Source organism: Panthera onca, chromosome B4, assembly GCF_046562875.1.
Source record: "Panthera onca isolate mPanOnc1 chromosome B4, mPanOnc1 haplotype 2, whole genome shotgun sequence".
NCBI classification, from domain to species: Eukaryota; Metazoa; Chordata; class Mammalia; order Carnivora; family Felidae; genus Panthera; species Panthera onca.
Window position 1 is genome coordinate 72,311,313 of NC_138345.1, and position 72,089 is coordinate 72,383,401.

Genomic DNA, 72,089 nt, shown 5'->3' on the forward strand with positions numbered 1-72,089 from the left:
TTAAAAAAATAAAAGTAAAAATATATTGATTCCTTCTTGCTACCTCATGAAATCAAGATCTCTGGAGGGAGCTGTGTCATCTGCATTTTAATAGACTCTCCAAGGGTGAGAAGCCTAATTCATTGCTTAGAAGCCAATAACTATTTTATATTAGCCATTTTTCACATATGATACCACTTTATTGCCATTAAGCTTTTTCCAGTGTGTGTGCATATATATATATATATATATATATATATGCACACACACATTTTGGATGCTACTATATCACAATTAGGATGGGTGACTAGGTGCCCAGCCAACACTCTGTTTCTTGGCAGTGCTGCTTTCATAGACTCTGCAAAAGTAAGTAATGTATTTAGTAGTCATGGTGCCATCACATTTCTCAAAACTGATTGGGCATGGGCTGGACCCCTGACCCAAGCTCAGTCAATTAGAGCCTCTCAATTTAAACTGAGATAGCAGAACTGTAATAATTAGTGGTAGTCACCGGAACTGGAGAGTCATGTAGACCCTCAAGGCTGGGAGTTTGGGGACTGTGTGGGTGAGCACGCACAGAGAACCAGACCACGGTAAAAAACAGAGGTCTCAAAAGAAATAGAAATGAAATACACTGTGGAAAGAAAGACAAGCTAAGCATGGGTGAGAGAGAGAGGACAAAGAATGGCAGTCTTGGTTCCTGAAGACTTCCCAGTTGATAATCCCAACCTCTCATAATATTCAGCTATACTTCCAGTTCTTAGATTCCATTGACTTAACCTGGTGATTTATTGGCTTTTGTTCTTTGCAACCAAATGGCTCCTGAATTCAACATGGAGTTTTTGCTTTTCAGTGTTCATGATAAGCTAAAAGAGTTCCTAGTCTATTACCAGGACCTTCCTGGCTTTAATTAAATTAAAATAATAAATAATTGTAAAAAAGGTAAGCTCTCCTGGTTTTTTTCCTTGCAAACTGCTCTTTTATGCCGCTAGGCAGAGGACAATTAAACTCACAAAGCAGCATGCTGAATATGTGGGTCGCAAGGCCACCAGCCAGAGTAGCTTTTCTTGTTCCCTGCCCTGCCTTTGGAAAAGTTGAGGGACAAGCTGGCAGGAAAAAGTCCAGTTGCCTTCAAGGGTCATCTATCTGCTTCTAAGCCAACAAACACATCCATAACTTGAAACCCCGCAGCTGAGATCAACTAAAAACAAACCAAAAGAAAAAACAAACTCTGAAATCTTTGCTTAAAATATAAACAAAGGAAAAAAGCTGCCAGCACTGACAGCGGCCAACACCTGGCTGGCTTGCTAATGGGGTGCTGGGAACTCGGGCTTCTGTCCACTTACTGTGTTCATTAAGCAGAGAAGAGTCTTCACTTCCCCTCCAGATAGACTCCAGTGATTGGCGGAAAGCTCTGAGAAGAGCCAGCACTTTGCTCTTCCCCCATCCACTCTCCTTTTTCTCCCCTCTTCTACTCCTCACTCTCCCTGCTGGCAGCTGTTCCAGAAAGAGGAGCCTGGAGCAGGAGGGCCCCAGGCTGGTCTGTGTAACAACAGGCTGTGCCAGGTTTTCAGCTGCAATTAATTTTCCAGATAAGCTCTAAACCTCTGAAACACGTTTCAAATTGAAATACTGATACAGTCATCAACCACCACAGTATACAACCATAAATCTTGAGTACAGATAGTTGTTCGTTGGTATTAACGAAGTACAATATATGTTTAATTAGTGTGAGATTTAAGAAACGTGCAGCATAATAAAAAATATTCTAATTAGGGTTGGGGAAACTTGTTTGAATACAATTTGTGCAGTACCATCAAAGGAGGTCTTATAAAATACACTGAAATCTGTTTTACTAGGCAAAAAAAAAAAAAAAAAAACCCCAAACAGAAAAGACAAGCTCTTAGGCTATTGAATACTAGTCCCAGGGACAGCACCAGATTAAAACCAAATGCTTGGGGGAAGTGGAGTAATGAGCCGAGGGGGATAAAATGGAACCCCAGGGTGAAAGTCTTGGCTTGACTGTTAGTAAAAGTCCAGCTTGTCCTCACACCTTAGTTTATTTTCCTGTGAATTTATGCTCTACATTCCCTGATTTCCTGTTCAAAACCTATCATTTGTTACCTGGGAATGTCACCTGTGCCCACGGCCAAGGATGCTGTGATTGTTAATGAAGCATTTCGCCAGAGTCCCCAAATCCTGCTTCCAAAGGAGACAGTAACCTAAACCCTCTGTGAAAGAACAGCAGCCTAATGGGAAAAAGGCATCTGGGTCAGGAAATTTAGATTCTAATCCTAGCCTTGATTGTAACACCCTGTGTGACCTTAAGCAAGTCAATTAACACCTCTGTGCTTCAATCTCCTTATCTGAAAACTGAGGATAGCTGGGTTTCATCTGGATAACATTTTATAGATCTCAGATAATTCCTCGATTCTAATGAATGTGAGTAAAAAGTGATAGGAGAAAACAAAGTTATATAGACTCTTCCTCTCTGTCACATACATACACATACACACACAGACACGTAGACGCATACATAGATGCACATATAAGAATTGGAAAAAGGGCGCCTGGGTGGCTCAGTTGGTTAAGCAGCCAACTCTTGATTTTGGCTCAGGCCATGATCTCATGGATGGTGAGTTGGTGCCCCGCATGGAGCTCTGAAATGCTAGTGCAGAGCCTGCTTGTGATGCTTGCTCTCTCTCTGCCCCTCTCCCACTCTTGCTCTCTCAAAATAAATAAACTTTAAAAAAAAGAATTGGAAAAAAAACCAAGGAGATTTTTAGCTTATTGAATTGGTTTTTGCTTATCTTTAAAAGGAAAAATGCAGAGATTCTTTAAAGTTAGGGTACTTACTATTTAGAAATAGATTATTTTAATTGTAAATCAGAAAACGTCCCTTGGATCTAACAACCCACTTTAAGAGGGTAAAAATAATTTTAATACCTGCTAAAGTAAAATCTAGATGATAGGAAACTTTTGGAAAAATAGATCTATATATTTTTTAATTTGGATTCAAAAGACCAAGTACAAAGTTTTTGTGTGATTTGGGGCAAGTTAATTAACCCTTCTGTGGCTGTTTCCTCATTTGCAAAATCATTGCCTTATTAAGAGAGTGTTGAGGAACGACTTGGCCAGACTAACCTCATTTTTTTCTCTTCATTTGGAAATATTATTATATGAATATAAATTATATCATAGAATTTCATATCTGGTATAATCCTTAAAAGCCACCTAATCTAGGGGCGACTGAGTGGCTCAGTCAGTTAAGCATCCGACTGTTGATTTTGGCTCAGGTCATGATCTCATGGTTCATGGGATTGAGCCCCATGTTGGGCTCTGCACTGACAGGAGCCTGCTTGAGATTCTGTCTCGCCCACTCTCTCTGCCCCTCGCCCACTTACGCATGTGTGTGCTCAATCTCTCTCTGTCAAAATAAATAAACTTTTAAAAAAAGCCACCTGTTCTAAATCCTTCCTTTTATAGATAAGTAAACTGAGGTTCAAAGAGATTAAATGACTTCTCCAAGGTCACATAGGTGTCCAGGTCTTGCCTGTCCGTGTGCAGTCCATTTCTGTCACATCACAGCTTCCTCATGGGGAAGGAGTTAATGCCCCTCCAAACAATAATCACGGGAGAGTCTGCTCGTAGCCACCTGGTACAATTTGTCTCAATTCTGCAGTACCTCATATTTATAAAGATATTGCCAATCTTTTTTTAATATTGAAAATATATCAGGTGATATTACCATTATTTTTGACAGTCAGCTAGAAATCCCAGAAAGAGAAATTAACAGCTTATCATTTTAGAACACCTCATAACACTATTAGGAAGAGTGATTTTGACATTTTTATATGATTAGGTGCGGTTTGTTGTAAACACTGCATTTGCTTAGCTAAAATCTATTTTATCCATCCTTGATTTCTGCGGAAAAGCCTCACCAATTTAAGATGAAGTTCACAAAACAAGCAAAACCAAAACTGACGACAAAATACAGCCCTGCAGCATAGCACTTGATTAGTATGGGTTTCTCATAGGACATGCTCTGCTGTCCTATCGGCCACTGGGCAGGGCCTTCGACTACAGATTCATTTAATCCTCAGCTAATATTCATCTTCTACATTTGACTTATCTGCATTGAGTGAAGTCAATGGATTGTAAAGGTGGTTTCCTAGCGTGTGGATTCTTATGCCATGAAAATTCTGCACCTACGCCCACACTCCACCAAAATTAGGAACCTACATGAGATTTCTAACTTTCAATTTTCCAACTAAGTAAGAAAAAAAAAGTAGCTAACCAACTATCATGTCATTTCCAAAAAGAAACAATTGAAACAAAAAAAGGGAAAATATCACATTCTCAAAATACAGAAGTTTCCAAACTGAATACTTTGACTTTATAAACCACTAACCGTCGTGTCCTTATTTTACAATTCAACAGTGATGCCTCCACCACAGAAATCATCTGATGAAGTATATTTCAGATGTGTAATTGATTGAGAGAACTTAAATGTATTGGACACAATGCATCTACATTATCTGTTTCCCTTTCTAGTCCCCTAAGCTGGGAGGTCAGCGCATTACCTGTGTTTAATATTTAAAAATGTCTGAGCTATACCCCAGTCTCCTGGAGGTGAGTCAGAACCCGTGCTATCCTAGGTGTGATCTTATTGTGGAATGGCAGCAGTACGAGAAGCCAAGCGAAATACTCGAGAACATTGAAAGTCTCTGCATTGTGACACCTCATTGGTCCAGCCAAACATCGATGAGAGGAGGAAATATGCTGCTCCTACTCTTGTGAAGACATTGCAACATCAGCACAGCAAACCGCCTCATCTTCCACACACGTAGGCAACATTTCTATTCTTCCAGTTAATGGTTTCCTTAGGAAATCCTTTCCTGAGAAAGGTGCACAGTAGTGGGCCTGCTCTTGGGTTTCTTTCTTCCAAAGTGGGTGGTCTGTCATATTTTATATCAAGAACAAGGTTTGCTTTTTGTTTTTCTTTTTAATAATTTTAATGCTAAATCGTTACTAATATGCACTGTACCATCTTATTATTAGATGAAAAACTTCTCAAGGACAGACCTGTCCTAGATGTGCTGTGTAGAACAGAACAGCAATTTAGGCACCTGTTTTAGTTCATTGCCTAGGGCTGTAGTTCATTAAATTTGACTCTCAGAGAGTAGGTCCTGGGCACTGGTATTTTTTAAAAGCACCCCCAGGTGATTCAAAAGTGTAGCCATGGTTGAGAACCACTGGCTAGGGCCTCTGACCCATACACAAATAAAAACACCACAAAGAAGTTGTGCTCACGCCAAACCTCCTCGTGCAAGAAAAAGCTATAAAGCTAGTTTGCAAGAAGGTAGGTCATTTCTGAAGTTTCCTCTAGGGCCCACTCAGACCAGCAGCATCACCTGGGACCTTGTGAGAAATGTAGACTCTACGGCCTCTCCACACACCAAGTGGATCAGGAATCTTCAGTTGAAAAAGGTCCCAGGTGATTCATATTTATGTTAAAGTCTGAGAAGCAATGCTAAAAATCCTCAGTCCTAACTAGGCAAGACAAATCAGTTTCTCCTTAGAAAACATTCTTCCTATCAGCTTCCTAAGATTCAAGTCCAGGATTCATCATTGAGAATGCTGCATGTGAATTAATTACTATAGTGATATATAGATAGATATAGGTATAGATGATATAGTTATAGACATACATATATGTGTATGTAATGAAATATAGTATATAATATAATAATATAATGCATCACATAATTTATCTTCCTTTCCAAATAAATTTATTTGCAGAGGAGGAAACCTTAAGTTGTGTTAGGAATAAAAAGCAGTAGCATCAACTATCCGTAACTACCCTGCATTTCATTGCCATTTTATTTCACTGTGGTGGAGAGAAAATAAATAAGATCTAGTTCTTGCCTTCAGGCTACTTATATTCTAATAAGAGATATTGACAAGTAAATAATTAACCAGAACTTGGTGCAGCCTAAAATCCTAAACTAGAAATACAGCAATGTGCTAAGGCAAATGTTAATGTGCATTACAATCACTCAGAAGGCTTGTTCAACCACAGACTGTCCCCACTCTACCCCAGGTTTTCAGTAAGTCTATGGTGAGACCTGAGACTTTTCCTAACAAGTTTGCTACTGAACAGGGACCATTCTTTGGGAATCACTGGGCTACGGAAACAGAGTAAAAAGAACAGAACGGGATTCTTGTGGGTAGCAAAGGATTAGCCAAACACTGACAGGCAAGGGAAGAAAGAGAAGAGCTTTCCTGTCACAATAACCAGAGTGGGGAATATCTGAGCACCTGGTATGTGGGGGAAGTCTGCTATGATTAGAGGTGGGGATACATGAATTGAAAGATAGATGACACTAGCAGAATGGGTCAGAGTCAATTCATGGATGACCTAGATCGGCAATAAAGGAATTTAAAGTTTATTCCGTGGGCACTGAGGAGTGATGGATAGTATGTGAGGGTAAAAAAAATTTTTTTAAAGACATGATCCAAATTTCACTTTAGGATAGTATTTCAGGCAGCAGTGAGAAGGATGGAGTGGAGAAGCAAGAGAACAGAAGTCAGGAGAGCACAGCAGGGAAGATACTTTCCCAATGATCAAGGAGAATGATCCACAAATAGGGCCATTGTTAGAATATCTGGTGATCTCCACACTTCTGGGAAGCACTAGGGGAGCCCATGATTAGATAGTGGCAGAAAATGAGGGGACATTCATTTATTTAACACACGTATATTGAATTCTTGTTATATTCCAGGCACTGTGCTAGGCACAGAGGAACAGCGATTAAGAAGACAAAGTTCTTACTCTTATGGAGCTCTTGGGCTAGCAGGGAAAACAAAAGCAATAAATAAGTTCAGCAAAGAAGAGGAGAGGCTATGGAACAATGTGTGTGTGATGTCAGAGCTGGGGGTGTGGGCTGGTTGCTTCACCCAGTTTGGGAAATGAAGGAAGGCTTCCAGGAGGAAAAGGCACTTAAGCCTAAATTTTGCAATGGCTAAAATGTTTAAATGATCTGGGTCATCTCTTTATCTTCAGTCAATGTCTTTCTCACTCTTCATGTTCTGGAACTAGACCCCTTTCAATTCTTTTTAGCCTTTGGACCTTTGTACATGCTTTCTCCTTGGCTTGGAATTTTCTTATTTCCCTTACCTAAGGAGTTATTGTTTATCCTATGAGGTTTATCTTAAATAGTACCCCCAGAAAGTTTTCCCCGTGTCTCCAAGATGAGATCAATACCCCCACTTTACTCCCTTGAAATCGTCCTGCATTTCAGCTTCCTATCACTTATCACAATAGTAATTATTTGAGGATTATTTGTTTAATGCCAGTATTCCCTCCTAGATTATAAGGTTTGTTGGACAGGATTATGTCCTCTCATTACCTATATTCTGAGCAGTTAACACAATATCTGAAACCTGATAAATACTCAGCATTTCATTTTGTAAACAAAACCAAGACCTAAAGAATAAAAAAGAATAGTTGGGAAGAGGGAGTAATAGGGTAAGGAATAGCAGAATATGGAGGCCCTGAGGTAGAACAGACCACTACTCAGCAAAGGCACTGAAAGGAGACCAGTCTGGTTGGGTTCTAGGCAGATAGATGTTAAGAGATAAGCCTAAAGAGGTAGTCAATGTGAAGACAATGAAGGGTTGAAAACCAGGGAATCTCTCACCAGACCTATGTTTTTAAAAGCCTACTCTGGCTGCTTTATGGAGAGTAATTTAAGGGGAGCAAGAGTGAATAATGACATCATTGGATGGCTTTTCCTAGAGTCGAGGTGCTAATAACATTGGGTGGGGAAGTGGTGGTAGAAAGTGAAACATAAGGACACTCGGGCAAGGTATTTAGGAGCTAGAACTGATGGAGCTTGGTGGTGGACTGAATGTGGGGACAAAGGAGAGGAAAGGTTGTCACAGTTGACATGTAGATTATTGGTTAGTAGATATTATCAGCACCATTTACTAAAGGTGGGAACAATGAACCCCCTGGGTCACGTAGAGCTCCTCTAGCAATGTCCGAGTCCTTCTAAGAACATAGATGCTGAGACTTCAAGGGCAAACTTAGAGCCATGGAACTTTAGAGACCACCAGAGGGACCTTAGCGACCAATCCAGAATATGTGTACTCATAATACTTTTGTATTATATATAATACCGCTGTGCCATGGTGCCAATGCTCCTATACCTCAGTAAACTGGCAGGTGATTGACAATCCCTAGCTGGTTAGTGCAGTATATTAGTGTGATTATAGATTTCTTTTCTATATCCAGAGGTGGGCTTTTTGCTTCTAAATCTGGGGTTGGCAAAATTTTTCTGTAAAGGGCCAGACAGTAAATATTTTAGGCTTCAGAGATGATACAGCTTCTGTCGCAGCTATCCGACTTGGCCATTGTAGCTTAAAAGCAGCTACAGAGTGTGTAAACAAATGAACATTGCTGTATTTCAATGCACATGTATTTGTGGACACTCACTTTTGAATTTCATGTAATTTTCATGTCACAAAAGAAGTCCTCCTTTTGAGTTTTTCAACCAATTAAAAACGTAAATCCCATTCTTAGTTCACAGACTTTACAGCTACAGTATTTGGTCCATAGGCTGGAGTTTGGGACCTTCTAAATGAGGGACTTCTGCACAAACACATGGAATCACAAAGTACAGGTAAAGAAAAGCAAGTTTTAATGTCATGTCCTGATTTCATGTAATCCAATGAGGAAAAGGGGAGAAGATTTCTAGCCAAGAAGAGGTATTAAAGTTTCTCATGATTCCAGGGAATTGTGAGCTTCTGAAGCAAAAGGAAAGGGGGAATCATTCCATGTTGTCTGGTTGGGAGCAGCAGACCTCAGTGGCCCTAAAATGGAGTGCCTCACGCTGCCAGGTACAGTTCTGATTCATATTCTTTTTTTTAATGTTTATTTAGTTTTGAGAGAGAGAGAGAGAGAGAGAGAGAGTTTTGAGTGGGGGAAGGGCAGAGAGAGGGGTACAGAAGATCTGAAATGGGTCATATTCTTATTCTTACTCAGGGCTCAGGTACATCAAGTGAACCAGACATAGAAACTCACCAGTTCTTTTTAATGCTTATTTATTTATTTTGAGAGAGAGAGAGAGAGAGAGTATGCACAAGCAGGGGAGGGGCCAAGAGAGAGGGAGAGAAATTCCACGTAGGCTCCATGCTGTCAGCAAAGAGCCCAATGCAAGGCTTGAACCCAAAACTGTGAGATCATGATCTGAACCAAAATCAAGAGTCGCATGTTTAACCCACTGAGCCACTCAGGATCCCCAGTTCTTTTTGGATATAAAGTTAAATGTCAATCACATTCTTAGTTTTCAAGCATAACACTGGTACCTAGATCCAAACCACTGTATTATCATCAAGTTGGCTAAACTAGCCTCATATAAAAGACCTACAGGCTTCAATGACTTCAGGGACAATATAAAGATTAAAGAAAGATAGTATCATTACAAAGTGACATTTGCTTAATGAACTTCAAGTTATCTCTAAATCAATTTCTCTGGATCTCCTAGCAAAACCTACAAACTCAAAAGATTATCTGCAGACCAAGAATATGTACATCATCAGAGCTGGATGTATATATATCACCATATATGCTCATCAATGCTTTTTTAAATAAATTATAATTGTATGTATATCATTCTTTACATCAAAGTGTTTAACTTCTGGACTATGAACTACTTGAGGCTAGGGATCTTATCTCTGAATTATCAGTATCTACCATAATTACTTCACAAAGATGATGCCTAATAAATGTTATTGGAATGAATTAATGAAAAGGTCAAAATATTATTACAATAGTTAATGGGGAAAAAAGTAACATATACTTTTGTTGCAAAATACAAAACCTTATCTTAAAATAGACACTGAGGAATACATTTGTATATGCACCTATCAGAATTCTACTCTGCAGACAGAGGTCTATGATGAAATAAAGGCATAGAATTCTTGCTTACTTACCTGAGAACCAAGTGGGATTGTATTCATCAAATACCCCTGGGGCTACACTGCTGGATCTGCCAATCTCACCGGCTTCTCTCTTGCCACCTTCAGCAGCACAGGCTGAAAAATATAGACGGACTTTCACAGTTTCTGCTGTAGCAGGGAAGGTCATGTGCCCATATTATGGCCAGTGTGCTGTAACTTGAGGTCTCTCAGTGCTTTCCTGACAGAGTCTGATAACTGGAACCAACTTGCCTCTTCTTTCTGCTTTGAGTATGGGGCAGCAGGAACCAATTTGCAACCATAAGGGTAAGGCCAAAAGAATGCCCACACACATTCTGGCATTACTGAGCTGCCGAACCAATGCCTGAATCTTTCTATCTCTCAACTTCCTATATGAGAAAAAGAAAATATATTAAACTGTGTATAGAATATATTCTTTGTCTTGCAAATGAACATAGTCCTAACTGATGCAAATCCTATTTTGCAAAATAAAAACTCTTAAGCACCAAGTACTTTATTTTTTTTAAGTTTGTTTATTTTTATTTTAATTTTTTTTTTAACATTTATTCATTTTAGAGACAGAGAGAGACAGAGCATGAATGGGGGAAGGTCAGAGAGAGAGGGAGACACAGAATCTGAAACAGGCTCCAGGCTCTGAGCTGTCAGCACAGAGCCCGATGCGGGGCTCGAACTCACGGACCGCGAGATCATGACTTGAGCCGAAGTCGGTCGCCCAACCGACTGAGCCACCCAGGCGCCCCTTAAGTTTGTTTATTTTGAGAGAGAGAGAGAGAGAGAGAGTGTGTGTGTGTGTGTGTGTGTGTGTGTGTGGGCGGGCATGTGTGCATGTGTGCGGGTGCCAGTAGGGGAGGGACAGAGAGAGAGAGAGAGAGAGAGAGAGAGAGAGAGAGAGAGAGAATCTCAAGCAGGCTCAATGGTCAGTGCAGACCCCAACCTGGGGCTCCATCTCATGACCATGAGATCATGAGCTGAGCCTAAATCAAGTGGGTCACTTAACCAGCTGAGCCACCAACGCACCCCACCAAATAAGTACTTTAATCTCCATATGTTAGAAGTCAGTCACTAAATATTATTACTTTATGTTTAATTACATATTATTTGGAGGTCCTTTTTAAACTTCTGGTCCCCTAGCTCTTTAAACCACTGCCACTCATTGCTTGCTCCTTTAGCACCTCTGCACTTTTTCTGAGCACTAATCTCTCAAGAAAATCTTTCTTCTACTCAATTCTCTGAAGCACAAATACATTAATATTCTATAATTCATTTCTCTCTTAAATGATGTGGATTTATTTCATCCAAATTTGTTATGACATATTTCCAAAAAGATATAAGGTTACTTATATCAAGACTTACATAGAAGAGTGACATCAGCCAGATGGCACACTAGTAAGATCTATACCCTCACTGTCCCACAGAAACACCAAATACACAGCAACTTACAGACCAAAGTAGCTTTGTGAGAATTCTAGAAATCAGTTAAAAAGTTGTAGCAAACAAATGAATGACTAACCAAAGAAAGTCACACTCAAAAGTTAGGAAATTTCAGGATATCTCTGCCAATCCTTGCCCCATTTCATCCCCAGGGCACTGAGGCACTATTAGAAAATGCCCAGTTGCGAATTCCAACCTCGGGGCAGAAAGAAACAAGAGGAAATTGCTTGTGATGTTCTGTCTTGTCTGGAGGATACCTGAGGGATTGGTTTCTGTCTCACCTTACTAGGGGACAGATGGGAATGGTGGCATAGTTTGGATATCAGGTCAGAGGCGTGTGGAAGCAGTGGCGGGCACTGTGGCACATGAATGCTGCAGGAAGGCTACACACCAACAGATACCTGGGTCAAGAGATTATGGACAGAGGAATACAGCAGAAATCTGAGGCCTTGAGAAGAAGAGTTGGGGTGTGACTCATAGGAAAATAAGACATCTAAAAGCAAACAGGAAAACAGGGAAATTGGGGGAAAACACACACACATGGGACTAAGGAAGACACATCCTCAGAAAAGGCTTGAGAGGATCTTGAGCCTTCATACTGAACTAATTAGGGAATATTTACCCCTTCCCAGACCCAATCCACAAAAACCTAGAGAGGGGCTGTTCTTTTCAAATGTCCAATTTTCAACAAAATATCACAAGGCATACAAAGAAACAGGGAAAAACGGCCAATTTAAAAAAAAAATGATACACCAGAACTGAAAGTAAAGAATCATAGACTTACTTCACAAAAACTTTAAAATACATGTCTTTAAATATGCTTAACGAGCTAAAGGAAACATGATAGACAAACAACATCTGAAAAATGATAAAGGAACAAAAGGAGAATATCAATAAAGAGATAGAAACTATTTAATGAGATATGAGAGATAGAAATTATTTAAAAGAACCAAATACAAATTCTAGAGCTGAAAAACATAATAACAGAATTGAAAAATTCTCTAGAGGGGTTCAACAGAAGACTTGAAAAGATAGAAGAAAGAATCAGCAACTTTGAAGTCAACTTACTTAAAATTATCAAGTCTGAGAAGAAAAATGAATGAAGAAACATGAAGAAAAGCTAGGAGACTTATGGACACCATCAAGTGGACCAATGTATGCACTAAGACTGTGGTCAGAAGAATGAGAGAAAAAAAGCAAAGGACTCATCTGGAGAAACAATGATTTGGAATCCCCCAAATTTGCAAAATAACATAGATATGCATATACACAAAGCTCAACAAACTCCAAATAGGAAAATCCAGAGACCCACACTAAGACTCATTATAATCAAACTGTTGAAAGTCAAATAATTCTGAAAGCATCAAAAGAAAAGTGACTCATCATGTACAAAGGATCCTCAATAGCATTATTGGTGGATATCTCAGCAGAAACATTACAGGACAGAAGGCAGTAGGATGATATATTAAAAGTACTGAAAGAAAAAAAACTGTCAGCTGAGAATACTGTCCTTTGAAAAGGAGGGAGAAATTGAGACATTGACAGATAAACAAAACCTGAAGTAGTTCATTACCTCTAGACGTGCCCTATAAAAAAATGCTGAAGGGAGTCCTTCAAGTTGAAATGAACAGACACTATGCAGTTATTCAGAGCCATACAAAAATATAAAGTTTCTTTTGATAAAATTAAATACATGGACAAATATAAATACCTGTATATTGTATTTTTGATTCACAGCTCCCTTTTATTCCATTATAGGAATTAAAGACAAAAGCATAAAATATATTATAAATCTATATTAATGGGCACATAATATACAATGATGTAATTGGTGGCCTCAGTCAAAAACAAAGCAAAGTGCAGAAATATAAAGGAGTAGAGTTTTTGTACTCAACTGAACTTGAGTTCATAAGAGTTTAAAATAAATTATTATAATTTTAGGATGTTTTGTGTAATCCCTTTGGCAGCCAGAAAGAAAATATCTATAGAATGTACCCCCCCTACACACACACACACACACCAGAGAGAGAGAGAGAGAGAAAGAAAGAAGAGAATCAAAATGTGTCACTACAAAAAACCAACAAATACAAGGGAACATAAGACAGAGAAAGACAAATACCATATTTTTTCTCTTATATGTGCAAACTAAAAATAAAAACAAATGAATAAACAAACAAACAAAAAGCAAAAGCAGACCCATAAACACAGAGAACTGATGGTTGCCAGAAGGGGAGTATGTAGGAGATGGGCAAAGTGGGTAAAGGGGAGTGGGAGGTACAGGCTTCTAGTTATGGAATGAATAAGTCACAGGAATAAAAGATTCAGTATAGGGAATTAATCAATGGTATTCTAAAAGCATTGTGACAGATGGTAACTATACTTGTAAGTATAGCATAATGAATAAACTTGTCAAATCACTATGCTGTACACCTAAAATGAATGTAACATTGTATGTCAAGTATACTTTAATAAAAAAAAGAAAAAGGATAATCATGATAATAAAATAATGTCACTTAGGAAAAAAAAGAAAGCAGTAATGGAAGAAATGAGAGACATAAAGTTGTAAGAAGTACAGAAACAAATAATGCCAATAGTAAGTCTTTCCATATCAGTAATTATTTAAATGTAAATGGATTGAACCTCCCAATCAAAAGATGTAGATTAGCAAAAAGGTTTTAAAAAATAGGATACGACTATACACTATTTAAAAGAGACTTACTTTAGATTTAAGGACATGCATAGGTTGAAAGTAAAAGGATAGAAAAAGATATTCCACATAAATGGTAACAAAAATTGGGCAGGGGTGGATATACTAATATCAGACAAAGACTTTAAGTCAAAACCTGTTACAAGACACAAAGATGGACATTGTATAATGATGAAACTATTTACCAAGAAGGAATAAGCTGTACAAAAAATATGCACCAAACACCAAAGCTCCTGATAGATGAAGTAAACATTGACAAATTTGAAGCATGAAATAGAAAGCTCTACAATAACAGTAGGAGACCTCAATAACACATCATCAATAATAGGACAACCAGACAGAGTATCAACAAGGAAATAGAGATCTTGAACATTATAGCCCAATTCGACCTAACAAGCACATACAGAACACTCCACTCAACAGCAGCAAGATATATATTTTTCTCAAGTGCACATGGAAATTTCTCCAGGTTAGACTATATATTGGGCCACAAAAAATGTCTTAAATTTTATTGTTTTTAATTTTTTTAATGTTTATTTATTTTTGAGAGAGAGAGAGAGAGAGACAGGGTACAAGCAGGGGAGGGGCAGAGAGAGAGAGGGAGACACAGAATCTGAAGCAGGCTCCAGGCTCTGAGAGTCAGCACAGAGCCTGACGCGGGGCTCAAACCTGCAGACCACGAGACCATGACCTGAGCTGAAGTTGGATGCTTAACCGGCTGAGCCACCCAGAAGCCCCCAAAAATGTCTTAAATTTTAAAAAGTTGATCATATAAATGATCTCTGCAACTAAAATGGGATGAAAATATACATTAATAGAAGAAGGAAAACTGGAAAATGCAAGAATATTTTGAAATGAAACAGTACCCTTTTAAACAACCAATGAGTCATAGTGGAAATCACAAGAGAATTTAGAATATTGAGACAAATGAAAATGAAAATATATCAAACAGAGATTCAGCAAAAGCAGTGCTAAGGGAGAAATTTGTAGTTGTAAATGCTTATTTAAAAAAAGAAGATCTCAAATTAACAGCTTAACTTTATACTTTAAGGAGCTGAAAAAGAAGAACAAACTAACACAAAGATAGCAGAAGAAAATGAAACGATTCAAGCAGAGATAAACAAAATAAAGAATAGAAAAACTATAGAGAAATATCAGTGAAACCAATAGTTGTTTCTTTGAAAATGTGAATGAAATTGACAAGCCTTTTGCTAGACTATGAAAAAAAGAAAGACTCAACTAAAATTATAAATGAAAGAGGGATACTACAATAGATTTTACAGAAACAAAAAATATTATAATAGAGTATGAACAATTGTACACCAACAAATACCCCACATGAAACGGACAAGTTCCTAGAAACACAAAACCTACCATGACTAAATCATAGAGAAATAGAAAATCTGAACAGATCTCAAACTGTTAGGAGACTGAATGAATAATCAAAAACCTTCCAACAAATAAAAACTCAGGACCAGAAAACTTCATATGTAAAGTCTACCAAATATTTAAAGAAGAATTAACACTAATTCTCCTCAAGCTCTTCCAAAACATTGAAAAGGAGGGAATACTTCAAACTCATTTTATGATGCTGGTATTACATTGATACCAAATCCCAACAAATACACTGCAAGAAAACTGTAGACCAATATCCCTGATGATTCTTACTGCTAAAATCCTCAAGAAAATACTGGCAGACAGAATTCAACAACATATTAAAAGGATAATACATCATCATTAAATAGGATTTATTCCCGGTATTCAAAGATGGCTCAACATACAAATATTAAATACTGTAATACAACTCATTAACAGAACAAAGGGGAAAAAACCAAACCAACAAACAAAAAGCCCAAAACCAAAAAACCGTGATCATGTCAACTGATGCAGAAAAAGCATTCGACAAAAGTCAACACTTTTTCATGATATAAACACTCAACAAACTAGGAATAGAAGGTAACTGCTTCAACATAATAAGGCCATATTGGACAGTTAACATCAGTGGTGAAAGACTGAGAGCTTTTCCTCTAAGGTCAGGAATCAGACAAGGTGCTTACTTTCATCCTTCCATTCAACATAGTACTGAAGATCTTAGCCAGAACAATTAGGTGAGAAAAAGAAATGAAAGATATCCAAATTGGAAAGGAGGTAGTGAAATTATCTCTGTTCACAGACAACATAATTTTATATGTAGAAAGCTCTAAAAGTTACACACACACACACACACACACACACACACACACACACAATCTAACAGAATAAACGAATTTAGCAAAGTCACAGTATACACGATCAACATGCAAAAATCAGCTGCATTTCTCAGCATCAGTGAATAATTAAAAAAGAAATTAAGAAAACAATTCAATTTATGATGACATTAAAAAGAATAAAACACTTAGGAATAAACTTATCCAAGCAGGCAAAAGACATTTCTCCAAAGAAGATTTCTAAATGGCCAAGAATATGAAAACATGCCCAACATCACTAATTGTTAGAGAAATGTAAATCAAAACAACAGGATACCACCTCACACCCATTAGATGGTTACCAGCAAACAAACAAATAAATAAGTAGTGTTGGCAAGGATGTAGATATTTTTGGAACATTTGTACACTGTTGGTGGGAATGTAATATGGTTTAGCACTTTGGAAAACAGCATGGCAATCCCTCAAAAAATTAAAAAGAGAATTTCCATATGATCCAACAATCCAGCTTCTCAGTATGTACCCAAAAGATTCAAAAGCAGGCCCTTGGAGAAATATCTGTACACTCATGTTCATAGCAGCATTATTCAGTGGCCCAAATGTTGAAGCAACCCATTTCCATCAACAGATGAATGGATAAACAAAATGTGGTGTATGCATTTAAGCCTTAAAAAGAGAGGAAATTCTGGGACATAGTGCAACATTCATGAAACTTGAAGACACTGTAAGCAATATAAGCCAGTCACACAAGTACAAATACTGTATGAATCCATAGGTATGTACCCAGAATAGTCAAAATCATAGAGACTGAAAGTAGAATGGGAGTTACAAGGGACTGAAGGAAGAGGAAATGGGGAATTGGGGTTGTTTTATGGGTATACAGTTGCAGCGTTTTAAGATGAAAAGAGTTCTTTAGATTGGTTGTACAACAATGTGAATGCACTTAACATTACTATAGACTTAAAAATGGTTACAATATTATATACATATACATATATATATCGCTATAATTAAAAAATTGTTTAAGACTTATACAAAAAATCAGTAAAATAAATAAAGTAATTGACAACCAGAAACAACAGATGAAATAAAATTCAGATATTCTATCATGTTAGTTAGCATGACTCCAGTGCTTAATCATCATAGCTTCCTGTCATTCAGAGCAGAAAGAGAAATGTGATAGCTTTCATAACTCTTTTACTGAAAGGGTGGGAAAATCAGTTCTCTGGAAGAGGTATAGTTTTCCTTAGCATGAAATCCTGATTCTTACTCCTTTGTAGTATCTCAGTTATTTTGTTTGTTTTGTTCTGTTTTTACTGTTCACTGGAAACTTTTGTGATTTTTCTCTTTATCTTCAATATGCAAAATTTTGCTATGATGTGTCTGTCTAGGTCTTTTTCCATTTATCTAGCTTCTGGTAGGCACTATAAATCTGATGATTTATGTCTGGGGAATTTCCTTCCATTATTCTTTTGATGATTTCCTCTCCTGGATTCTTTGTGTTCTCCTCTTCTGCCACTTCTGCCATTCTGCAACATCTACCATAATGATGGAGTTTCTGGAACTATTTTCCATGTCTCTATTTTCCTCTCATATGTTACCTTTACCTTTTTGCTCTATAATGTGGAAGAATTCCTTAATAATTTTTGGGGGTGCCTGGGTGTCTCAGTTCGTTAAGCGTCCAACTTCGGCTCAGGTCATGATTTCATGGTTTATGGGTTTGAGCCCCATGTCGGGCTCTGTGCTGACAGCTCAGAGCCTGGAGTCTGCTTCAGATTCTGTCTCCATCTCTCTCTCTGCCCCTCTCCTGCTCACTCTCTGTCTCTCTCTCTCTCAAAAAATAAAATAAACATTAAAAATTTTTTTAAATAATAATTTTCAATACTCCCACTTTGTAATTGGATATTTAGTTATCTCATTCTTCTGACAAGTTATATATTATTTATGTATCTATTTAGATTTTTATAATTATGTTTATATTTCTAGAATCCCCAGCTGGCTCTATTTTATAATAGTATTTCTCATTTTGTGGATATACTATCTTCTCTTACCCCTCTGAAAATATGACATTATAAAGATTTTTTTTTTTTTTTTTTTTGCGTATTAACTCTGCTCAGGTGTTGACTTTTGAATTTATCTGCTGTATCTCTTTCATGGTGTTGCTTTCCTAAGTGGTGAGTTTTAGTTTGTGTTCATCTTTGTGGTTGAGACTCCCTATTCTCCTGTCTGTAGTTACTTCTTCTATTTACTGCATGTTGACAATTGCAGTTATGGGCAAAGATCTAAAAATCCATGTCCTCATGTCATGTCCCTGAAAGCATTTTCATATGCAGTTTCAAATGGTCTAGGCTGCAGTCCTCTGAATTGTGCTCAAGGCTTCAATAAAGTCTTATTAAACAGGCAGCCTGGACCTGGCTACTACGATGGGGAATTTAGGGATGGATGCCTGCACATCTGTGCCCATGCCTGAAGCAAAGTAGTGTAGGGAGAACAGCCGCAGCAGCTAGAAGAAAATCTATCTCAAGGCAGTGAGAGGGGCCTGCAGTGGAGCTAAGTAGAGGTCGAAGCCAGATGGCCAGCTAAAGTGAGCCAACCAGGATACATGGGTGGAACATGTAAGCATGAGAGAATATATTCTCAGAGACACCTGAAAGAAAGAAAGAGGATTTCTATAGGAAAAAGGAACAGGGATTCAGATTACTGAAAGTTGGACATTAAAGGGAAATGAAATGTGGAATATTTGGATTATGTAATAAATTACATAGAGATAAACTTGAAGTGTTCATATTCTTGATGATGTCAAAAAATGTTAATAAAGAAAGTAGATATTTTCACAAGGAAGTTCACACAATACCATTAGAAGAGAATAATAATCAAGATTCTGTATATCTCCTTGACAGAAAACAAAAAAAAAAATCTTATTTCAGGAACAGAATGAGTAAGAGGCCCTGGTTAACCACAGTAATGAACTACAGAGGACAGATGACTAGGTTATGTGGTAGGAGATATTTTGAAACATTTCATAAAATTTATATTAATCAATAGATACATATATCAATGAAGCAGAATAGAGAACAGAAATAACCTACACAGGAGACCCAACTGATTTTTTACAAAGGTGGAAAAGCAATTCAATGGAGGACAGTCTCTTTAACCAATGGTACTGGGACAACTGGAATTGTACAGAAGAAAATGAACTTCAACACAAGTCTCATACCTTATGCAAAAACTAACTCAAAATGAACCATAGACTTAAATTTAAAATACAAACTATAAAACTTTTAGAAAATATCATAAGAGAACCATTGGGACCTACAGCTTAGTGATGTTCTTTGAGATATGACACCAAAAGCATAAAGGAAAAAATGATAAACTGAAATTTACCAAAATAAAAAACTTTTGCTATGTTAAAGAGCTTAAGAAGATGAAGAGACCAAGCTAGAACATGGAGAAAGTATTTGCAAACCATGTACATGACAAAGGACTTGTATCTTAATGTAGAAAGAATTCTCAAAACTCCACAGTAAAACAAACAAACAACAAACACCTGATTATAAAATGGGCAAAAGACATGAAGAAACATTTCACTGTGGATATATGGATAGAAAATAAGCACATGAAAAGATGTTTGACGTTACTAGCTATTTATGGAGGAAGTAAGCCTTAAGCCTGTCCTTAGATGAGTAGGGTTTTATAAATAGGAGTGGTATAAAACATAAGCTCAAGACTCACTTTGCATCCCAACAACATTCTTTGGCAATATCTTCCTTTAAATTTTTCTGTTAAGTTACATAGCACTATGTCTAGAATAGTGCTTTTGTAAAAAGAATTATATATAATCTATCTATCTATCTATCTATCATTGGGAAAATCTGAACACTAGGTGATTTGATGTCATTTAAGAGTCATTTATTAACTTAAAATATTTTTAAAAATTTTAATGTTTATTTATCTTTCAGAAAGAAAATGAGCAGAGGAGGGGCAGAGAGAGAGGGAGGCACAGAATCTGAAACAGGCTCCAGGCTCTGAGCTGTCAGCACAGAGGCCAAATGTGGGGCTTGAACTCACAAGCCATGAGATCATGACCCAAGCTGAAGTCGGCCACTTAACAAATTGAACCACCCAGGCACCCCTACTGAAAAATTTTTGAGTGTGGTCATGTATTTTAAAAGTCCTTAATTTGGGGGCAACTGGGTGGCTCAGTCGGTTAAGTATCTGACTCTGGATCTCAGCTCAGGTCTCTCACAACCCTGAGTTGTGAGTGCTCAGGATCCACACTGGGCTCTATGCTGGGCATACAGCCTGAAGCCTACTTAAAAAAAAGAAAAAAAGTCCTTATCTTTTAGAAATAAATACTGAAGTATTTACTAAGAAATGTTATTATGTCTTAGATTTGCTTACAAATAATCCAGTGAGGAAATGAAGACAGTGGGTGGGAGTATGGATGAAAAAAGACTGACTATAAATGTGAAGTTGATAGGTTAATATTGGTTCAATATAATGTTCCATTTCTTTAAGTTTGAAATTTTTCATAATAAAGATTAAAGTAAACTAAAATATATTTACATACATGTTTCTATGTGCATAGAAAAACAAAATCTAAAGGACATGTTTCAAACTGTTAACCCTGAGGATCTCTGGAGTAGAGAATTGGAGTGAGTGAAAGGAAGGGAAATTTATGTTTTTCACTTTATGCACTTAGAGATTTTTACAGTGAACATACAATTTTTAATTAGAAAAAATAATGAGGGGTGCCTGGGTAACTCAGTCAGTTGAGCATCCAACTCCTGATTTCGGCTCAGGTCATGAACCTGAGGTTGTGAGACTGAGCCCCATGTCAAGCTCTGTAATGAACATGGAGCCTGCTCAAGATTCTCTCCTTCTGCCCCTTTCTTCTGCTTGTGCCTACTCTCTGAAAAATAAGAAAAAAGAAAAAAAAACAATGAAAAATTAAAATTTATGATTGCTTTTTTACATTTAATTCTTCTTTTAATTAGTTATACATTATAGAAATTTTTCAAAAGTATAAAATTTTAAGGAGACTCAAATATTGCTAGAAATTTATGGAAGGAGAAGCATGTAAAAAATGTTGTGAAGCTAAACTTGAGAATCTTCTTATACACAACTTGATACAGATCTTATGGCTTTTAAAAGCAACTAAAATAACCCAACTGCATGGACTCATCCATTAGATTTATATTTCTTGAAGGCCTCAGAATAATGCTGAGCAAGTCACCTACTGGAAATGTAAACAATGATCTGGAAGGGACTTTACCTCAGGCTCAGTTCTTGAAATTTGAGTCTTAGAAAAATACTTATTCTATTCGTAACCACTAGGGCTCAGTGTCTTCTTTAAAATGTGAAATTAATGCATTTTAGAAAACAAAATAATCACAACACTTACTTTCAACTGATACTGAATAGAAAAGAGACTGTCTTTGTAATAGTCCCTGATCTTAAAATATTCCAGGGAAATTTTGAAAGATGGGGATGCGTCATCATTAAGACACTTCTTTTATTTTCCTTTCTCCTGAGATGAGTGAGGGGAATTTTTTTGTATATTAAAAAGAAAACTAGAGGTGCCTAGGTACCTCAGTTGGTTGAGCACCCAACTCTTGATTTCGGCTCAGGTCATAAACCGAGGGTCATGGGATCAAGCCCTGCATCGGGCTCTGCACTAGCGTGCAGCCTGCTTGAGATTCTCTCTCTCTCTCTCTCTCTCTCTCTCTCTCTCTCTCTCTCTTTGCTCTTCTCCCCCCTGCTTGCATTCTCTCTCTCTCAAAAAGAAGAAAGAAAGAAAGAAAGAAAGAAAGAAAGAAAGAAAGAAAGAAAGAAAGAGAAAGAAAGAAGTAAGGAAAAAGAGAAAACTATATTGCCCTAGAGATGGATTTAAGTTTTTAGTCATTATTTGAATTTCTTCTTCTAAAGTGTTTCCTATGTTGTGATAGGCAAACTCACTGAGAGGAACTGAGCAGAATTGAGCCTCCCATCATATGACCGTGGGTAAATTGAGGCAAGTAGGTAGGGGCTCTGCATTTAGATGGCTGGCACTTTCTCTTTCCTTATTTATAGGCAGCCTTTCAACATAGAACTTCATATTTTTAGATTTCCAAGGGACTTCAAGGTAAACACAACTATTCGAATACACTTTATGGGGTGTTCAAATAGTTCTGCTGCTGAGTGGAAACCTTTCGGTTCTCACAGTGAATCTCTCATGTTAGCAAGCTTAAAGGTTTGTCACATCTATCAATAGTACTGACAACCTTGTCCTGTAAATACCCTTCCCCCAAAGCAGCATTTTAGGAAGTAATTATGTTCCTCTTTTGGTATTCCTGTGCTGACATAAAGAGAAGAGAAGGTCTGCAAATACTTTCTCTGTGACAAGACAGTGTTAGAGAGGCAGCATGCACCCCCACTTGCCCTGACTCCCCTCCCAATGGAAAGAAGTCTGGCAGATCAGACCAGGCAGTTATCGGGCCACGCTCTCTACTCAGTGGCATACTCAGAGCCACTGCACACGTGATGCGTGTCCTCTCACTAGTATGGCACAAAAGTGCTCATCTGGTCTGTGGGCACAGCTAGCAGGGCCTGCCCTTGCCAAGGCCACCAGGTGTCTATTCTCTCTCGGCATGAAGAATGGGGATGTGCTCTGCAGGTCTGCCGCCTTCCTTTGAGATGGGTGGTGAGAGGCCTCCATCCCCAGGCTTGCCCTGACCAGAACATCTTCCTGATATTTCATTCCCTCTGTCAACCCATCTTTTGTCTGTTCATCAGCCAGGATCCTGGGGAAGAAGAGGCGGGGGGAGATGAGTAAAAGAATGCATGTACAGAATCTCATCACAAACCCTCCAATAGCAATTTATACAGGGAATCACAATATACCCTAGAAACTCATATTGCCTTCACATATAGAAATAGTTCCACAATGTAGACTATGCCCAGTTCTGGCATCATCCGTGCAGATTCACAAGTGACTCCATCAGGGCTTGCCTTTAGCACAGCAGGTGCCTTCCCTTCCATGGGTGATGTGAGTAAACAAGTACTTCTTTGGTTTTCCCTTAGATCTCTCTAAGGGTCAACTTACTGATATGTGCATATAGTTTTAAGATTTTGAGGAATAATTGCATGAGAAAAGATTTTCAGAGGAAGGTTTTTTTTGTTTGGTTTGGTTTTTTTGTTTTGTTTCTTGTTTTGTTTTTTTAGTTTACCCCCTCATCTCCTGACAGAATAATCTGTTTATAATAGAGCACTGTAGTGTTCTACAATTAGGATTACCAGATTTAGTAAAAACAAAACAAGATGCTCAGCTAAATTTGAAAAATTTTTACCATTTTTTATTTATTTTTGAGAGATGGAGAGAGAGCATGAGTAAGGGAAGGGCACATAGAGAGGGAGACACAGAATCTGAAGCAGGTTCCAGGCTCCGAGCTGTCAACACAGAGCCCAACGCAGGATTTAAACTCACAAACCGTGAGATTATGACCTGAGCCAAAGTCAGATGCTTAACCAACTGAGCCAGGTGCCCCTGAATTGGATAAAAAATACTATACTTAGTATAAATATGTCCTATGCAATATTAGGTTGCATACATTTACTTTGTGGGACATACTTACACTAAAAATTATTTGTGTTTACCTGATATTCGTATTTAACTGGATACCCTGTATTTTATTTATAGAGTTCTATACAGGCAACCCTATCTATAGTAGAAAACTTTCACCATAGAAGCCAAAGACCTTTACGTTTTTTTTAGTTTTTTTAATTTTTTTAAATTTACATCCAAATTAGTTAGCATATAGTGCAACAATGATTTCAGAAGTAGATTCCTTAGTGCCCCTTACCCATTTAGCCCATCCCCCCCCACAACCCCTCCAGTAACCCTCAGTTTGTTCTCCATATTCATGAGTCTCTTCTATTTTGTCCTCCTCCCTGTTTTTATATTGTTTTTGTTTCCCTTCCCTTATGTTCATCTATTTTGTCTCTTAAAGTCCTCATATGAGTGAAGTCATATGATTTTTGTCTTTTTATGACTAATTTCTCTTAGCATAATGCCCTCCAGTTCCATCCACGTAGTTGCAAATGGCAAGATTTCATTCTTTTTGATTGCCAAGTAATACTCCGTTGTGTGTGTGCATATGTGTGTGTGTGTGTATCTATATCTATATCTATATCTATATCTATATCTATCCCACATCATCTTTATCCATTTATCTATTGGTGGACATTTGGGCTCTTTCCATACTTTGGCTATTGTTGATAGTTCTGCCGTAAACATTGGGGTGCATGTGTCCCTTCGAAACAGCACACCTGTATCCCTTGGATAAATGCCTAGTAGTGCAATTGCTGGGTCGTAGGGTAGTTCTATTTTTACTTTTTTGAGGAACCTCCATACTGTTTTCCAGAGTGGCTGCACCAGCTTGCATTCTCATAAATTTTTTTAATGTTTATTTATTTTTGACAGAGAGAGAGAGACAGAGCATGAGTGGGGAAGGGACAGAGAGAGAGGGAGACACAGAATCTGAAGCAGGCTCCAGGCTCTCAGCTGTCAGCACAGAGCCCAACGTGGGGCTTGAACTCACAAACCATGAGATCATGACCGGAGCCGAAGTCGGACACCCAATTGACTGAGCCACCCAGGCACCCCGAAGCCAAAGATCTCTTAAAAGCCCAGATGTTCATTAAATAACTTCTTCTTTATCTTTAGGCAACTATATTCTCTCCTTCTTTCCTTTCTTCAGCAAATGTTTAGTAAGCATTGATTACATGCCAGATACTGTGTGTGTGTGTGTGTGTGTGTGTGTGTGTGTGTGTGTGTATGTGTGCTGGAATAAGAAAACAAGGAAGTCACAGAAAAAATTAAATATAAATAATATTTTTAAATGATGATGAAAATAAAACGGGTGACGTGATAAAGAATGTCTGAGTGGAGCTGGCTGCCTTAGCTCCAACTATCAGGGAAGTCCCCCCAAAGAGGTACTATTTCACTTGAGTCCTGGGGAAAAAGAAAGATGCAGACATAAGAAGGTTTCATAAAAATCAGCTATAAGCAGAAGGAACCATAAATATAGGAACTATGGTATATTAATTTTCTATGGATGCTGTAACAAACTACTATCATCTTGATGGTTTACAACAACAGAACTAATTTTCTCAAAGTTCTAGAGGCCAGAAGTCTGAAAACAACGTGTTGGCATGGCCACACTCCCTCTGAAGTCACCAGGAGAGAATCCACTCCTCGCCTCCCTCACTTTCTCGTAACTGCCAGAATTTCTTGGTTTTTATTGGAATCGCTCCAATCTTCAAGGCCAGCATCTTCAAAGCTTCTCCTGTGTGATTGTCTGACTAATATTCCTCTCTCTCTTTCATGTAAGGACACTTGTGATGGCATTGAGGGCCCATATTAATCATATCTGTAATCCATCAATCAATCACATCCCTTTTTTGCCATATAAGTTTACATCTGCAGGTTCCAGGGATTAAGATGAGGATATATTTGGTGGGTTGGTGGGGGAGGGGATAATGTTCAGCCTACCACAGTGGGTAGGGACTCGACATGTCCTAACGGTGTGTGTGGCTGGAACAGCATGAACCAAGGGAGAGGCGCAATGAAGAGGAGAGGTAGACAGGGCCTGTGGGCCCAGGTAAGGGAGACAGGTTTTACTTTAATGGCAATGGGCAGCCAGTGAGGGGTTTTAAGCAAAAAGCGACAAGATTTACATTTTAAAAGCATTTCTCTGGTCACTTTGTAGAGGCTGGACAGTAATAGGGGCAAGAGCTAAAGGAAATGAAATTGTTAGAACTGTGTCTCCTACCAGAGAAGGGCAGGCTGAAGCACTGGTAGCTTAGATTTGGGGAACAGCAGGGGAGGGACATTTGGGGCAGAGGGAATAGATTTTGGAGACAGAACCATGAGGATTTACTGATACATTAGATAAGGGGGTGGGGGAAGAGAATATCATTCAATTCTCCTAGGTTTGGGGCTAAATGCTAATAAAAAGCCAAATGTTGTTGTTTGATGGAACTGGGTAAGAATCTCCAGTCTCCTCTGCAAAGAGGATTTCACACAGAGTTAAGAAAAGAAGGTTTTATTTTGTCCTAAAATCCATTTGATAAAGTAAGCATGCTTTTGGGGAAAGAAATACTCTTTTTCTTCCTTCCAAAATTGAGTCTTAACAAAGGCATCACACTTCAGAGCACGGTTAAAAAGAATGAGAGCAGCGCTGTTACAAAGATTGATGACGACTTGATGTGCACCTGTTAAAGCTGCGAACTTCTCGCCTTCTGGGTCAGGTTCACTTGGCAGGTGGCATCTTTCACGTCCAGAGTGAAGAGTGGTTCAGCAACCAGGAAATCCTGTGTACAATGATGTTTTCCACCACAAGGTGTTCATCAATAAAGAGTGGATGGCAACAAATCAATTGCTTTGTTGCAAGTTGGGCAGAGATAAGAGTGATGGGGAGAACTCCTATCAGGTGTGGGAGTTAGTTCTTGTCTGTGTTCTGTCACCAAAGACCAGTGACCCATGACCACTGCAAGTCATTCCATCCTTCCGGCCTCAGTTTCCTCAACTGTAAGGGGTAAGAGTTGTTGAGAAAGTCAAATGAAATAACGAAAGTGCCAGAAACAATGCGACCTAAGTACAACTTGTCTATATGATATCGTATCATATATCATACCATGTTGTATTATATATTTTATCATATCTGATTCCTCTAAAGCACCCTGTACTTAATTGTTGCAATACTTTTTTTAGTCAAATTTAATTAAATAGGTATAAACAACATGGCCATAAACCAGGTAGATTTGTTTGGCAAGTGCTGAGGAATTGATCATTACAGATTGGTACCATGGTTTCCTGACTCATATGCATGTGTCCTTTATCTGAAGAGAAAATGGCCAGCCCAGCTGCCCTCAGTCTAACACAAAGGATTTCAGCCTAAAACATGATACATGAGGGTCAAGTAATCTCAAATATGTTGTAGGTGACTTCATTAAAATATCAAAGTATTAATGAAGGTCACTTGCAGCCCAGTTTTAGGACTTGAAAGAGTATTCATTATTTCCAAAGGCAAGTTGTTGGGTGAATTTGTCTGACTGAAAGAATAAAAAGTTTCATATGGTTAGAAAAAAAGTTTCATATCATTCTTGATGATTTTATTTGTATAAAATAACTTATTGTTTCAGGTTTTTATCAAGTAGATTTGAAGAGATAACTGTGACTGACTGGATTCCGCCATATCTGTGGCTACCCTGAGATCCCACAGTTTGATGTTGGAGAAAAGATAGAATTCTATGTCCTTCATATACAACATCATTTAAGAACAATAAAACATGAAGAATAAACTAAAATGAAATTTGATTTTCTCCACAACCTGTATCATTAAGATTGTTCACATAATTAAAAAGTTAGATTTAGGGGCCCCTGCGTGGCTGAGTCAGTTGAGTGACCAACTCTTGATTTTAGCTCAGGTCATGGTCTCATAATTGTGAGATCAAACCCTGCATCAGGCTCCACACTGAACATGGGGCCTGTTTGAGATTCTCTCTCTCTCCCTCTCTCTCTCTGACCCTTCCCTGCTTGCTTTCTCTCTCCTCAAAAAAAAAAAAAAAAAGACCTGTTTTTAAAGTTAGATTTATAAGCTAATATTCTAAAACATATGTTGTCTAAATTCACTAATTCATAAATGGGTTACCTTTTAAATATTTCCCATCTTATCTAGGAGCTATTGTCACATTTTTTTATATTTCTTTTCAAAAGTCCAAACTCTATTTTCCTTTTTGTTTTAATATGACCATCTGTTTTTATTAAAAAGATGAAATGTCATACTTAATTTAAAATCAGTATGTTCTGAGGCCATGCTGCAGACAGATCTGGACTTGGACTTATAGTACAGTCCAATAGAGCATCCTTCCAAAAATATACCTTCAAAAATAATTTATCATAACTATGGCTTTAATAACAGGTTTGTGTGTGTGTGAATATTACATGTCAAAGTCCATCAATTTTATTAGCCAAGCCAGGATAGAATGTTATTGAAGAACTGATAAAGATATTTATAATAATTGTAACTGGTAGAAATAAATGGCAAAGCTCGGATTCAGTTTGGTCTTCATGTAATTATACAAGTAGGAACCCCTTGGGTCATCTTGTCTATTTCCATGGTATTAAAGGTAACTGGACAGTATCTGGTGTCTTTTGCATCTATTTTAAAAATAAGGTAGATTGGGAAATATAAATAGAGAATAGGAGTAACCAGCAGCTTTTTAAAAATTCTATCAAGTAGTCTAGACTCACAGAAAGGTGCCCAGCCTGGTTCAGAGACATAATCACATTCTACTTAATAAACCAATGCAGATAAAAAAAAATCTACTCTGATCATGAGACCATTATTTATCCACATATTCCCACACCTTCAGAGAAAATCACAAAGATTTTCATGATAATCATCCACTATAAAAGAAAACGTAGCCTGACTTTCTACATATTTCATAAGATTCATGTTGGAAAGGAAGCCCTTAAGCATTTGTTACACCTGGCAAATTCTGCCTAGGGACCCTCTAGACTATTATCTGATAAGTGTGCTATCCATGAGGTCTGTGTCTAGGTCTGTGAACCCTGAGCCTTGTCCTTGATCCCCACATAGGTGGGCATGACTAGAGGGCATCATTATCTCTGACCTTATGAGGTCAGTTTATTTTTCCAGATGTATAAGGAAAGAGGTACTTTTTCCAGAAGTTTCTCATTTTCTAGAAGCTCAGCTCCTTATTTATATCAATATCCCCTTCAGAGTGAATGGTCTTCTGGTTATAAATCCTGGGATGTCACTGTTAAACTATTTTCCCCAAAGATCTCTATCTCTTCAAGCCCAGAACTAACCCACTCACACCCCTCCCATGAATGTTGCTTCCCCGCTCCTCTACGTAGTCTTTGGTCAGGTAGGGAAGACTCTCAAGCTAGTGCTTCTCAAACTTCAGTGTGTACCAAATCACCTGGAAAATTAGGACACTGCCACCAGAGATTCTGATTCATTAAGCCCAGCTTTAGGTCTGAGAATGTACATTTCCATCAAGCTCACAAATCACATTTTGAGTAACCTGCTTTAAGTCACAGTAGCATCTGAATTGCTGAGCTTCAAATTTCCATCCCCTCAGTCACCATTTACTTTGCTCCAGCAGAGGAGCCTTTCCTCTATCCATAATGGTTCCCACCTCTTCTGGGTGTTAATGATCTAATTTGCCATGACACTGCCATTATTCATCATGCCATTTGAATACTATAGCTCCATCCGCACTGGTGAATGGAAGCTTCATCCAAACTTTGATCATTGGGTACTTGAATTGCCATTTTTCCACAAGCCTTGCACAGGGCTATCTTAGTGGAGTTCTCCATCAAATCTATCACTGGAGGAGCACAGGTCCTTTAGCTGCAGCTAGACTCAGAGTGGTCACCTTGCTCAAACTTTCACCTATACTATTTGCTATGGTCTGAATATTTGTGTCCCCCCACCCTGCCAAGATTCATATGACACATAATCCCCAAGGTGATGGTATTAGGTGATGGGGCCTTTGGGAGGTGATTCAATCATAAGGCAGAACCTTCATAAGTGGGATTAATGCTGGGGCACCTGGATGGCTCAGTCAGTTAAGCATCCAACTCTTGATCTTGACTCAGGTCATGATCTCACCATTCGTGAGTTCAAGTCCTATGTCAGGCTCTGCCTGACAGTATGAAGTCTGCTTGGGCTTCTCTCCCTCCTCTCTCTCTGCCCCTCCCCTGCTCATGCTCGCTCTCTCTCTCTCTCTCTCTCTCTCTCTCTCAAAATAAATAAACTTTAAAAAATGAGATTATTGCTTTCATAGAAGAGACCCCACAGAGCTCCCTATCCCTCCTGTTATATGAGAATACAACACAAATCTGTGACGAGGAAGAGGGCTCTCACCCAGCAACCATGCTAGCACCCTGATCTTGAACTTCTAGCCTCCACAACTGTGAGAAATACATCTTTGTTGTTTATATGCTACCAAGGTTTTTTTTTCAATATATGAAGTTTATTGTCAGATTGGTTTCCATACAATACCCAGTGCTCATCCCAAAAGATGCCCTCTTCAATGCCCATCACCTACCCTCCCCTCCCTCCCACCCCCCATCAACCCTCAGTTTGTTCTCAGTTTTTAAGAGTCTCTTATGCTTTGGCTCTCTCTCTCACTCTAACCTCTTTTTTTTTTTTCCTTCCCCTCCCCCATGGGTTTCTGTTAAGTTTCTCGGGATCCACATAAGAGTGAAACCATATGGTATCTGTCTTTCTCTGTATGGCTTATTTCACTTAGCATAACACTCTCCAGTTCCATCCATGTTGTCACAAAAGGCCATATTTCATTCTTTCTCATTGCCACGTAGTACTCCATTGTGTATATAAACCACAATTTTTTTTATCCATTCATCAGTTGATGGACATTTAGGCTCTTTCCATAATTTGGCTATTGTTGAGAGTGCTGCTATAAACATTGGGGTACAAGTGCCCCTATGTATCAGGACTCCTGTATCCCTTGGGTAAATTGCTAGCAGTGCTATTGCTGGATCATAGTATATGCTACCAAGTTTATGGTATTTTATTTTAGCACCCCAAACAGACTAAGATATCATTATATCCTCTTTTACACATAACTCCTGCTGAATGGACAATGGGCTCCATAACTTCTCATCACAATTCATTGGGGAAGAAATGAACATTTGACTCAAAGAAAGAGAGGTCCACAGAGAAACCTGAGCTGATTAGATCCCTTTGTTCTATTTTACTGTTGTTTTTAGAGATTTTATTTTTTAGAGCAGTTTTAGGTTCACAGCAAAATTGAAAAGAAGGTACAGAGATCTGCCACATATCTGCTGCCCCCATACATGCATAGCCTCTCCATTATCAATATACCACACCACAGTGGTGTATCCATTACAATTGGTAAATCTACACTGATACATCATAATCACCCAGAGTCCATAGTTTACTTTAGGGCTCATTCTTGGTGTTGTACATTCTTTGGATTTTGATAAGCACTTAATGACATGCATCAACCATTATAGTATCATATAGAGTATTTTCCTTGCCCTAAAAATCCTCTGTGATCTGCCTATTCATACTTCTTCCTACCTTGACCCTGACAACCACTGTTCTTTTAACATCTTCATAAATTTGCATTTTCCAGTATGTCTTACAGTTGGAATCATACAGCCCTTTCATATTGCTTTATTTCACTTAGTAATATGCTTTTAAAGCTCCTCCATGTCTTTTCACAGCTTAATTGCTCATTCCTTTTTAGCATTGAATAATATCCCATTGTCTAGATGTACCACAGTTTATCCATTCACCTAATGAAGGACATCTTGGTTGCTTCCAAGTTTTGGCAGTAATGAATAAAGATGCTATAAACATCCATCTACAGGGTTTTGTGTAGACAAAACTTTTCAAATACTTTGGGCAAATGGCAAGGAACTTGATTGATGGATCATATGCTAAGAGCATGTTTAGTTTTGTAAGAAACTGCCAAAATGACTTCCAAAATGGCTGTGTGATTTTGCATTCCCACCAGCAGTGAATGAGAGTTCTTGTTACTCCATATCCTCACCAGCATTTGGTGTTGCCACGTGTTCCAATTTTAGTCATTCTAATAGGTGATTAGTGGCATCTTATTGTTTTAATTTAGATTCCCCTAGTGTAGAGGATATTTTCATATGTTTATTTGCCATCTGTGTATCTTCTTTGGTGAGGTGTCTGTTAAGGTCTTTGGTCCATTTTTTTTCTTAGGTTGTTTATCTCTTGTAGTTGAGTTTTAAGAGATCGTTGTATTTTTCAAATAATAGTCCTATATAAGATGTGCCTTTTGCAAATATTTTCTACCAGGGCATCTCTTCTCTTTCATTCTCTTGATATGGTCTTTCACAAAGCAGTTTTTCATTTTTAAGGAACTGAGTTTATCAATTATTTCTTTCATAGATTATACCTTTGGTGTTATATTTTAAAACTCAGGGCTATATTCAAGGTCATTAGGTTTCCTCCTGTATTATCTTTTACGATCCATTTGCAGTTACATTTATGAAGGGTGTAAGGTCTGTGTCTAGATTTTCTTTTTTCTGTTGACTAGACATTTTTTTTTAAATTTTAATTCCAGTATAATTAATATACAGTGGTATATTACTTTCAGGTGTACAAATTATTGATTCAACAAGTTGCTACATTACTCATTGCTCATCATGATAAGTGTACTCTTAATTCCCTTCATCTTATTCACTCATTACCCCCACTTACCTCCCCTCTGGTAGCCATCAGTTTGTTCTCTATATTTAAGAATCTGTTTTTTGGTCTTTTTCCCCTTTGTTTTGTTTCCTAAATTCCACATGTGAGTGAAATAATATGGTACTCGTCTTTCTCTGATTTATTTCACTCAGCATTATACCCTGTAGATCCATCCACATTGTTGTAATGGCAGGATTTTATCCTTTCTGATGGCTGAGTGATATTCCATTGTATATATAACACCTCTTATTTATCCATTCATCTATTGATGAACACTTGGGTTGATTCCACAATTTGTCTCCCACAAATAATGCTGCAAATAATGATGCCCCTATTTTTAATTTTTTGAGGAACCTCCATACTGTTTTCCAGAGTGGCTGCACCAGTTTGCATTCCCACCAACAGTGTAAGAGGATTCCCCTTTCTCCACATCCTCACCAACACCAGTTATTTCCTGTGTTGTTAATTTTAGCCATTTTGACTGGCGTGAGGTGATATCTCATTGTAGTTTTGATTTGTATATCTCTGATGATGAGTGATATTGAGCATCTTTTCATGTGTCTGTTGGCCGGCTTTGTCTTCTTTAGAAAAATGTTTATTCCTGGCTTGTGCCCATTTTTTAACTGGATTATTTGTTTTCTGGGCATTTGGTTTTATAAGGTCTTTATATATTTTGGATACTGACCCTTTATCAGATGTGTCACTTGCAAATATCTCCTCCTATTCCATCAGTTGCCTTTTAGTTTTGTTGATTGTTTCCTTCACTGTGCAGGAGCTTTTTATTTTGAAGAAGTCCCAGTAGTTTATTTTTATTTTGTTTCCCTTGCCTGAGGAGACATATCTAGTAAGAAGTTGCTATGTCAGTCTGTTAGATTGCTAAGACTTCACTGGGGATTTTTGCATCTATGTTCATCAGAGATATTGGCCAATAATTTTTTTTTTGTAGTGTCTATAATTGGTTTTGGTATCAAAGTAGTGCTGGCTTCATATAATGAAATTGGAAGTTTTCCCTCCTCTTAAATTTTTGGAACAGTTTGAGAAGAATAGATATTAATTCTTCTTTAAATATTTGGTAGTATTCACTTGTGAAGCAGTCTGGTCCTGGACTTTTGTTTTGGGAACTTTTTTTTTTTTTTTTTTTATAACTGCTTCTATTTCATTGCTGGTAATTGGTCTGTTAACATTTCCTATTTCTTCCTGATTCAGTTTTGGAAGGTTATATGTTTCTAGGAATTTATCCATTTCTTCTAGGTAGCTCAAATTTTTGGCATATAAATTTTCTTATAATATTTTCTTATAATGCTTTGTATTTCTGTGGTGTTGGTTGTTATTTCTTCCCTTTAATTTCTGAATTGTTTATTTGAGCTCTCTCTCCTTTTTTTGATGAGTCTGGCTAAAGATGTTCAATTTTGTTGATCTTTTTTGAAAAAAAAACAGCTCTTCGTTTCTCTAATCTGTTCTATTCTGTTCTTAGTTTCTATTTCATTTATTTCTGCTTTAATACTTATTTCCTTTCTTCTTCTGGTTTTGGATTTTGTTTGTTCTTCCTTTTCTAGCTCCTTTAGGTATAAGTTTAAGTTGTTTATTTGAGACTTTTCTTCTTTCTTGAGGTAGGCCTGTATTGCTATAAATTTCTCTTTAGAATAGGTTTCTTCATCCTAAAGATTTTGGACTGTTATCATTTTCATTTGTCTCCATGTATTTTTTTATTTCCTCTTTGACCCATTCACTGTTTAGTTTTATAACCTCCATGTATTGTGTTCTTCCCAGATTTTTCCTTGTGCTTGATTTCTAGTTTCAGGGTGTTGTGGTTGGAAAAGATGCATGGTATGACTTTGATGTTTTTAATTTGTTGAGACTGGTTTTGTGGCCTGACATGTAATCTATTCTGGAGAAAGTTCCATGTGCACTTGAAAAGAATGTGTATTCTACTGTTTTAGGGTGGAATGTTCTGAATATATATTAGATCAATCTGGTCCAATGTGTCATTCAAAGCCATCATTTCCTTCTTGATTTTCTGTTTGGATGAACTATCCACTGATGTAAGTGGAGTATTAAAGTCCCCTACTGGTATTGTATACTATTGATTACTTCCTTTATGTTTTAGCTGCTTTATGTGTTTGGGTCTCCCATGTTGGGCACATAAATGTTTACAACTGTTGTATCTTTCTGTTAGATTGTTCCCTTTATGATTAGGTACCATCCTTTTTTGTCTCTTGTTACAGTCTTTTTTTCCTTTTTCTTTTTTTAAATTTTTTATTTATTTTTTTAATGTTTATTTATTTTTGAGAGAAAATAGAGTGTGAGTAGGCAAGGAGCAGAGAGAGGGGGAGACACAGAATACAAAGCAGGCTCTAATCTCTAAGTTGTCAGGACAGAGCCTGATGTGGGGTTTGAACTCACAAACTGGGAGACCATGAACTGAGCCAAAATTGGACGCTTAACTGACTGAGCCGCTCAGGTGTCCCTAAAGTCTATTTTGTCCGATATAAGTATTATTACCTCAGCTTTCTTTATTTACACTTCCATTTGCTTGATAAATTCTTTTCCATCCCTTTAATTTCAATCAGCATGTGTCTTTGGGTCTGAAATGAGTCTCTTGTAGGCAGCATATAGATGTGTATGTATATGTATATAGATTGATTTTGTATCCATTCCATCACCCCATGTCTTTAGATTGGAGCATTTAGTCCATTTACATTCAAAGTAATTATTGATAAGTATGCACTTATTGCTATTTTGTTACTTCTTTTAATGTTGTGTGTGTTCGTGTATGTGTGTGTGTGTGTGTGTGTGTGTGTGTGTGTGTGTGTTTGATATGATGTGCGTGCATGCGAGCAGGGAAGGGGCAGAGAGAAAGGGAGACAGAGGATCTGAAGCAGGCTCTGCACTGACAGCAGAGAGCCTGACATGGGGCTCGAGCTCACCAACCAAACTGTGAGATCATGACCTGAGCCGAAGTCAGATGCTCAACCAACTGAGCCACCCAGGCACCCCTTGTTATATCTTTTATGGTTATTTTTGTAATTCTTCTCTATTCCTTTTCTTCTCTTGCTCTCTTCTCTCTTGGTCTGCTAGCTTTCTTTAGTAATGTACTTGTATTCCTTTCTCTTTATTTTTGCATATCTATTACCCTTTTTTATTTGGTTACCATTAGGTTATATATAACATCTTACGCATATAACAGTGTATATTATATTGATGGTTGCTTAAGTTTGAAACTATTCTAAAAGCACTAAATTTTATATCCTTTCTTTTTGTTTGTTTTTAATTTATTGATTTTAAGAGAGAGAGCATAAGTGAAGCAGTGGCAGAGAGGGGGAGAGAGACTCCCTAGCAGGTTCCACACTGTCAGCACAGAGCCCAATGCGGGGTTCAAACTCATGAGTCGTGAGATCATGACCTGAGCCAAAATCACTTAGCTGATGAGCCACCCAGGTGCCCGTTACTTTACCTCCTTTTATTTTGTAAATCCTTGACTTATTTTTATAGATATACTTAATTTTACTGCTTTTGTGCTTCCTACTTTTCTTCCATTTATGGTCTTTCCCTTCCACTCAAAGAGTCCCCTTTAACAGTTCTTATAAGTTTAGTGGTGATGAAATTCTTTAACTTTTGTTTGGCTGGGAAAATCGTTATCTCTCCTCTATTCTAAATGATAGCCTTCCTGGATAAAGCATTCTTGGCTGCGGGTTTTTTTCTTTTAGCACTTTGAATATATTATGCTACTGCCATCTGGCACGCAAAGTTTCTACTGAAAAATCCATTTACAGCCTTATGAGATTTCCCTTGTATGTAATTGTTTTCTTTTGCTGCTTTAAAAATTCTCTGTTTATTACTACTTTTTGCTACTTTAATTATTATGTATCTTGGTATGGACCTCCTTGGGTTGATTTTGTTGGGAACTCTTGGTACCTCCTGGATTTGGATTTCTGTTTCCTTCCCTAAATTCAGGAAGCTTTTAGCTAATTTCTCCATATAAAACTTCTTCCCTCTTTTCTCTCTTCTTCTTGATCTCTATAATGTGAATGTTATTACACTTGATGCTGTTGCTAAGTTTCCTTAATCTATTTCATTTATTATCTTTTTTCTCTCTCTCTCTTGCTCAGATTGATGTCTTTCCTTTACTCTCTTCGAGGTCGCTAATCCATTCTTTTGCATCTTCTAGTCTTCTATTTATTCCCTCTAGTGTATTTTTAATTTCAGTTACTGAATTCTTCATCTCTGATCAGTTCTTTTTTATGTTTTCCATGTTTGTTGAGGATCTCACTAAAGTCCTTCACTCTTTTCTCAAGTCCAGTGAGCATCTTTATGACCACTGCAGGCATATTACTTATCTCCATTTTGTTTCACCTTCTTGCTGTGATTTTGTTCTGGTTTTCTATTTGGGACATTTTTCTCTGTCTTCTAATTTTGTCTAACTCTCTGTGTCTGTTTCTATGTGTTAGGATAGTCAGCTACATCTCCTGCTCTTTAAAGTAGTGGCCTTACAATAAAGGAGTCCTATAATGCCCTGTAGTGCATGTCCCTGTTCACCAGAACCTGGTGCTTTAGGAATGTCTCCTATCTGTTTTGTATGTGCCCTACTATTGTGGCTGAGCCTCATTTGCCTTCAGTCTGATCATCTGCAATGGTTCCGTTTGTCTATCATGAACTGGATTTGGTTCTTTTGCTGTTAGAGGGCCAGCCTGGAGCCACTTTAGGCTTGAGTTGGGACAGACCAGGCATTTTCAGAGCTGCAGCAACAATGAACTGCAAGGAAGTCTCCTTGTTTTGTCCTCTGAGAAGATTTCATAGGTGGCAGAGCTTGAAGTCAGACGAGATATCTGCCCCTAGCTCGCTGCTGGAGCCACAGTTAAACTGGTGTGTGTGATTTTCTTCTCTTGTCCAAGAGCAGGAGTCACTTTTGGGTTGGTGCTCATCCCTGTCAGAGTTGCTAGCACACTGCCACATTATGACACTGCTTTGGGTGGACTCCTGTTGATGCTGGGTTGGAGGGGGTAGATCTGTAGGAGAATTCAGGGGCAGATTGCATGGTGTTAGCAAGGTTTGCATTGTCTGCTGTAGGAGGGGACCTGGAACCACTTTGGAAAATTCTGAGCTGAGGTTGGTGGAGACAGGTCCACAGAAGAGTGTGGGAGCAGAGCATGCTGTTACCAAGCTAGGTGGAGAGTGTTCCTACTGTGATGGTTCCTGAAGTTGTCTGTGTATTTAGGCTTGGGAGCAGGAAAGAGAAATGGCTCCTGCCAGCTATTTTTTCTTGGAGAATTCTCCCAAAGACCCTACCTCTACAACACACACTCTGAGATTAGTAAACAAATCTCCCTCCTATATAACCCAGGCATTTTTCAAACTGTTGCTTCTGTGCTGTATCTCAGCATGGCTATTTGTTACACTGTCTCTTTAAGTTAGGGACTCAGTTTCCTATTGCCCTCAGTCTCTCCTAGAGCTGAGCCCACTGATTTTTAAAGTTCCAAGTGTTAAGCCCCTCTGGTTTTCAAAGCCAAATATTATAGAGATTCATCTTCTATGTGCAGGTCTCCCATGGTTGGGGTCCCTCATGTGGGGTCTCCTCTTTCTTCTCCATGCCCATGGTGCCCCTCTCCCTCCTACAGATGGTCCCATAGGTCAGTGTGCCTCCTGACAGCATCTCTATCTTTTTTATCCTCTTTGATATAGCCTCTTCTCCACATTTAGCGGTGGAGAATCTGTTTTTCCAGTCTTTGGGTCATTTTCTGGGTTACTTACATTGATGTGGGTGTTATCTAGGTATATCCATGGGACAAGGTATTCCTGGGATCCTCCTATTCTGCCATCTTCCCTGGAACTCTGGGCTTCTGTCAGTTTATTTTTAGCATGTGAGTGTCCAGTTTTTCCACCACCATTTGTTGTAAAGATTATCTTTCCGCATTGTTTTGCCTTGTTCCTTTGTTAAAGATCAGTTGACTACATATATGTAGGTCTAATTCTGGGATCCCTATTATGTTCCATTGATCTGTTTATCTATTCTTGTGCCAATAATACCACATTGTCTTGATGACTGTAGCTTTATAGTAATTCTTGAAATTGGGTGATGTCAATCCTCCACTTCATTTTTCTCCTTAAAAATTATGTTGGCTATTCTGGGGTTTTTTCTCTCTATATGAACTGTAGAATGTGTTTGCTGATATCCACAAAATAACTTTCTGGTATTTTGATTATGATTACATTCATTCTATAGATCACATTGGGAAGAACTGATATGCTGACAATATTGAGTCTTCCTATCCAGGAACATGGAATATCTCTCCATTTATTTAGTTCTGTAATTTCATTTATCAGAATTTTATATTCTTCCTTACATAGATTTTGTTCATATTTTCTTAGATTTATAACTAAGTGTTTTATTTTATTTTATTGGTGCCCATGTAAATTGTGCTGTGTTTTTAATTTCAAATTACACACGCTCATTGCTGGCATGTAGGAAAGAGATTAACTTTTGTACAGTAATCTTGTCTCTTGAGGTTTGTGTTACTCACTTACTAGTTCCAAGAGTTTTTATGTTGATTCTTTCAGATTTTATACATAGATGACCATGTCATCTGCAAACAAAGACAGTTTTACTTCCTCCTACCCAATAAGTATCACTTTTATTTCCTTTTCTTGTCATTGAATTAGTGAGGACTTCTAGTATGATATTGAAAAGGTGTAGTGAGAAAGAACACCCTTGCCTTCTACCTGATCTTAGTGATAGAGTTTCAAGCTTCTCCCTTTATATTATGTGATGTAAGTATTTTTTTTTTTTTTTATCACGCTGAGGAAGTTCCCCTCTACTCCTACTTTAGAGAGAGTTTTTATCATGAATGGCATGAATGGGTATTGGATTTTGTCAAATGCTCTTTCTGTGTCTGTTGATATGATCATGTGCTTTTTCTTTTATAATCTGTTAATGTAATGGCTTATATTTATTTATTTTCAAATGCTGAATCAGCCTTGCATATCTGGGACAAATCCCACTTGGTCATTATGTATAATTCTTTTCATACATCATTGGATTCAATTTGCTAATATTTTGTTGAAGATTTTTTGGCATCTATATTCATGAGAGATATTGGTCTGTAGGTTTTTTTTCTTATGACATCTTTGCTTTTATTATTGGGGTAATGCTCACCCCATAGAATGAGTCAGAAAATATCCCTTTGCTTCTAGCCTCTGAAAGAGATTGTAGAGAACTAGAATAACGTCTTCTTTACATGTTTGGTAGAACTCACTACTGAACCCTTCTAGGCCTGGTGTTTTCTTTTTTGTAAGGTTATGAATTATTGATTCAATCTTTAATAGATATAGGCCTATTCAAATTGTCTATTTCTTCTTGTATGAGCTGTGACAGATTGTATCTTTCAGCAAATTGGCTCATTTTATCTAGATTAAATTTGTGGGCATAGAGTTATTCATTCTGTTTATTACTCTTTTAATGTCCATGGGATCTGTAGTGATGTCCCCTTTTTCATTTCTGATGTTAGCAATTTGTGTCCTCTCTCTCAATCTCTTTATTTAGCCTGGCTAGAGGTTTATCAATTTTACTGATCTTTTCAAAAAACCAGCTTTTGCTTTCATCGATTTTCTCTACTGATTTTGTTTTCAATTTCATTGATTTCTCCTCTGATTCTTATTATCTCCTTTTTTCTGTTTATTTTGGATCTATTTGTCTTTTTCTAGTTCCCTAAAGTAGAAACTTAGATGATTAATTTTAGATCTTTCTTTTCTAATATATACATCCACTGCTATTAATTTCCTTCTAATCACACATCCTACACATTCTGATAAGTTGTTTTTTTTTTTTTCATTTTCATTTTGCTTCATACATTTTTAAATTTCTCTTGAGATTTCTTCCTTTACTTCTGGGTTATTTAGAAGTGTTTTTCAATCTCTACATCTTTGGGATTTTCTAGTTATCTTTCCAGGTTAATTCCATTGTGCTCTGAGAGCAGACATTGCATAATTTTTATTCTTTAAAAATTTTTAAGGTGTATTTTATCTTCCATAATGTGGTCTATCTTGATGAATGTTCTAAGTAAACCTGAGAATAATATGTATAATAATGTGCTGTTGGATTAAATAGTCTATAGATGTCCAGATGATTGATAGTATCGTCGAGTTCAACTATGTCCTTACTGATTTTCTGTCTGCTGTATCTGTCCATTTCTGATAGAGAAGTGTTGAAGGTTCCAACTACAATAGTCGATTAATCTATTTCTCCTTGCACTTCTATCAGTTTTTTCCTCATGTAGTTTGACATCCTGTTATTAGGTACATACATGTTAAGGATTATTATGTCTTCTTACAGAATGAACTCCTTTATCTCTGATAACTTCTTTCTCTAAAGTCTGCTCTGTTTGAAATGAATATAGCTACTCTTGCTTCCTTTTAATTAGTGTTAGCATGGTATATCTGTCTCTATTAATTTACTTTTAATCTGTGTGTCTTTATATTTAAATGTAATTTCTTATAGATAACATATACTTAGATTTTGGTTTTTTGATGCACTCTGACAATCACTTTCTTTTAATTGGGGCATTGAGGCCACTGATGTTCAAAGTGATTACTGATATAGTTGGGTTAATATCTATCAATTACAGTTCAGGTTTTCCTACCCCAACACTGGTTCTTCTGGCAGTTTCTACTTGTGAGTCTCTACTCCAGAAAGCCATGTCACCCTATATTCATCCTATATTCACCTATATTGTCTGTCCAGACTTGGAGGCAGCAGTTTTTCTGTGTCCTCTCTTTTTACAGATTCTAGAAGAATTGTTGATTTTTCAACCTGCTAAGTCTTGTGTTGGTTATTAGAAAGGTGTGGTGACTTCCAAGCTCCTTATATGTGGGAACCAGAAAACAGAAGTCTTTTTTCTGTTCTTGAACAAAGAAACACAGATGAAAGTTCAAGTCTGTTGTAGATACTTGAGCAAATAAGTTACAGAAATAGACTGAGGCAGACTGGGGCAGCCAGGCTAGTCAATGTGCAAGGAAAATAACAATAGGAATAGAGAAATTTAGCCAATTAGGATGGATTGGATGGTGAAGCTCTCTGCAACCACCAAGATACTAGATTTCAAATGCTCTGGGCCAGGCAGCATTGTGCAGAACCCAACCAAATCAGCAGCCCTGCCAACATAAGTGGTTTCTTGGTGACAGTACTATAGGAATAGTCTTGGAATGGTTTGCCAGTCAATAAGTACTGAGATAAAATACACTACTGAATGTGAAGCAGTGCTTTAAGATAAAAAGTAAATATGCTATGGTTTTCCATAGAATCCTGGGTCCATGGATGAAGGCAGAGAAATGCACATTTTGGGAGCCTAAGAGTTTTGGGGCACAAACCAAGCCAATTTACACTATCATTAAATTCAGAGGTTTTCTGATTTTCATTTTTAAGTATTCTGAGTTAGCTCAGTGTTGAAATATGTATAACTTTGATCTGTCCTTCACAAAAAAATGACTATAATTCACTTATAGCAAAGCGAGTGTCTTTGTGTCTAAAAAGTCACTTTTAATTTATATTCTACTCTATTGAACACCTATTATGTACTAGCTTCTATTTACTGTGCTAAAGATACAATGAAAAGTAATTTCCAATTTTGTGAATTCAACTTTTCATCACCATGTAAATAAGTAAGAACATTCAGAACACAATAACACTAGAAAGGTTTTATACCATAGAACCCCTGCTGTAGATATTGTGTGTTTCTTGATTTATTTATACATTTTTTTCCTAATTCATGTTTTGGTCCCACTTCCTTGTTGTTCTAGGTTGCCTAATTATTCTAATTTTATACCAGCTATTTGAGCATGTATCTTGAGTGAAAGGAAAGGCAAATAGTCACAAACCAGCTTCTAAGTAAGCATCATGACCATTTGTGATTTTTCCCATAATAATCTAAGGGTATTCACAAGCTAAGGTACTTAGGGTACTCAAAAGAAAGGTAATGGCCCATTGACATTTAATGGTATATCATCTTTTGGGTCTTAGGAATCAAACAGCCCAGTAACCTTTTTTCTTGTGGCACAAAAATGAAGAGAAACACCTGATAATCTTGTAGGAAGTAAGTATTTTAAATCTCTGAGAAAATAAGTTTTAAGGGAATTATGTATTTAAAGCTTCAAAGAGAGGTAATCCACAAGATATGTTGTCACAGTCTGCTCACTGTAAATTGTGCTAGACTTCTGGATTTCCAAAAGGAGTTCTTTATGTAGACTGGACTGTAAAAAGACCCTCTTTATAGTTGGAGAAAATGGAGAATCAATATAATTGCTTGCATCTTATATTTTAAGAATATAAGTCAAATGTCTGCCGGGGCCAAGCAAATAATATAAAAATGTGACAAGGGCCATATAGGGATGCCGGTACACTGGAGAGCATGTGCCCTGTTTAAGGGCTCTAAGGCTCAGCAAGACCAATAGGGCCATGGAGGTACGTAGACACAGGACCCCGAGGGTGTGGGTGTCCCATTTTTCAATTAAAGATAAGGATATTAATGTACAGTCTTTTAATTTTAAGTGTTACAAACTACTCATAAAGCTTTAAACTGTTTGCAAGACAAACAAAGTATTCTGCTGATTGAATATGTACCACAGCCACCATGACCATCCGGTTGCAACATCTGATCTAGTTTATTGCATCAATTCTCTACGTCAACTGATCAAATTTTTGTATTGCTTCCTCTGTGCAAAGAGAAGGTAAGCCCTCAGAGGAAGAAGTGGAGAAGTGGGGAAGTAGAGATTTGTACTATAAAAATGATTTTAAAAATCCACTATACCTTCAGAAATTATATAAAGAAAAGAGCTTTGACATCTCCTGTTGGGAGAGCCTTCTTGACAGGGAATTGTCTGCTGTGTTCTGGGGCACTTTTGTTATACTAGGTTACTCATTTGACATCCCCTACCTTTTTAAAAATTTGAAGTCTGATCACTCTTTCCTGAGTACCCAGAGCTTAGGCCTAATTTTAACAAATAGATGCTTGCTTTTTTAGGATTATTTTCTCATATCAAACATCTGGGGAATGTTTAACATCGTGTCATGTTTTCACAATTAATTTTTTTAAAGAGTGTTTAAGAGGAAAGCAAGCCAGTTTCCCTTTTTGGATACAATCTAAAAAGATTTTCCTAAAGACCACCTTTTTTATCATCTCTGAAAAGACAGTCATAAAACTGCCATTGGCCACCAAGAGCAATTTTCAGATGATCCTCATGAGAAGGGAAAAAACTTCCATATATTTATGACTTTTCACAATCTATTTTCTTCATGTTTCAAATCATGTCAGATGTCTTATTGCCATGACACACAATGCCCAGTAGAGACAGTTCGGTATGGCTCCCATCACTTCTGATAACACATCACTCAGAGTAATTACGCATCAGCTCCAAGTGATTTTTTTCCAAAGGCTGTCTCAGGAAAACCATTTCTGTTTTTCCAACTCAGTCTGTAAGTTGAAAATATTCTATATCCTAAACTGAGACTGGCATTTATTTACTTATTCAACACATAGTTATTAAAGGCTTCCATATTTATTGAGGCACTCTTCTAGGAATTAAAAATGTAATGTAAGTCCAAAGGATACAGTCCTGCTTTTATGGACCACAGGCAGCAGAAACTAATCACACAAACAAACATAATCATAAATTCTGATAAATAAGTATACTAGAAAATCATGAAATGTTAAAATGAGTTAAAATGAGTTTTTCCCATGACCTGGTATGGGGAAAGGGGGGAAAGCTTCCCTGAGGAAGTGATGCTTACACTGACAGCTCCAGAGCAGTTAGGTACCAACACAGGGAAGAAGTAATGGGGAAGCATATTCCACTCAGAGAGAACCATACAAGTAAAGGTCCAGGGAGGGAACATGACAATTTAAAAGGCTGAAAGCAAGCTAATGTAGCTGAGGTTCATAAAGGGAAGAGGGTGCAAAATGAGGTAGGTTCAATGGGTAGGTAAGAACCAGATCACTCAGGGCCTTCTAGGAAGAGCAAGGGGGAGCTAGTGACAGATTTGGACTGAGAAATTCTCATGTTTGTCTTTTTAAAGGTTCTTTCACTTTGTTGATGGGTAAAGTGGATACAAAGAGACTGGTTACAAGTGTATTAACCATGTGTTCTGATATTTTGACATTTGGAGCCTGGCTGACTCTGGAGAGACTACCCCTCCCAGAAGTAACCAATGTTTAGAGATGTATAGGGATCACTTGTAAATGCTCTTCTCATATACAAACCACCAATCCAAAGGCCAAGCCCCCAACCACTTCCTTTATTGATCTCCTATACTCCAGGCCACTATCCATCTGGCCTAATCACCTCACAACCAGGTACCAGATAATAAAGACAGCTCCTTGCCCTGGAGCCCACAGAAATTATTCAGACTAGCCAATCCTAAATCTCCTTACACTGCTTCACCCATTACCTCCCACAAAAACCACAATAAAGTCTCCTGCCTCCATTGTATTCTTGCTCCCTCTCTCTCCTGATCAATCCTAAGGTTTCCCCATGTGGGCCCTCTGAGTGGCATGCCAGACCTCCAATTTCTGGAGTTCTCTGACTATAAACTTCTTCGTATATGACAGTCATTTCTGTGTCTGCAGGTCTTACCATACCTGATTAAAACAAATCCTAGGTATATTTTAAAATGCAAGACCATGGTGGTGACATGTGACTTCTGATGGTAGTTTGGACTAGGATGGTCTCAGTGGAGAGAAAGAAAAATAGTTAGAGAAGTAAAATGGATTGAATAAGGGGGTGAGGAAGAAGGAGGTATCTAGGATGATTTCTGGGTTTATGCTTTTTTGAATTAAATGGATGATGGCGCCATGTACAAAGGGAGGAAATCCAGGAAGCGGACCAGGTTTGAGAGGAAGAATGATGAGTAAAATGTGCCTTCAAGACAACCAACTGTAAATGTTGCATGGACAGTTGGATTTAAGCTCACACTCAAGGAAAGGAATTCCTACCACCCTTGTCCTTCTACCCACAGATGAATACTCCAAGGCAGTGTTGTTTATAGACTGAATTTTTTCCCCAATATATCACATTTCTGGTTGATGTAAATGACACTTTAAAATGAGAAACATTACTATATTTATATCTTTCTCATCGTGAAAAATTAATTTTCATATGCTGCAAATGCTATTTGATACACATCTGTCTGCCTGCTGTCCATGTCAAACTAAAATCCATATTCATAGTGAAATATTTTCTGAACTTCAGCCAAATTGCTTTAAAGTACTCTTCATTCTATGAGCCATAAGGATAGTACCTCTAATGTGACAAGAAATCACACTATCAGGTTCTCCTGATTCACCCTATTAATTGCACTTACTTGATTCACACTGCAACACTAGTTGTTCGCAGACTGATCTTTAAATTTATGGGATGAAGAAGATAACAGTTATGGGGGAAATTCCAAGTTTGCTCTGTTATTCTTATAATTGGCTAGTCTTTTCCTAGTCTCAGGATAAAAATAGGGAGACCAACAGGGTGACACAAATATTTCCCCCTCCCTTGAAATGCAAACTGCAGAGGTGCTAAAATAAGGACTCTGTTACTTGTTATTACCAAGGAGGTTTGAAGATTGTTTTCTCTCTTTATCTGTGTTTTGAGAAGTTTTAACAAAAGTGACTTCTGAGGTTGTTATCTAGTTCAGTTTTGCATAAGGGGCTAAACTGAATGAAAGAAAGAAGTTTACACCCTTTCAGAAGGAAGCAAAACTATTTCAAGGTAACTAATCATAGTCATAGGATCCTGATCTTGGATTATGTGAGAAGACTAAATTGCCTGCAAGCAGCAGCTATTACTTGGGAAATATAGCTGCCTGAGTATGGAAAGATAAGGAAGGACCACCAGTTTTTATACTGTCTTAATGGGATACAAGCCAAAGGATGCAACTGGTGGTCACATCCATGAAGCCTTATTGACCCCGGGGAAATCTGACAGCTTGGAGGAAGGTCACATAGTCAAAACAAGCCAGGCACCTAGTCCACAACTGGAGAAAGGAGAAAAGAATTCCAAACCCATTTTCTCTTGTTTCTTACTTACTATGGAGCAAGAAGGGGACATCTACAACATACTGTCACGTTGCTTAATAATAATGGTAACAATAATAATAAAAACAACAAAACAATAATAATTATATAATTACTATTAACCTTTTAGAGACCTTACAGTGTACTGGCACTGTGCCAAATGGATTTCCTTAAGTTATCTCATTAGTCTTCTTTACAATCCAATGAGGCAATTACTGCCATTATCTTCATTATAGAAAAATAAAGGCAATATATGTTTATGTATATTTTTTCCCAAAATTATCCATCAGAAAAAAAAGCTGCTTCCTGTTCAATTCTAAAGAAAGTCCTCTCATATTAAAAGGCATTGTTTTAGTTACCAAATTTTGAACATCAGAATAGTATGAGAAAAACATATTAATGTGAAGACATATTTACCTGATCACAATTGTGCTAGTTTTGAATGCTCATGAAGGTAGTCTCATAGAAGTAGTTACTTCCAGGGGACAACTAATAAAGCTCATGATTCAAGTCCTTTTAAATCACTCCATGAATGTGTTGTAAGCATGATTGTTCACCCAAAGAATTTAAAAATCCACTTTCCTAATGTTAGGCAAATATATATACTTACAGAGTGGGATAAAATTTCTAGTGACATTATGAAACCAATTCAAAACTTTTGGATTCTTGTGTAATTTGGATGGATGTGAAGGTAAAACCACAAAAATTGTGGGCAGCCACTCAGAAAGCAGGTGAAAAGCAACACAGAGACTGATGTCAAAGGGCTTGGGAAGAGTTTGAAATCTAAGTATTTCATGAAGTATGAGACTGAAAAAAGCAAAGCTTCTAAACAAATAAGTTATTTCATATATTATAGAATTTTAAATATGTGCATATAACTAAATGTGCAAATATTGCAAATTATGTCTTACAATTGAATCTTTTTTTCTTAGGTTTATATATTTAAGTTGACCAAAAACATATTTTTAACGTCCTTTCACTGTAAAGCTAAAACTTCACCTTATTTCCAGGTTTGTTTAATTTGAGCATCTGTGGTATTTTCCCCAAGGTCCCCACCCAGTTATGAAGGGGTAGAGGCAGAATTTGAACTCAAGTCTTCTGAATCTAAAACGTGCCCTTATTCATTCTTCTTTATTGTGTTGTGTATGACCCTTAGATTTTTCTTCATATTTTTAAAAATAGTGTGATGGTTAATTTTATGTGTAACTTGGCTGGACCATAGTGCCCAGTCAAATATCATTCTGGATGCTTCTATAAGTGTGTTTTTGGATGAGAGTAACATTTAAATCCATGAACTCTGAGTAAAGCCAATTGTCCTACATAATTGGGCCTCATCCAATCAGTTGAAGGCCTGAATAGAATAAAAGATTGATTCCCCTGAGTAAAAGAGTATTGAACTTGAACTATAACACTGACTCCTTCCTGGGTCTTCAGCCTGATGGCCTTTGGACTTAAGCCATAACGCTGGCCCTTTTCTGCCCTGCAAATTTTGGACTTGCCAGGCTCCATAATCACAAGAATGGATTCCTTAAAATAAGACTCCCTATATTTGTCCTATTATAAACAGATCCTATTGGTTCTGTTTCTCTGGAAATTCCTGACTCATACAGATAGAAACCATGTTCTGAATTACTTTGAGATTCTCTGCTTTAATCCTTTATTTCCATAGCAATTTTTGGCACAAGTATTCACAATGCTTGTTTGTAGACTTAAATTTAGTAAATATTACAAATACATTTTCTCTTAGACTACTTAAGGCTTTCATGATGCAACTGTTGCTAATAAATACTTTTATTCCCCTCCCACTTCATGGGTGTTTAAAAAAAAAAAAAACAGCTTTGCTAATGCATAGACATGGACTTCCCTAGTTTTTCTCCTCCTCTCCTAGAATGCACCAGCTTGGCTCCCAAACTTTCTGGTTTCTTCCAGATGCAATGAAGTTCCCTAAAGAGTGTGAGCTATTCAGGAAAGTTGAATCAGAGGACAGGAATAGATTTTCAGAACTTCAGCAGAGATCCAGTTGTATCACACTCAATTTCTCTGATATGCAAGGCACTGGGGTAGGCCTAAATAGAATTCAAAGATGAACATTCATGGCATTGTTATTATTACTCAACCTCCCATGTTAAGAACCTTGGAGGTTTAATAATAATAAAAATAACTGCAACTATATAATTGACACCAGCTACCATTCTATGTGTTTGTTATCTTAAAATTTTCTTTAATGTTTAAAAGAACCCTATGGTATATAAAGGATTACTATTATAATTCCAATTTTACAAAATCTCAAGTGAAGTAACTTGTCAAAGATTATATGGTTAGTAAATGGCCAAGTCAGTGTTCAAAATCCAGGGAAGCTAGTACCCAAGTCCATGCTCTTCATCACTAGGCTAGCTGCCTCTGTTTATTGCTTTCCTCTCCTCTCTCTACTCCCAGAGCTAATCTGTCCCCACATTTTATATAGAAGAGACATGCCTCCAGGAGCTTTAGCTAATACATTTGTGAATTAGAAAATAGGGGTGGAAATAATTAGAGTATTAACTCTTATCTTTTCACAAAATACAAATTCCTTTCAATATCTGATGAAAGCTACAAATCCTCTTAACATAGTCACAAATTTTACCTACAACTTTAGGAGATTCACAGCCTATCCAGACAGCAGGACCAAACCCTTGAACCAGGCAAATGTGAATACAATTGATGAATGCTTCCTTAAATTAAGGACTAGATTTTGAGCAACAGTGGCTACAGAGATTAATAGTGCTCACTATGAAAGTAAGTGATCAGCCTCGTGTAGACTAGCATGGGATGCCAAACAGCTGGCACAACACTGGGGGAAGAAAATGAGGCAGAACCAGTACAAAGTAGGAGGAAGAGAACCTGGGTGGCGTCAATATTGACACACCCACAGTATTTCTGGCCTACACCATGCTTATAAACGTAGACTGTTTATGCTGGCTGCCAGTGAAGCAAGATGGCAAAAAAAGCAGTGATTCCCTCTCTGACCCCCAACTCTGAATATGCCACAAAAGCAAGAGACTGGCTAATGAGTCTCCAGATAGTGAGGAGTATTTAGGGAGGCAGACATACTGGAGTCCCAGTTTGGTGAGGAAATGATAGCCTAGCACAAAGGAGAGCCAGGTATCAGGGATAGAAAGAGTTTAGAAGTAGCATTTTTTATTTGCTTTTTCTGTATGGTCAGCATTTTCCTAGGCCTGTCCTATGGCCACTGTGGGAGAAACAAATAGCAACACCTAGCCTGAGGATGGAGTAAGGTCAGGACAGTCGCAGATCCTTGGTTGGAATGAGGGGTAGATGTTTACTGGTGCAGTTAGGCTAGCTGGCCCCTGGGCTGCTTCTCTCCCCACTCCGCTATGGGCCAGACAATTACAACATAGGGAGGTAGCCTTGAGGGAGCACAGACAGGACTTTACTGGGAGGTTGCCTGAGGGGCAAGGCCCCAGGTGTGTGTGTGTGTGTGTGTGTGTGTGTGTGTGTGTAGGGAAAGATACAAGGGACTTTATACCCTTGCCTCATTCATTGAGGTGGACACCAGCTAAGGCCTGTACTTCCTGTAGATCCATCCCCTCATGTACACAGTACCAGGAGAGCCATCTGCTAGACCACAGTGAACATGAACTCTCAGAGGATAAAATAAGACACCTGAGGAGCACAACTACTGTAAAAGAAAAACAACAAATTAAAGAACCTATATAAGAGAAAGGAGAATTAATATTGGTCAGATTGAACAAGAATTTAAAATATACAGAATAAAAATCCTTAGAGATATAAAGAAGAACGTTAGAAAACATGAAACAGGAAAAGCAATTGGAATGAAAACCAATCAGAGACACTGGATATAAAAAACATTGTTAAAATAAACAATTCAGTTAATTAACTGAATGGCAGAATAAATAGATCCAAAGAACAAATTGATGAGTGGAAAAACCAGGTTGAAAAATATCAGAAAGGCCTAAAGAGAGAAAGAATAAAAAAAGAATTTAAAAGATATGGAGGAAAGTAGTTTAAATGTCAAGTTCTATATAATAGAAGCTCTAGAAAGAGATAAAAGTGATTGGGGATAGGAGGGCAGGGCAGGAAATACTGGAAGAAATACTGACCAAGAATGAAAGAAAGATGTAAGACCCCAAATATAAAGGACTCACAGAGAATAGGACTCACAGAAAAACAGAAGAAAAAACCTACAATTAAATTCATTATGGTGAAATTTGAGGACATCAAAGACAAAGAGAACATTTGAAAGGCCTCCCAGTGAGAGGAGCAAATCACTTGCAAACAGACAGAACCAGACATAATCAGACTTCTCAAAAACAACACAACATAAGAAGATAAGGGAGTAATGCTGGAAAACATTTATTGAAGCTAGGATTTCATATCTACCTAAATTTTGTTTGAATGTGAGAGCACAGTAAAGATATTCTCAAGTATAATCAAGAAGCTTACCACAGGAAGACCCTCTATGAGAGCACCCTCAGGAGAAATGATCCAGTGAGAAACAAATTCAAGCGTCAAGAGAGGGCAAGAAATAGCATTGATAACAGTAAGCATTATTGTTTGTTAAACCAGTGGACTCCAAAGTGGGACAAGTGAAAGCTAGGCCAACATAAGAGGTGGTGGTGTTCGATGGTTATATGTCAACTTGGCTAGGCCACAGCACTCAGATATTTAGCCAACTGTGTCTGGACGTTGCTGTGAAGGTATTTTTCTAGGTGATCTTAACACTTAAATGAGGAGATCATTGAGTAAAGCGGATCATCTTCCATAATGTGGGTGGACCTCATCCAATCAGTTGAAGGCCTTAAGAAAAAGACTGACTTCCTCCAAGGAAGAAGAAATTGTGCCCGAATGCTGCCTTTGGACTGGAACTTCAACATCAACTCTTCCCTGAGTCTCCAGCCTACCAGGCTCCCTGCAGATTTTGGACTTGTCAGCCTCCACAATTGTGTAAACCAATTCCTTAAAAATCTCCCTCTCTCTCTCTCTCTCTCTCTCTCTCTCTCTCTCTCGGTCTGTTTTTCTGGAAAACCTTGAGTAATGTAGGTGATGTGCTATAGTAAAATAGGAAAATGCTTACTTATATTTATTTTTAAAGCTCGTTTCTAAAATAAAATAATCTCTCATAGTGAAACTTTTATAATGTGCACAGCCTATTAATATAGTATACGTTATATAATTTAAAATCAAGTATATGTATGTGTGCATGCCTCAGTTTTGTTTTTGTTTTTGTTTTTTACTAATACAGGCACATGATCAAAAAAGTTTGTAGATCACTAGTCTAAACAATGACTAAGTAACATTTCCATAAAAGTGCGTAATGGAAACTAGAGATTACGCCAAAATGTAGGGGAGGTGGGAGAGAGAAGTAGAGCCCAACAGGAAGGAATGCAAACTAAGGTGCTTATTTTATTCTAAGAAAAACCAGATACACTGATAAGTTCAAGATATTGATAGAGGAAGATAAACATTTTTATAGTGATTGTAAACATCATAATTTATATAAAAATATAAACATATACAACTTTTTCTAAAGTATATGAATTTAAGATTTCAATAAAAGCAACCTGAAGTGTTGATAAATGAATATATGCATGGACGCCCATAAATGAGTCCTAATATTAGATGGCAACAACTGAAGTGGTTGCAAATATGGAGTGTGTAAAACACGGGAGAGAAGAAAACGTAAGAAAGAGCTTTTATTTATATTTAATTTTATCTCATACATGTTAATCACTATCTTTGTGGATGTGGCTGTATAATGTAAAATATTAGTAAAACAGAATAAAGGTGAAATTTATTAATAAAAAATAGGTATACATTTGGATAGAAGGTTTTGTTTTTTTAATGCAGACTACTACCACCTTGGAGAATAATGCCTATGCAGAGTCTATTCCTACCTGAGTGTGCTACTCATCACACTTTCTTTTCCCGGCAAACTCCTATTCATTCTTTATGTCCAGAGCCACCCTCTGTCACAGAGGGTCCCTTCTAAGGACTCTGGCCAGCAAGTACCTTCAATCTCCCCTCCATTTACAGGAACTGGCCCCACAACACATCTGTGCTAACTTACAAGTTCCAGACACCTTGGTTACCTATGATTAATCCAGAACTAGACTGAACTGGAACCAAAGTTAAACTAGATTCTGTCTCTCTGAAATTTGAATTAAGAAACACTAATGAAATTCTCTTTATCAATAGAAACAAAGAAGCTAACTTGGGATCTATGGGATAGGCAGGCACCTTCCTCCTAGAACCAGAGGAAGAGATTTCATCCTTGCTTAGCTTTGCTACTGGAGGCATTATATGAAGAAAGAGAGAGAGAGAGAGAGATTTATTTTAAAGGTTTCTTTTCTTAATGTTTGCTTATTTGTTTATTTATTTATTTTTGAGAGAGAGAGCAAGCAGGAAGGGGCAGAGAGAGATGGAGATAGAATCTCTGCACTGGTAGTGTGGAGCCCAATTTGGGGCTCGAACCCAGAAACTGTGATATCGTGACCCGAGATGAAACCGAGAGTTGGAGGCTTAACTGACTGAGCCACCCAGGCACCCCAAGCTTTATTTAGACTGTAAGGAACTTCAGTGTTTGTGTTTTTTTTCTCAACTTTTAAATGTGGAAAATTTTAAACACACAAAAAGTTGAAAAAAGAATACACTAAACACCTACATACCCTTCCCCTAGATTGGTAATATTTTACCACATTTGTTTGCTTAATCCTCCTCCTTTCTCTCTCTCCATCCATACATAAATATATGTATATATGTATTTTATATATTATATATATACATATATACGTATGTATACGTACACACACATTTTGAGCTGAAACATTTGAAATTAAATGACAGATATCACAACCCATGAATCATTATCCCTAAATACTTCAGCATGTTTATCTTAAGAATATTCTCCTTCATAATCTCATGGCAAAAATTATCAGAACCAAGAAATTTAACTCATTATCGTCTAATATACAATCCATATTCTGATTTTACGATTTGATGTGAAAATGTCTTTTAATACTGTTTTTTAAATTTCTGGTCCAGAATCCAATCAAAGCTTTAGCATTGTATTTGCCTGTTACGTTTCTTTAGTTTGTTTAAACACGGAATAGCCTGCCTTTTTATTTTTGTTTTTCATGACATTATTTTTTTCAGAGCCCAGGTCAACTGTCTTACAGGATATCTATTCTATATTCTCAGTTTCTCTGGTTGTTTGCTCATGAGTAGAGTCAGAATATTGTAAGAGTATTACCAACAATGCTCTATATTCTTTTTTTTTAAATGTTCTATATTCTTTATAGCATTGCGTAAGGTGACCTTATCTTATTACTGGGGAATCTAAATTTGACCAATAGTAAAGGTATCTTTTCCTTTTATAACTAGAAAGTAATCTGTGGGGTGATACTTTGAAACAGTGTGAATAACCAGATCCCCAATAAGGTTTTACCCAGTGGTTTTAGGATATATTAGAATCTATTTAACTATAGGATCTTGCTTTAATTAATTATTAAATTAGGAGCTGCAAAATGGTGATTTTTTCTAATTCCATCTACGTATTAGTTGGCATTCTTCTTTAAAGAAAACCTTTCTTTTTCTTCCATACCACCCCCCCCTTTATGACTCATGGATTTTTTTTTAATTCAATGTGTTGCAACCCATTACAAATATTACGCTTGATGGTACTCATAATGTCCCAAATTTGGCTTTTATTACTGAATCTCAAAGACTCTAGGTGTTACAACAAGGGAAAAAGCAAAATATAGTGAGCAGAACACAGGCTTTCAAGTTAACCAGCTCTTCAGGAAGTTGCCACTTACTAACAGTGTAGCAATAAGCAAGTTATTTAAATCCACAGAGCGTCCATTTCTTCACCTACAGAATAATTCGAATAATACCTACCAAATAGGACAGGAACCACATCTGTTTAGTTCACTGCTGCATCCCCACTATCTTAGTCATTCAGGAGATACTTAAACACCTGTTGACTGTGTCAAGGATCTAGAACAGTGCCTGCTACCTAATAGTAGCACAATAAATGAGTTGATTTGTTTAGTATTGTTGTTGTTCATATTTATATGCTAGGATATGGATTTATTAATTATTATTGAGATCTCTTCATGTGTAAACCACTGTACAGGCCGTTAAGAAAGAACTAGAGGGTAAAACTATATCCAGTTCAACTTAGCAATGAAAACTACTAATACTAACGATTATTAGTATTGTTACAATGATGACTAACATTTGTAGAGTGCTTACTATGTGACAGACATTGTTCTAAGCTCTAAACTCATTCATTCCTCTCAACAACCAGATGGGTTAAGTGCTATTATTGTCCCAATTCTAAGATTGGGAAGCTGAGGCCAAAAAAGCCTAACATGCCACATAGCCAGTAAGTGGAACCCAGATTCCCATACTGGCAATGTGGTAGCAAAAGTGTTCTTGTACCCACTATGCTACACTAAAGCAAGGAGAGCTTTTAAAAATACATTAAATAAAAGCAGAAGGTGTTCTTTATACCAGACATGGTATAGAGGAGCACATGACAATTATTTGAAGGACACACTGTGCTAGCCCAGAACTGACAATAAAAATATAAAACTCTTGTCCTAAAATCTAGTAGCATCATAATTTGTTTAAAACACTCACATTCTGGGGGCGCCTGGGTGGCGAAGTCGGTTAAGCGTCCGACTTCAGCCAGGTCACGATCTCGCGGTCCGTGAGTTCGAGCCCCGCGTCAGGCTCTGGCCTGATGGCTCAGCCTGGAGCCTGTTTCCGATTCTGTGTCTCCCTCTCTCTCTGACCCTCCCCCGTTCATGCTCTGTCTCTCTCTGTCCCAAAAATAAATAAAAAACGTTGAAAAAAAAATTATAAAAAATAAAAAACGCTCACATTCTGGAAGATGCTGAGACCATTGCAAATGAGGTCCTCATTTCCAGAACTTAAGGAACTAAAGGCAATTTCAGCCTTAGAAAATTAGAAGTAGATGCCAGTTCTTATCTTCATCTGGTGTTTTATGGCAGCCATTCAGTGATATACACGGTTATGTCTGAATAACCCACCAGATGGTCCAGCTGTGAGAATGTTATTGTTTTCTACCAATTTATATTTTTCCCATGGTTTCACAAGTTCTAGTTCTTGAACCATCAAAAGACACCCCGGCTTTTCCCTTAAGCTATGACAAAATAATAGGTTTCCCAAATCCATCACAAAAGTTTCATTAGATCTATAGGTGAATTCACAGGCAAATGTCAGTGTTTTCTATAATCTCTTTTAAAGTCTGCATGTTTAGTTTATAGGACCTTTGTCTTACAAGAGGGACTAAAGGGTTGAGAGAAAGTTTTCATACGAGCAGGCTGTGTGCCATTGCTACCACTGTCAATTAGTTAGTGCACTTTGTGAAGAACAATCCCTACGTCTCAAAGGCCTTTTTGTTATTCCTCTTTACACTCTTACCTTCTTCAGTGTTATGTGGAATTGTTTGCCTAATGGTATTTGAGTGAGCATACTGGTCATTCATAGGCACTATATGTTCATAGCTATCTGTATCCTACAAGAAAGATAAGCAATAAGAACTCACACAGTGTGAATTATAGTCTAATAATTAGTATCTTGTGCATTAGGAGATGCAGGGCTCAGGGCTATGCAGCCATTCAAACAGTTAAGCATGAATTACCACACTACAATTCAGGGCCTGAAGCCTATTCTATACATAGAAGCAGATGTCTCTTTTGCTAGAAGAGGGAAGCCAGTAGTAATCTGAACAGAAAAAAGTCGTTTTGTTTTTTTTTTAAGTTAGAGTGACCCTATTATTGCCAATGCACCCAGAACTAAGGCATATAATATTATCTAAATCCCCCTGAAGCAGCCCTTACATTGACCCAAATTTCATCAGAGCCTCCCTATGGTATCTGCAGGGCCAGCAATGGATTCCCGCATCCATCCAGCACATGTAATTTCCCCTGTACCAGCGCAAAGGAGTCCTTTTAACAATTATAAAACACACCACAAAACAATGTCCACCCAAAGATTCTACTGGAAGCTACATTTGAGTGTATGTATGCGTGTGTGTGTCCGCCCAAAAATAATTCCTTTATGGCGTTTCAGGGAAAATAGGCATTCTAGAAACTTCTTAACACAGCCTACAAGGTCCTACACCACCTGGCCCCAGCCTCTGTTTCAGGCCCAGTTAGTCTGCATTCTCTCCAGTCTCACACTGTTCCAGCGACATTGTCACATTGTTCCTTACACAAGCCAAGCATACACTTCTACCAGGGTATTTGTCCTTCCTTCTGCCTGGAAGACTCTTCAATCAGATGTCTTCATGGCTTGATTATGTCACTTCATTTAGGTCTCAGCTCAAATGTCAAACCCCTTAGAGATGAAGGAAAGATGTAGAATAAGGACAGAAAAAGAAATTTCAGAGAGTCCTTTCTAAACCAAAATTCATCATAGCTTCTCATGCCATTCTTTTGTTTGTTTCTTTACCTGAATTATATTCCATCCAAGCACTTATCACTACTGATATTAAATTATATATTTATGTGTTTGGGTCTGTTTCTTTCATGATAAGCTCCATGAAGCCAGCTTTTTTTTTTTTTTAATCATTTTGTTCATTGTTTTCTGGCTTATACCTCAGCCCTTAGAAAAGTGCATAACACATAGTAGGCCATAAAATATTTGCTGAATGGAAGAATGAATTAATGTGCTCCCAGTTTCATGGAATAGAAAAACTAGTATTTTCTTTTTTTCTTCTAAAGAAATGGAAACATGAAACCTTCAACTCAGTCGTTTGAGTGCTTTCGTCTATATCCCCTTTCCACTTGAATGATTAACTAGTTTGTGATGTAATGGTGGAGGCATACCTCCAAGGATTTGCCCTGGAAATGGACAAAAAGTCTGATGCCCCTTTCCATTTACAGAAACCATAGGCTGGGTTGAGAAGCAAAGTTTCTCTGACCTGAGCCCTTTCTAAAATGTAATCTTGAATTCTGAAGTATTAAAGAAAAGCTGTCATTTCAAAGCTTCTGTTGGTTCTTTGTAGAGCTTAAAAAAGAAACCCAGGGAAACACATTAATGGGATTTTGACTATGAATGACAACACAATGAGTTTATCCTGGAAGGAGACTGTTGAGGCTAAGGAAACTAAACTGCTCAGCATAAAAACTAACAAAAACTTCCTGTTGGCACCAAAATTTCAAAAAGGAAGACTTCTACACTTGAGGAAGAAGGAAGATGGGGAAGTACCTCTGTTAAGAGAAAGAAGATGGGGAAGTACGTCACACACACAAAAAAATGGTGACAGCCAAAGAGTGAGACAGTGAGAATACAAAAAGGAAATGTTAGTCCCACTTTACCTATGCATTTAGATTCAAAAATCCTAAGTAAAATATTAGTAAACCAATTCTATAATGTTAAATATATTTAATACATGAAATGAATTGTTATTTAATTGGTTAACTGTATTAAATAAAATAAATTCAAAATAATATGTCATAATCATTAATGCAGGTGACATCATCAGAAAGTCAATATCAGAAAATTATTGAGGATATAATGTACAGCATGGTAATATAGTTAACAATACTGTACTGTATATTTGAATGTTGCTAACAGAGTAGATCTTAAAAGTCCTCCCCAGGAAAAAACATCGGTAACTATGGGTAGTGATGGATGTTAAATAGACTTACTGGGATGGCCATTTTGTAACCTATACAAATATCAAATCCTTATGTTGTACACCTGAAACTAATATAATGTTATATATCGAATAAGGAGGGGGGTTCCGGAAGATGGCGGCGTAGGAGGACGCGGGGCTCACAGCACGTCCTGCCGATCACTTAGATTCCACCTACACCTGCCTAAAGAACCCAGAAAACCGCCAGAGGATTAGCAGAAGGGAGTCTCCGGAGTCAAGCGCAGACTAGAGGCCCACGGAAGAGGGTAGGAAGGGCGGCGAGGCGGTGCGCGCTCCACGGACTGGCGGGAGGGAGCCGGGGCGGAGGGGCGGCTCGCCGGCCAAGCAGAGCCCCCGAGTCTGGCTGGCAAAAGCGGAGGGGCCGGACGGACTGTGTTCCGACAGCAAGCGCGACTTAGCGTCTGGGAGGTCATAAGTTAACAGCTCTGCTCGGAAAGCGGGAAGGCTGGAGGACAAAGGGAGGGAGAGCTGCCGAGCCCCCGGACGGCAGAGCTCAGCTTGGCGGGAACAAAGGCGCCAGCGCCATCTCCCCCGCCCATCCCCCAGCCAAAATCCCAAAGGGAACCAGTTCCTGCCAGGGAACTTGCTCGCTCCGCGCAAACACCCAACTCTGTGCTTCTGCGGAGCCAAACCTCCGGCAGCGGATCTGACTCCCTCCCGCTGCCACAGGGCTCCTCCTGAAGTGGATCACCTAAGGAGAAGCGAGCTAAGCCTGCCCCTCCAGCCCCCGTGCACCTTGCCTACCCACCCCAGCTAATACGCCAGATCCCCAGCAACACAAGCCTGGCAGTGTGCAAGTAGCCCAGACGGGACACGCCACCCCACAGTGAATCCCGCCCCTAGGAGAGGGGAAGAGAAGGCACACACCACTCTGACTGTGGCCCCAGCAGTGGGCTGGGGGCAGACATCGGGTCTGACTGCGGCCCCGCCCACTAACTCCAGTTATACACCACAGCACAGGGGAAGTGCACTGCAGGTCCTCACCACGCCAGGGACTCTCCAAAATGACCAAACGGAAGAATTCCCCTCAGAAGAATCTCCAGGAAATAACAACAGCTAATGAACTGATCAAAAAGGATTTAAATAATATAACAGAAAGTGAATTTAGAATAATAGTCATAAAATTAATCGCTGGGCTTGAAAACAGTATACAGGACAGCAGAGAATCTCTTGCCACAAAGATCGAGGGACTAAGGAACAGTCACGAGGAGCTGAAAAACGCTTTAAACGAATTGCAAAACAAAATGGAATCCACGATGGCTCGGCTTGAAGAGGCAGAGGAGAGAATAGGTGAACTAGAAGATAAAGTTATGGAGAAAGAGGAAGCTGAAAGAAAGAGAGATAAAAAAATCCAGGAGTATGAGGGGAAAATTAGAGAACTAAGTGATACACTAAAAAAAAATAATATACGCATAATTGGTATCCCAGAGGAGGAAGAGAGAGGGAAGGGTGCTGAAGGGGTACTTGAACAAATTATAGCTGAGAACTTCCCTGAACTGGGGAAGGAAAAAGGCATTGAAATCCAAGAGGCACAGAGAACTCCCTTCAGACGTAACTTGAATCGATCTTCTGCACGACATATCATAGTGAAACTGGCAAAATACAAGGATAAAGAGAAAATTCTGAAAGCAGCAAGGGATAAACGTGCCCTCACATATAAAGGGAGACCTATAAGACTCGTGACTGATCTCTCCTTTGAAACTTGGCAGGCCAGAAAGGCTTGGCACGATATCTACAGTGTGCTAAACAGAAAAAATATGCAGCCGAGAATCCTTTATCCAGCAAGTCTGTCATTTAGAATAGAAGGAGAGATAAAGGTCTTCCCAAACAAACAAAAACTGAAGGAATTTGTCACCACGAAACCAGCCCTACAAGAGATCCTAAGGGGGATCCTGTGAGACAAAGTACCAGAGACATCACTACAAGCATAAAACATACAGACATCACAATGACTCTAAACCCATATCTTTCTATAATAACACTGAATGTAAATGGATTAAATGCGCCAACTAAAAGACATAGGGTATCAGAATGGATAAAAAAACAAGACCCATCTATTTGCTGTCTACAAGAGACTCATTTTAGATCTGAGGACACCTTTAGATTGAGAGTGAGGGGATGGAGAACTATTTATCATGCTCCTGGAAGCCAAAAGAAAGCTGGAGTAGCCATACTTATATCAGACAAACTAGACTTTAAATTAAAGGCTGTAACAAGAGATGAAGAAGGGCATTATATAATAATCACAGGGTCTATCCACCAGGAAGAGCTAACTATTATAAATGTCTATGCGCCAAATACCCGAGCCCCCAGATATATAAAACAATTACTCATAAACATAAGCAACCTTATTGATAAGAATGTGGTCATTGCAGGGGACTTTAACACCCCACTTACAGAAATGGATAGATCATCTAGACACACAGTCAATAAAGAAACAAGGGCCCTGAATGATACATTGGATCAGATGGACTTGACAGATATATTTAGAACTCTGCATCCCAAAGCAACAGAATATACTTTCTTCTCGAGTGCACATGGAACATTCTCCAAGATAGATCATATACTGGGTCACAAAACAGCCCTTCATAAGTTTACAAGAATTGAAATTATACCATGCATACTTTCAGACCACAATGCTATGAAGCTTGAAATCAACCACACGAAAAAGTCTGGAAAACCTCCAAAAGCATGGAGGTTAAAGAACACCCTACTAACGAATGAGTGGGTCAACCAGGCAATTAGAGAAGAAATTAAAACATATATGGAAACAAACGAAAATGAAAATACAACAATCCAAACGCTTTGGGATGCAGCGAAGGCAGTCCTGAGAGGAAAATACATTGCAATCCAGGCCTATCTCAAGAAACAAGAAAAATCCCAAATACAAAATCTAACAGCACACCTAAAGGAAATAGAAGCAGAACAGCAAAGGCAGCCTAAACCCAGCAGAAGAAGAGAAATAATAAAGATCAGAGCAGAAATAAACAATATAGAATCTAAAAAAACTGTAGAGCAGATCAACGAAACCAAGAGTTGGTTTTTTGAAAAAATAAACAAAATTGACAAACCTCTAGCCAGGCTTCTCAAAAAGAAAAGGGAGATGACCCAAATAGATAAAATCATGAATGAAAATGGAATGATTACAACCAATCCCTCAGAGATACAAACAATTATCAGGGAATACTATGAAAAATTATATGCCAGCAAATTGGACAACCTGGAAGAAATGGACAAATTTCTAAACACCCACACTCTTCCAAAACTCAATCAGGAGGAAATAGAAAGCTTGAACAGACCCATAACCAGCGAAGAAATTGAATCGGTTATCAAAAATCTCCCAACAAGGGGCGCCTGGGTGGCGCAGTCGGTTAAGCGTCCGACTTCAGCCAGGTCACGATCTCGCGGTCCGTGAGTTCGAGCCCCGCGTCAGGCTCTGGGCTGATGGCTCGGAGCCTGGAGCCTGTTTCCGATTCTGTGTCTCCCTCTCTCTCTGCCCCTCCCCCGTTCATGCTATGTCTCTCTCTGTCCCAAAAATAAAAAAAAAAAATAAATAAAAAAAAAAAAAAAATCTCCCAACAAATAAGAGTCCAGGACCAGATGGCTTCCCAGGGGAGTTCTACCAGACATTTAAAGCAGAGATAATACCTATCCTTCTCAAGCTATTCCAAGAAATAGAAAGGGAAGGAAAACTTCCAGACTCATTCTATGAAGCCAGTATTACTTTGATTCCTAAACCAGACAGAGACCCAGTAAAAAAAGAGAACTACAGGCCAATATCCCTGATGAATATGGATGCAAAAATTCTTAATAAGATACTAGCTAATCGAATTCAACAGCATATAAAAAGAATTATTCACCATGATCAAGTGGGATTCATTCCTGGGATGCAGGGCTGGTTCAACATTCGCAAATCAATCAACGTGATACATCACATTAACAAAAAAAAAGAGAAGAACCATATGATCCTGTCAATCGATGCAGAAAAGGCCTTTGACAAAATCCAGCACCCTTTCTTAATAAAAACCCTTGAGAAAGTCGGGATAGAAGGAACATACTTAAAGATCATAAAGGCCATTTATGAAAAGCCCACAGCTAACATCATCCTCAACGGGGAAAAACTGAGAGCTTTTTCCCTGAGATCAGGAACACGACAGGGATGCCCACTGTCACCGCTGCTGTTTAACATAGTGCTGGAAGTTCTAGCCTCAGCAATCAGACAACAAAAGGAAATCAAAGGCATCAAAATTGGCAAAGATGAAGTCAAGCTTTCGCTTTTTGCAGATGACATGATATTATACATGGAAAATCCGATAGACTCCACCAAAAGTCTGCTAGAACTGATACATGAATTCAGCAAAGTTGCAGGATACAAAATCAATGTGCAGAAATCAGTTGCATTCTTATACACTAACAATGAAGCAACAGAAAGACAAATGAAGAAACTGATCCCATTCACAATTGCACCAAGAAGCATAAAATACCTAGGAATAAATCTAACCAAAGATGTAAAAGATCTGTATGCTGAAAACTATAGAAAGCTTATGCAGGTAATTGAAGAAGATATAAAGAAATGGAAAGACATTCCCTGCTCATGGATTGGAAGAATAAATATTGTCAAAATGTCAATACTACCCAAAGCTATCTACACATTCAATGCAATCCCAATCAAAATTGCACCAGCATTCTTCTCGAAACTAGAACAAGCAATCCTAAAATTCATATGGAACCACAAAAGGCCCCGAATAGCCAAAGTAATTTTGAAGAAGAAGACCAAAGCAGGAGGCATCACAATCCCAGACTTTAGCCTCTACTACAAAGCTGTCATCATCAAGACAGCATGGTATTGGCATAAAAACAGACACATAGACCAATGGAATAGAATAGAAACCCCAGAACTAGACCCACAAACGTATGGCCAACTCATCTTTGACAAAGCAGGAAAGAACATCCAATGGAAAAAAGACAGTCTCTTTAACAAATGGTGCTGGGAGAACTGGACAGCAACATGCAGAAGGTTGAAACTAGACCACTTTCTCACACCATTCACAAAAATAAACTCAAAATGGATAAAGGACCTGAATGTGAGACAGGAAACCATCAAAACCTTAGAGGAGAAAGCGGGAAAAGACCTCTCTGACCTCAGCCGTAGCAATCTCTTACTCGGCACATCCCCAAAGGCAAGGGAATTAAAAGCAAAAGTGAATTACTGGGACCTTATGAAGATAAAAAGCTTCTGCACAGCAAAGGAAACAACCAACAAAACTAAAAGGCAACCAACGGAATGGGAAAAGATATTTGCAAATGACACATCGGACAAAGGGCTAGTATCCAAAATCTATAAAGAGCTCATCAAACTCCACACCCGAAAAACAAATAACCCAGTGAAGAAATGGGCAGAAAACATGAATAGACACTTCTCTAAAGAAGACATCCGGATGGCCAACAGGCACATGAAAAGATGTTCAACGTCGCTCCTTATCAGGGAAATACAAATCAAAACCACACTCAGATACCACCTCACGCCAGTCAGAGTGGCCAAAATGAAGAAATCAGGAGACTATAGATGCTGGAGAGGATGTGGAGAAACAGGAACCCTCTTGCACTGTTGGTGGGAATGCAAATTGGTGCAGCCGCTCTGGAAAGCAGTGTGGAGGTTCCTCAGAAAATTAAAAATAGACCTACCCTATGACCCAGCAATAGCACTGCTAGGAATTTATCCAAGGGATACAGGAGTACTGATGCATAGGGGCACCTGTACCCCAATGTTTATAGCGGCACTCTCAACAATAGCCAAATTATGGAAAGAGCCTAAATGTCCATCAACTGATGAATGGATAAAGAAATTGTGGTTTATATACACAATGGAATACTACGTGGCAATGAGAAAAAATGAAATATGGCCTTTTGTAGCAACATGGATGGAACTGGAGAGTGTGATGCTAAGTGAAATAAGCCATACAGAGAAAGACAGATACCATATGGTTTCACTCTTATGTGGATCCTGAGAAACGTAACAGAAACCCATGGGGGAGGGGAAGGAAAAAAAAAAAAAAAAAAGAGGTTAGAGTGGGAGAGAGCCAAAGCATAAGAGACTGTTAAAAACTGAGAACAAACTGAGGGTTGATGGGGGGTGGGAGGGAGGGCAGGGTGGGTGATGGGTATTGAGGAGGGCACCTTTTGGGATGAGCACTGGGTGTTGTATGGAAACCAATTTGACAGTAAATTTCATATATTAAAAAATAAAAAAAATAAAAAAAAATAAAAAAAAAATAATGTTATATATCAATTACATCTCAATAAAAAAGCATTTCTAAAACTATATATCATTGTAATTTGTGACATTAATAGACTAAAGGAGAAAAATCGTGTAATTATCTGAATTGACACAGAAAAACATCTGATGAGGGTTAGTCTATTAAGATTTTTAAAAATGGGGGGGCACCTGGGTGGCTCAGTCGGTTAGGTTTCGACTTCGGCTCAGGTCATGATCTCGCGGTTCGTGAGTTCAAGCCCCGCATCAGGCTCTGTGCTGACAGCTCAGAGCCTGGAGCCTGTTTCAGATTATGTGTCTCCCTCTCTCTCTCTGACCCTCCCCCGTTCATGCTCTGTCTCTCTCTGTCTCAAAAATAAATAAACGTTAAAAAAAAAATTAAAAAAAAAAGATTTTTAAAAATGGGAAAAAACTAGAAACAGTAAAGAATATTCTTGGTAAAATTTATATAACAAAACTCCTAATACTATACTTAATGAAGAAACTTAGATGCATACCTTTTAGAATTGGGAACAACATAAAGATATCACTATTACTTATACTGTTGAATACAGTATTACAGGTCATGAACAATATGATAATGAAAGAAAAATAAGGAAAATATGTTTGCTGATTATTACATGATATTTCCCTTTTCATACTGCTTTAGTTGCAACCCACAGATTTTTATACACTTCATTTTCATTTTCATTTTCATTGAATTAGCAACATTTTCTAATTTTCCTCATGACTTCCTCTTTGACCCAGGCATGCGTTCTTTATGTTTGTTCACTTTCAAATATTTGGGGGATTTTCCAGATATTTTTTGTTGTTGATTTCTCATTTAATTCTATTGTGATTAGAGAACTTACTTTGTATGATTTTAATTATTTTAAAATTGCTGAGGTTTGTTTTATGGCCCAGAATATGGTCTATCTTGGTGAACATTCCATATGAGATTGAAAAGAATGTGTATTCTGCTATTGTTGAGTTTAGTGTACTATAGATATCAATTAGGTCAAGTTAGTTGATAGAGTTCTTCAGTTCTTCTATATCCTTATTGGTTTCTCTGCCAACTTGTTCTATTAATTATTAAAAGAGAAGTGCCAAAGCCTCCAAGCATAATTGTGGGTTTGTCTAATTCTCCTTTCATTTCTATCAGTTTTCGAAGCTCAGTTGTGAGGTGCATCCATATTTAGGATTGTTGTATCTTCTTTGTGAACTGACCCCTAATCATTATATAATATCCTTCTTTATTGCTGATAATAATCCTTGCTCTGAATTTTATTGAATATTATATTAATATTACTATTCTAGTTTTCTTTTGATTAGTGTTTTCATGATAAATCTTTTTCCATTCCTTTGCTTTCAACCTATCATTATTATTGAAATGAATTTCTTGTAGACAGTTGGGTCATTTTAAAAATTCATTCTGTCCAAGACTTCTAGGAAAAGAGCAGAGCAGAAAAGTCCTGAGCTCACCTTGTCCCATAGACACACCCCGGTAACAGCAACATCTGTGCAACTAACTCCAGCAGAACAGACTTTCCATGGTTAATAGTAGAATGGAGGACACATTGAAAAGGGCAGGAGTGGGAGAGACACGGTTGAAACCAAACCTCTAGTGAAACTATGAACAAATGGAAGGGATACCACAGATAGTAAGAGGATCAGACCCCACATCAAGCACCCCATGCACGAGGGACCCCTACTGGAGAGATGAGTCCCCATAAATTTGGCTTTGAAAACCAGTGGGGCTTAACTTCATGAATTTTTACAATAAGCGGGGCTTAACTCTGGTTACTTTATAATCAGCAGGAGGAGAAACAGGAAACTGAATCCCTGCCCTTAAAGAGCCAGCATAACAAATAAACCAGCCAAGACACAGCATATATAAGCAGCAGTTTGAAAAGTGCCCAGGGTACATTTTAAGATTTATTCACTAATATCGAAACAGACGCTGGAGGAGCAGGGATCTATAGGAGACTTCTCCAGCAACAAACATGCTGATGGGCACCATTTCTCCTCACATCTCCAGGCTAGATAACTGGATGTTTGTGGGAACCAGTGTGAACACTCTCGACCTGTCTTACCAGCAACATATGCACCAACCCCACATTCTCCTTCAGATCCACTTGATCTGACTTGCGTCACTTACTCCTGCCCAACACACCCAACAAGCAACCCCAGCAGGGACCAGCACCACTCCAAAGTGACTCCTGACCTGAGGAAAGGAAAAGATAACCACACAAACCAGTGTGCCCACAGTCCCAAAAGCTGGGCTTTATAGTTAGCAGTGCAGAAAGCACCCTGCTGATCAGTGCAACTACTGTCCCAGCAGATGGACTGAGGATAGGCATCTGGTCTGACTGCCAGCTTCCCCACCAAAAAAAGTCTCTCAGGAGACAACACAGGAAGAGCATCCAGAAGTTTGATATGACTGCAGCATCAGCAAGTGGGCTAAGAGCAGGCATCTGTTCTGATTGCTGACCCTGCCCAACTACAAGCCCACAGCAGCCCTAGACAGGTCCCTTGCCTGTGGTGTGTCCACAACAGGCAAAGTGGGCCACTGCAGCCAGCTGGACTGATGGCAAATATATCTCATCCACAACAGGAGAGCACACGCAGCCCATATAGGGAACACCCCTGGAGTGTCTGGGTTGATAAACAAAGAGTATTGCACTACAGCCCACCATAAGACCTCTTCTTCAAAAGGCTGCTACTTTCAAGATCAGGAGATGTATCTGACCTTCCTAAAACATAGACACAAACACAGAGGCTTAGACAAAATAAGGAGGCAAAGGAATATGTCCCAAATGAATGAGCAAGACAAAACCAGAGCAAAAGAGCTAAACAGAGATATGCAATATGCCTGATAAAGAATTCAAAGTAATGGTCATAAAGATACTTGCTGAACTTGAGAAAAGAGTGGAGGACCCCAGTGAGATCTTCAACAAAGAGATAGAAAAATTTTTTTAAAAGCCAGTCAGAGATGAAGAATTCAATAACTGAATTTTTTTAAAAGCTAGAGGGGATCAATAGCAGATTAGAGGAAGGACAGAGTGATGGAAAGCTACCAAACTGAAAAGCAAAAAAGCAAAAAGAATAAAAAATAAGAACTGGTTAAGGGAAATCAACATCATCATCAAGTGTAATAACATTTACATCATAGGGATCTCAGAAAGAGGAGAGAGAAGGAAGCAGAAAATTTATTTGAGGAAATAATAGCTGAAAACTTCCTTAATCTGAGGAGGAAAACAAACATCTAAAACAGAAATCACAGAGAGCCCCCAACAAAATCAATCCAAGGAAGTCTGCATCAAGATACATAATAATTAAAATGGCAAAAAAAATACATAAACAGAGAATTTTAAAAGCAGCAAGAGAAGAGAAAACAGTTACATACAAAGGAAATCCCATAAGGCCATCAGCTGATTTTTCAGCAGAAACTTTGCAAGCTAGAAGGAAGGGACAAGGTATATTCAAAGTACTGAAAGAAAAAATCTGCCTGGCAGAAATTCTACCTGGCAAAGTTATCATTCAGAATAGAAGGAAAGATGGGGCGCCTGGGTGGCTCAGTCGGTTGAGCGACCGACTTCAGCTCAGGTCATGATCTCATGGTTTGTGAGCTTGGGCTCCGCATCAGGCTCTGTGCTGACAGCTCAGAGCGTGGAGCCTGCTTCTGATTCTGTGTCTCCCTCTCTCTCTCTGCCCCTCCCCCACACACGCTCTGTCTCTCTGTCCCAGAAATAAACATTAAAAAAAAAAGAATAGAAGGAAAGATAAAGGGTTTCCCACACAAAATTAAAGGAGTTCATCACCACTAAAGTAGCCTCATAAGAAATGTTAAAAGAATTCTTTTTGTGGAAAAAAAAAAAGCCATTATAAGGAGTAAGAAAATTATGAAAAGAAAAAAATTACATAGGTAAATGCAAACATATATTAAAGTAGTAGATTAATCAATCACTAGTAAAACTAGTATAGAGGCTGAAGCACAAAAGCAGTAAAATCAATTAAACCAGCCAAGTATGACATCATATACAGAAAAAGAGGGGTGGGCCTAAAGATTTAGTGTTTTTGGAACGGATTCAAACTTAAGTGATCATCAACTTAATACAGACTGCTATATGTATAAGATGTTATACATGAGCCTAACGGTAACCAAAATGAAAAACACATACACAGGGGTGCCTGGGTGGCTCAGTCAGTTAAGTGTCCGACTCTTGATTTTGGCTCAGGTCATGATCTCACAGTTCATGAGATCAAGCCCTGCATTGGGCTGTGCACTGACAGCATGAAGTGTGCTTGGAATTCTCTCTTCTCTCTCTCTGCTCCTCCCCTGCTCATGCTCCCTTTCTCTCTCTCTCTCAAAAAAAATAAACATTTTTTAAAAAGATACCAAAAACATAAAGAGAAAGAGATCCACGCATAACCCTAAAAACAGCCATCAAACCACAGGGAAGAGAGCAAGAGAAAAAGAAAGGAGCAGAGAGAAAACAGCATACAAAAACAACCATTAAACAATTAACAAAATGGCAATAAGTACATAACTATCAATAATTACTTTAAATCTAAATGGACTAAATGCTCCAATCAAAAGACATAGGGTGACAGAGTAGATTAAAAACAACAACAACAACAACAACAACAACAACAACAACAACAAGACCAATCTATCTGCTGCCTACAAGAGACTCATTTCAGACCTAAAGACACATGGAGACTGAAAGTGAAGAAATAGAAAACATTCACCATGCAAATGAAAGTGAATAGAAAACCAGGGTAGCAACACTTATACTGGCCAAAGTAGACTTAAAAAAAAAAAAGACATTTAATAAGAGACAATGAAGGACATTACATAATCATAAAGGGAGTAATCCAACAAGAGATTATAACAATTTAAATATCCATGCACCAAATGTGGAAGCACCTAAATACATAAAGCAACTGTTAACAGACATAAAGGAAGAAATTGACAGTAATATAATAATAGAAGATTTTAACACCCCACTTACATCAATGGATAGATCATCCAGACAAAAAAAAATCAACAAAGAAATAGTAGCTTTAAATGACAAATTAGACCAGATAGACTTAACAGATATATACAGAGCATTCCATAACAAAACAGCAGAATACACTTTTTCAAGTGCACATGGAACATTATTCAGAATAGATCACATATGAGGCCACAAAATAATTCTCAATGAATTAAAAAAAATTGAAATCATATCATGCATCTTTTCTGATCACAGCAGTGTGGAACTACAAATCAATCACACAAAAATCTGGAAAGATCAGGGGCGCCTGGGTGGCTCAGTTGGTTAAGCGTCCGACTTCGGCTCAGGTCATGATCTCACGGTCCGTGAGTTCGAGCCCCGCGTCAGGCTCTGTGCTGACAGCTCGGAGCCTGGAGCCTGCTTCAGATACTGTGTCTCCCTCTCTCTCTGCTCCTCCCCTGTTCATGCTCTGTCTCTCTCTGTCTCAAAAATAAATAAACGTTAAAAAAAAAAAAATTAAAAAAAAAAAAAAATCTGGAAAGATCAAAATTATATGGAGGTTAAATAACATGCTACTAATTAATCAATGGATCAATGAATAAATCAAAGAGAAAATGAAAAAATACATGCAGAAAAATTAAAATGAAAACACAACAACCCCAAATCTTTGGGATGCAGCAAATCTGTTTTAAGAGGGAAATTTATAGCAATAAGGCCTAACTCAGGAAACAAGAGAAATCTCAAATATACAAATTAACCTTACACTTAAAAGAGCTAGAAAAAGAAGAAACAAAGCCCAAAGCCAGCAGAAGAAAGTAAATAATACAGATTGGAGCAGAAATAAATGAAATAGAAGCTAAGAGATCTCAGGAATAAGCCCATATTCATATGGTCAATTAATCTATGACAAAGGATGAAGAAATATACATGGAGAAAAACAGTCTCTTCAACAAATGGTGTTGGACAAACTCGACAGCTACATGCAAAAGAATAAAATGGGACCACTTTCTTATCCATACACAATAATAAGCTCAAAATGGGTTAAAGATCTAAATGTGAGACCTGAGTCCATAAGACTCCTAAAAGAAAACATATGGCAGTAGTTAATTTGACATCAGCCGTAGAAACATCTTTCTAGACATGTCTCCTCAAGCAACAAAAATAAAAGCAAGAATAAACTATTGGGACTACACCAAACTCAAAAGCTTTTGTGCAGCAAAGGAGTCTATCAACAAAGCAAACTACTTAATGGAAGAAGATATTTGCAAATGATATATCCAATAAGGGATTAATATCCAAAATATAAAAAGAACTTCTACAACTCAATACAAAAAAAGGTCCTATTAAAAATGGGTAGAGGTCTTGAATAGACACTTTTCCAAAGACATACAAATGGCCAAGAGACACATGTAAAGATGTTTAACAACACTAATCATCAGGGAAATATAAATTGAAACCACAATGATATGTCACCTTACACTTGTCAGAATGGCTACAATAAAAAATATATAACAAGTGTTGGTGAGTATGTGGAGAAAAAGGAACACTCATTTACTGTTGGTGGGAATGCAAATTGGTACAGTCGTTGAAAACATGGATGCTTTTCAAAATATTAAAAATAGAATTACCATATGATCCAATAAGGGTATTTACCCAAAGAAAATTAAAAGAATAATTAAAAAGATATATGCACTCCTATGTTTACTGCAGCATTATTTGCTATAGCCAAGATCTGGAAGCAGTACAAGTGTCCATCAACAGATGAATGGATAAAAAAGAGGTGGTATATATATACAATGGAATATTACTCAGCCACAAAAAAAGGATGAGTTCTTGCCATTTGCAACAATATGGATGGACCCAGAGGATATAATACTAAATGAAACATATCAGAGAAAGACAAATGCTATATGATTTCACTCACGTGTGGAATATAAGAAACAAAACAAATCAACAAAGAAAAAAAAGATAACAAAACAAAACAAAACAAAACAAAAAAACAGACTCTAAAATACAGAGAAAAAACTGGTGGTTGCCAGAGGGAAACCTGGTGTTGAGCACTGAGTAATGTATAGAATTGTTGAATTATATTATACATCTGAAACTAATACTATGTTAATTACACTCCAAAGTAAATATTTTAAAATAAATAATTTAAAGAAATAAAATAATTCTACCAATCTCTCTTTTTTAATTGGTATACTCAAACCATTTACATTTAATCTAATTAATTATATGATTGGGCAACAGTCAGCAATCTTGCTGCTGTTTGCTATTTGTTCCATCTGTTCTTTGTTCCTTTTTTTGCCTGCTGATTTATTTTTGCTTTGTAACTCCACAATTGGCTTTTTAAATCTCTTTTTAAATAATGCTAGTGCTTACCTTAGGGTTTATAATACACAACCTCAGATGATATGCTACAAGTTCAGTATAAGAAACTAACCTTATAATAGCATACTCAAA

General features: G+C 37.8%; 1 long non-coding RNA gene across 1 annotated transcript; it reads left to right on the forward strand.

The window, feature by feature from the left end:
* Positions 1-9,997: 9,997 nt before the first annotated feature.
* On the forward strand, positions 9,998-27,651 carry LOC132660346 (uncharacterized). The gene is made up of 3 exons (XR_009601726.3): positions 9,998-10,269; positions 25,483-25,692; positions 27,511-27,651. It is a non-coding gene; the product is annotated as an uncharacterized LOC132660346 (long non-coding RNA).
* The last annotated feature ends 44,438 nt before the right edge of the window (positions 27,652-72,089 follow it).